At 38.8% G+C, this 67,547-nt stretch overlaps 1 protein-coding gene across 3 annotated transcripts; it reads right to left on the reverse strand.

Moving 5' to 3' along the window:
- Window positions 1–27,836: 27,836 nt before the first annotated feature.
- On the reverse strand, window positions 27,837–55,896 carry RAD21 (RAD21 cohesin complex component). 3 transcript variants are annotated; one of them, XM_073794677.1, is made up of 15 exons: window positions 55,741–55,883; window positions 53,541–53,596; window positions 48,620–48,794; window positions 43,775–43,904; window positions 42,096–42,195; window positions 40,042–40,148; window positions 39,540–39,746; window positions 38,953–39,078; window positions 38,497–38,619; window positions 36,523–36,746; window positions 35,142–35,301; window positions 34,573–34,718; window positions 31,656–31,805; window positions 30,207–30,290; window positions 27,837–29,525 (listed from the first exon to the last, which is right to left on the reverse strand). In XM_073794677.1, the coding sequence occupies exons 3-15, from the start codon at window positions 48,761–48,763 to the stop codon at window positions 29,334–29,336; spliced, it is 1,893 nt and encodes a 630-aa protein (XP_073650778.1). In that variant the 5' UTR covers window positions 48,764–48,794; window positions 53,541–53,596; window positions 55,741–55,883; the 3' UTR covers window positions 27,837–29,333. The 3 variants fall into 3 exon arrangements, with proteins under 3 accessions (XP_073650778.1, XP_019787658.1, XP_019787660.1); XM_019932099.2 differs by lacking the exon at window positions 53,541–53,596 and having other exon boundaries at window positions 55,741–55,895; XM_019932101.2 differs by lacking the exons at window positions 31,656–31,805; window positions 53,541–53,596 and having other exon boundaries at window positions 55,741–55,896.
- Between the last annotated feature and the right edge of the window lie 11,651 nt (window positions 55,897–67,547).

Consider the following 67,547-nt stretch of genomic DNA (forward strand, 5'->3'; position numbering starts at 1 on the left):
TCTTAGAACTGCTTTTCCTGCATCTCATAGGTTTTGGATCGTCATGTTTTCATTGTCATTTGTCTCTAGGTATTTCTTGATTTCTTCTTTGACTTCTTCAGTGATCCCCTGGTTATTTAGTAACGTATTGTTTAGCCTCTGTGTGTTTGTGTTTTTTACATTTTTCCTCTGTAATTCATTTCTAATCTCATAGTGTTGTGGTCAGAAAAGATGCTTGAAATGATTTCCATTTTCTTATATTTACTGAGGCTTGATTTGTGACCCAAGATGTGGTCTATCCTGGAGAATGTTCTGTGCACACTTGAGACAAAGTGTAATCTGCTGTTTTTGGATGGAATGTCCTATAAATATCAATTAAATTTATCTGGTCTATTGTGTCATTTAAAGCTTCTGTTTCCTTATTTATTTTCATTTTGAATGATCTGTCCATTGGTGTAAGTGAGGTGTTAAAGTCCCCCACAATTATTGTGTTACTGTCGATTTCCTCTTTTATAGCTGTTAGCAGTTGTCTTATGTATTGAGGTGCTCCTTATTGGGTGCATATGTATTTATAATTGTTATATCTTCTTCTTGGATTGATCCTTTGATCATTATGTAGTGTCCTTCCTTGTCTCTGTAACATTCTTTATTTTAAAGTCTATTTTATCTGATATGAGTATTGCTACTCCAGCTTTCTTTTTGTTTCCATTTGCATGGAATATCTTTTTCCATCCCCTCACTTTCAGTCTGTACGTGTCCCTAGGTCTGAAGTGGGTCTCTTGTTGACAGCATATATATGGGTCTTGTTTTTGTATCCATTCAGCAAGCCTGTGTCTTTTGGTTGGAGCCTTTAATCCATTCACGTTTAAGGTAATTATCGATATGTATGTTCCTATGACCATTTTCTTAATTGTTTTTTGTTTCTTTTTGTAGGTCCTTTTTTTCTCTTGTGTTTCCCACTTAAAGAAGTTCCTTTAGCATTTGTTGTAGAGCTGGTTTGGTGGTGCTGAATTCTCTTAGCCTTTGCTTGTCTTTTTGATTTCTCCATCTAATCTGAATGAGATCCTTGCCGGGTAGAGTAATCTTGGTTGTAGGTTCTTCCGTTTCATTACTTTAAGTATATCATTCCACTCCCTTCTGGCTTGTAGAGTTTCTGCTGAGAAATCAGCTGCTAACCTTATGGGAGTTCCCTTGTATGTTATCTGTCGTTTTCCCTTTGCTTGTTTCAATAATTTTTCTTTGTCTTTAATTTTTGCCAATTTGCTTACTATGCGTCTCGACGTGTTTCTCCTTGGGTTTATCCTGTATGGAACTCTGTGCACTTTGTGAACTTGGGTGGCTATTTCCATTCCCGTGGTAGGGAAGTTTTCAACTATAATCTCTTCAAATATTTTCTTGGGTCCTTTCTCTCTCTCTCTTCTCTTTCTGGGGCCCCTATAATGTGAATGTTGTTGTGTTTAATGTTGTCCCAGAGGTCTCTTAGGCTGTCTTCATTTCTTTTCATTCTTTTTTATTCTGTTCCACAGCAGTGAATTCCACCATTCTGTCTTCCAGGTCATTTATCCGTTCTTCTGCTTTAGTTATTCTGCTATTGATTCCTTCTAGTGTAGTTTTTATTTCAGTTATTGTATTATTCATCTCTGTTTGTTTGTTGTTTTATTCTTCTAGGTCTTTGTTAAACATTTCTTGCATCTCGATCTTTGCCTCCATTCTTTTTCCGAGGTTCTGGATCCTCTTCACTATCATTATTCTGAATTCTTTTTCTGGAAGGTTGCCTATCTCCACTTCATTCAGTTGTTTTTCTGGGGTTTTATCTTGTTCCTTCATCTGGTACATAGCCCTCTGCCTTTTCATCTTGTCTGTCTTTCTGTTAATGTGGTTTTTGTTCCACAGGCTGCAGGATTGTAGTTTGAGAATTTTTTTTAAACAAGATCATGATGGCCTACGTTGGATTAATATTTCTCTTTTGTCCTGAGGTAAACATGGAACATTGGGAGTTTCTTGTAATTTATTTGCTACCACTTTTCTTATATCAAGGATGAATCAGTTATAATGTTGGATACCCTGTTGTCTGGTCCAGCTATTTAAGGGAATCAGGGATATATTTTCTTTCCTTCCTTTTTGGATAATAATATTGGTAGCAATAGTAGATACTCTTTATTGAGCAATAATTCTGAGTCACACAGTCTCCTATTCATTTTCTGTACATTACCTTATTTAATCTTTACAAAAAACCCCAGCAGCAGGTGTTTACTTCCATGTTTTAGATATGAGGAATTGGAGCTCTGCAAATTAAGTTAACTTTGTTTATTCATTCAACCTCTATTTATTGAGCAGCGATCACGTGCTGGGTCAGAGAGCACATAAGCAGCAGAGCTAGTATTTAAATCCGACTTTCTGATTCTCAAACCCATGCATTTCGCCAGCTCTGAGAAACTTTTCTGTTTTTCTTTTTTTTGTTTGTTTGTTTTTTGTTTTGTTTTGTTTTTGAGGTACGCAGACCTCTCACTGTTGTGGCCTCTCCCATTGCGGAACACAGGCTCCAGACGCGCAGGCTCAGGGGCCATGGCTCACGGGCCCAGCCGCTCCGTGGCATGTGGGATCTTTCCGGACCAGGGCACGAACCCGTGTCCCCTGCATCAGCAGGCGGACTCTCAACCACTGCGCCACCAGGGAAGCCCACTTTTCTGTTTTTCTAGGACTTTCTTCCATTTCTCCCTTGGGCCCCAAGTTGATACTGATTCCAGTGTTGGTTCCCATAATACTTCTTTTCTTAATATTTCCTTGAATAAAGACCTTGTCCAGGTCAGGTCTCCTGAGGTTAGAGCCAGTGTGTGGGGTGCAGTTAATGTGAGGAGAGTATGACTGGAGGGACTTAGCTCCAGATGCTGGGGGCACCTGCCGGGAACTGCCACACGGAGGCTGCTGGGCTGGGGCAGGTGTGCTGGACACGTCTCCATGATGTTAGAGTTCACCTCCTGTGGACAGATCAGGTGACACCCTTGTGCCATAATCTAGAGGGTCACTGGTCATGAAACACTCCCATATACCTTGGAAATAAACTACACCTAGTAAACAAAGGTAGGAGGTATCTTACAATGAATAATTATGACTCATTTCATTTTGGAGTTAATTTCCAAAGCAATTTTGTATATATGGTTTTTATTTCATGCTCAGGTATGTGTACTATAGCTAGCATAAGCAGAGATTCTGTACTTCCAGTGGGTCAGGGATTGTTAATAGCTGCTGTATGCTCTGCTCCCCTTAGCCTCTCAAGAACCACTTCCTCTCTACTAAAACATTGTAAAAAAAAAAAGAAAGAAAGAAAAATCACTTAATAGGGACTTCCCTGGCAGTCCAGTGGTTAAGACTCCACGCTTCCACTGCAGGGGTGTGGGTTCAATCCCTGGTTGGGGAACTAAGATCCCACATGCCACATGGTGCAGCCAAAAAATTTAAAAAGAGAGAAATGATGGGAGAAAAAAATAATAATATTTTAAAAGATCACTTAATAGTATTCATAGTAAAAATAAGTTTGCTAGAGTACTGACATTATGTGAGGATCGTTGTGGAAGTGGCATGGTGTGGGACCAAGGTTGTGGTGGCAAAAGTAAAAAAGTTGGTCTGGACCTGGTTGGTGGATGAGCGTGAGGGTACTGAGATCATGGGAAACATCGTCAAATGTAAAAGTTGGGGAGAAAATAATTGAGGGTGGGGTTAGAAAACAAGATAATTTGAAAAGGAATTTAGTTATATGCCAAAGGGAATGGAGAGTTGGAACGTAATTGCCCTAGATTATACTTTACAATGTGATCCTGTAGGCAAGCTGCATATAATACAGTTTCTGTGTGAGGATAAGCCTGTATCATCTTCATGGATTTTTGATAGAATACCAACCTTTAAAAGTAACAGAGCTGTGCTTCTATCAAGAAGTAATTCTCCTCATAATCCACTTTTCATTTTAATGTGCTGTACGGTGGCTTGCTCATCACTCTTTTTTCTCTCTCATGACGACCCTAAGTCTATTTTTCCAAAAGACAACCACTGACAACCCCAAAGCCACTGTTCTGAGTTCTGACTCCTATGAGTGTTTCAGGTAATACTGTTCTTAGCACCCATGTCATCTTTCTTATCCTTCCATTTGCTTTCTTGGCTGCCAAACGGCTCCCATTTATCTGTCTCCTCTTTCTTCTGTCCAGCCATTCTGAGTGGTCATTTTTCATCCTGTTTCCTTATTCCAGTGATCCATTCATTTTCTTTAGGCTCCCTTTCCTTCCTCCTCCACACCCCGTTCCTGACAGCACTTTCGCTAGTGACGTTTTGAAGCGTTTCAAGAGTTGGCAGCTGAAGATGGTGATGGAGCTGGAATGAGAAGATGAGTTTATTGAACAGCAATCCCAGGGTTTCACATTAGAGTTCTTGGCAGTCAGTGATGGCAAATCAACTCAGCTTAAGGAAAAGGGAATTTATTGGTTCACATATCAGAAGAGGAAAAGCAGGGTGGGAGGAATTACCGTAGGAACCTGGACTTCACAAACTAGAATCAGAATTTAGTGAATTCAGTGCCACTAGGTCACTGCCTCCCTTTTCTCCACTTTTTTTTTTGTTTTTTGATGTTTCTTTCTGCAGGTAGGTTTCCCCTATGTGCTGGGAAATACGGCTACTGACTTTTAGCTCCAGATTCATATCTTCCAGCAGACAAAGGGCTTCCTTTCTTTCCTGCCCACCCCCTCCAACCCCAGATCCATATAGCATTCCCAGGGAGGGCATCTGAGTGATTCTGATTAGTCATGTGTCATGAGGGCATGGGGTGGAAGGGACTAGGATATGGCACTCACAACCCCACCAGAACCATCAACAGGCAGAAGAGTGGCTCTTGAAAGGATGCTAGGATGATAAAAACAGTGTATAAGCACTGCAGAATAAAAACAAAAAAATTTTTTTTCCTGCATAATTACACAAGGACGAAATCTCTTCCTCTGTAGTTACCCTTACAATTAAAAAATTAACTTTGAAGAGAAGAATTATACTATTATAGTACAGGGGTTCCCAACTACAAGTTTGTTCATTTGTTTTTTTTCCCTAAAACAATACCATATTAGATTTTAAAGAAAAAAGTCTGATATAATCTCCCTCTCTCAATCCACACTGGTTGAGTAGTCCTCTCCCACACTGACTCTGGGCTTGGCGGTTTGACTTGTTTTGGCCAGTGGGACAATAATACACATGATACAAAACAGAAGCTTGAAACGTGGGCATTGGGGCATGCCCTCACCTGCTGCTCTTGAGAACCCTGTTAAGCCTGGGTTAGCCAGCTGGACTATGAATAGCACACGGCCTAGATATATCCATCATTCCTACCAACAGACAACCAAATACTAGACATGGACCACCAGCTCACCGCAAAAACATGAGTGAGCAAAGATGACACCACATGGAGTAGCAGTGAGCCATCCTAACTGAATCAAGCCCAAATTTCTGAGGAAGGTGAGGGAGCGAACCACATGGACATCTAAGGGAAGATCATTCCAGACAAAGGAAGTTACCAGTATAATAATCCTGAAGTATGATGGGCCTAGCTTGTTCCAGGCATAGCAAGGAAGCCAGTGACTGAGTGCAATGAGCAAGGGGAAAGGAAGTAGGAAATGTGATCAAAGAGGTAGTGGAGGAGAGTGAATTTGCCCCGGGGCCAATGCCATTGTAATGACTGGTGTTTACTCTGAGTGAGATGGGAAGCCTTTGGAAGGTAGTGAACAGAGGAGTCATGTGATCTGACAAAGGTTTTAACATGATCCCTCTGGCTTCTGCGTTGGGGAGAGTTTGAAGGAGGGAGTTGGCTAACGTGAAAGGGAAACCAGTTGAGAGGCAGTGATCCAGGGAAAGAGATGATGGTAACTTGGATGGTAGCAATCAAGGTAGTAAAAAGTGGTTGAATTCTGGCTATATTTTGAAGACAAAGCAGCAGGATTTGTTGGAGGGTAAGAAGTAGGGTGTGTGAGAGAAATTGAGTCAAGGGGGACTCCAAGGTTGTGGGTTTGAGGAAATGGTAGTTCCATTGACTACGATGGTGAAGTTACAGGAGGAGCTCGTTTGTAGGTGAAGATCAGAAGCTCAGCTCTGGACGTGTTAAATTTGAGATGTTCAGTACGTATCCCAGGGGACAGATCAAGAGGGCAGCCCGAGTTCAAGATTGAAGTCAGCTGGAGGTATAGAGTTGAGTTATCAGCTCGTGGATGCTATTTAAAGCAATGCAACTGGAAGAAATTACCAAGGGAATGTGCACATAGGAAAAAACCTTTCAAGGACTGAGCCTTGGGGCGTTCCAGTGTTAAGGACAGGGAGATGGGGACTCAACAAAGAAATCTGAGAACCAGCTTGTAGTGAGGTGGGAAAGACAAACAGCTGAGAGAGCAAATATCCCAGAAGCCAGGTCAGAATGTATTTCAAGGATGAACCCAGAGATCAAATGAGAGAATGCACTAATTAGGACAACAAAATCATTATCATGTGATGATCATGTTTCTGCGAACAAAATGACAAACTGGATTTCTGGTTTAAGTCTTCTGTGAGTTGGATACTCCAAGTTGGACTCTGAGCAATGATTCTGCTTTGGGTCTGCTGACCAGATCGGGTAAGACTGAGGGCCAGGCCTTGGACTGTAGTAAATTCATGTGACCTTGTGAGGTGATTTGGCAATCCCTCTGCTTGTATCTGCTTTTAGTGACTTTTTAGCTTTGTCACGTGCAGGGTCTGCTTGGGAATTCCGTCCTCACATCTGCCTCTCACCAGCCTGCCCTGTCAGAGCTACTCTATCAGCTGTCTTTAAGAGATGTCCCATATGGGCTGGGTTTTTCATGCATGGGTTTTTGGAGTCATTGCCACACACATGGTGAATGGTGAAATAGAAACTATGGCCCTTATCTCAGTCAGATTGGAATTTGTGCAGGAGAAAGACTTGCCTGGAAACCAGAAAGTTTTGGTTCCAGTTCTAACTCAATCACTTAATTAGATCTATTATTTAAGGTAAGTTACTAAACTTCTTAGGGCCTCAGTGTACTATCAGGATAGGTTAGATTATGGAGCTGTTAATAAATTAACTTTGAAGTCTCAGTGGCTTAACACAACAAAGGCTTATCCCTTGCTCCTGGTATACGTTTATCCCAAGCTTATGAACAGGCTCTGCTCCCCTCAGTTGCTCAGGGACCAGCCTGTTGGAGCTGATGGAGATTCTACCAGCTAGGAGCTTCTGTGGCACTCCCACCCTCCTTAATCCCTGAGCTTGGGGGAAGAGAGGAAAGGGGAGGAAAGTTCATACGGGCTTTTCACTGCCTCAGTTCTGAAGAACTGTGCTTTGTTTCTGCTTAGAGCCCGTTAGTCACAGCTAGTTACATGACCTCACCTAACTACCATCAGAGCCGTGAAATGTAGAGAAACAAATGAAATTTTCACTGACCATTGTAGTCTACGTCACACTCAGTTTCTACATCTGTTGATAAGGTTAATAATAATACTATCATTATTATCATAGAGATACTATTATTTATCTCACAGAGATGTTAGGAGGATTAAATGAGGTAACACAGGTGACACGCTTAATGTAGAGCCTGACTCCTAGCAAATGTTGGACAAATTCTAGCCATGATAAATGTATTATTATTATTAAGTGGGCAACAAATTGTACTATTATTATTCTTTTTTTTTTTTTTTTTTTTTTTGTGGTACGCGGGCCTCTCACCGCTGTGGCCTCTCCCACTGCGGAGCACGGGCTCCGGACGCGCAGGCTCAGCGGCCATGGCTCACGGGCCCAGCCGCTCCGCGGCATGTGGGATCTTCCCGGACCGGGGCACGAACCCGTGTCCCCTGCATCGGCAGGCGGACTCTCAACCACTGTGCCACCAGGGAAGCCCACTATTATTATTCTTATCATCATCATTTTATGACTCTCCTAAAAGCAAAAGTGATTTTGCCGAAGCTCTAAACCATTTGTCACCTTTGGGCCGTTACAAAGTCATTCTGCCCTGAACTTCGGCTCAGGATCAAGACAAGGGCCACTGACAAAAAAAATTCCAGGAAAACTGGAATTTGACGAGGCTTCTCTTTACCCTCTACCCCTGGCCTACCCCTTTTGCCAATACTCCTGGCCACGAATGCCTCTGTCAGCAACCCAGGAAGAAGTCTGAAGACATTGGAAGCTTTCAGCTCTTTCTCCTCCTAAATGATTTTCCAGGGCCCAGAATGATTCCTACACATCCAGGCTCTAAGAGTGTGAGACACGGGAGGCTGCTGGGACAGCTCAGTTTTCCCGGCAGTAAGGCTCCCATGTAAACAGTGGAACCAGAAGGACTTAGAAAAGTGGTCATACTCAACAAGCAGACTCGCTCTTGTCTGGAAATGTTTTTCAGCTTTCTATTTTCTATCTGGTGGTTCAAGGTATGAAGTTCCTACGTGACCTGGTTAAAAGCAGAAAGGTCTGTTGAGAGGCCCTATTTGTTGTTAAATATAGGAATGCGGAGAAGGAAGGAAAAATGCCAGGTGGTCCTTCAGCCTAGACTCTCTAGAAAGTCCAGCAAGACTGCTTAGCCTGAGAGTTGATCCTGTCCACTGCCTGCTACCTTGGCTTTGCCTCCTTAAATTTGGCTCCCAAATCAACCCTCCTTCTTTTTACCTCCACGCCTTTGCCTGTGCTATTCTTTCTTCCTGGAACACCCTGCCCTTCTGGCTTCTGTATTCCACCTGCCAAATGAAATCACACTCATTCTTCAAGGTCTGGTTCAAGTGCCACTCACTACTTCCTTGACACCTTTGAAGAGGTAATTGCAAGGACTATGTTTTTGTATGCTATTAGCAGTGTCTGATGTTCAGTAAATGTGTGTCAAGTTGAAAATCTCCCTCTTTGTTAATTTTATCCTTTAGTGTCTGTTTTTTGGAAGCCATTGACTGTGTCAAAGTTTCAAAAAGTTTGTGGAAAGTTGTTTCTTCCCCAGAGTCTCATCAGGAAAAGCATTAAGTGCTGAAATTCCCCCAAACTGTTATGTTTATAAAACTTGCAACAGTTGCCCAAGAAATCAACCTTAATTATGTGGTATCCTCTTAACCATCTGTGAAACTGACTTGTAGATTAAGACCTAACCTCATCTTCACCTAATATGCTCGCTCTTCTTCCTGAGGAAGCTGTGTTATTAACTACGTTTGTGGAGCTCTCCAGATAGCAAAGTCTGTGCACATACGTAACCTCATTTAGTGCCCATCATGATCAGGGGGCTTGGTAAAGTGGGGGATAACATTTCATATGCAGCTTTTATAATCAAGCAAATATGGCCATCTCTGTTATTTCAGCAGAGTCAATCTGAACACATTTGGGATTGCTTGGGTAAGAAACTCAGGATTTACGACCTGCTATTGCATTTCAAACAGCATGAAGAAAGTGACACTGTTGTTTCCTAGAAGGCAAAGCTTCTTTTGTTTTTTTCATTACACAGCATCTTTATTTTATGATGCAAAAAAAAATTATAAATCACTTTTTGGACTGTTTTGATGTCTGTAAAACAACTTGTAAAAAATGGAGTCAGTCTTTTTCAAGAAGTCCTTGTGTGCGCTGACCTTCTGGGCACCCATCCGCATGGCCCAAGGTGCTGGGAGTCTATGTTTGTCAAGGAGAAAACCTCTCTCTGGCACCCTGATGGCTGTCACTGTGACCTGGGGTTGGCAAGACTGTGTAGGCATTAGAGGTCTGGTCTACTCAGCGGGGGGCCTGGGAAACATTGTTCTGGAAGCGGGCAAGGTGGATTCCTTGTTCATCTTGCCACCCCTCTCCTGGTTGAGCACCGGAATTGCTCTGTTTTCCCATCCAGTGTACTCAGCACATTTGTCCCCCACAAAAAATTATTGTGGGGATTTAGAATCCCAAGTCAAGTATTCTTCTGTATCTGACCACTTATTTAAACTCCGAAGGGCGGGCTCTCTTCTAAACTGGTAAAAGTATTACCTGAATCTTGGGCCTTTGGCTGTTTGTTCTGATCCAGCTACCTCTGCTAGGTGGGCTTTGCACCAGCCTTACAGGCGCAAACCCTACCAGAGCCTTCAGCCTCCTGCCTTGGGGCGTTTCACAGAAGAGATGGGTAGTTAATGTCCCATGGAGCAAACCTTTGCCCACTGGGAGATGGAAGCTGGCAGATAAATTATTCTTCCTTCCTGTTAGTTTTTCTTCTTTCCTTACTTTTTAAGGCAAGATTATGAGTCTTTAAGAACCATAAGAATTCATATTCTACTCTTAAGACCAATATCTACAGACATTGGCTTGATGAGTTACTTTATTTTCATCCTTTGCCACTGGCGATGCTGAATACAATAAAAACGATCACACCCCGCTCAGAGTGACTCACCGGGCTAGGGAGTTCTGCGATTACAGACAAGTCCTCCAGAAGTTCATGTCAAGTAGTCAGAAGAAGGACAAGTAAGCAGGTAAATTACAGTATATTGTGATGTTTCATTAAAGAGGTATAGGGACTTCCCCGGTGGCGCAGTTGTTAAGACTGCGTGCTCCCAGTGCAGGGGGCCTGGGTTTGATCCCTGGTCAGGAAACTAGATCCCACATGCATGCCAAAACTAAGAGTCCACCTGCTGCAACTAAGGAGCCCGCGAGATGCAACTGAGGAGCCCGCCTGCTGCAACTAAGACCTGGTGCAATGAAAAAAAAAAAAAGGTATAAATAAAATATAGTGGAAACAGAGAAGACAGGGGAAATAATTCCTTTGGGGGAATCAAAGAAGGATTTATTTCTTTGGAGAAGCTGTCCTGATTCCCTTGAACTTACCAGAAACGTAGCTCTATGAGGCCAGGAACCATGTTTATTTTGTTCATGTCAGTATACCAGGCAGCTAGAATCATGCCTTGCTCAGAGTAAAGCCCTCAAATATTTGTAGCCTGAACAATAGCTAATAGATAAAGAGCAGTGACCACAGGCCAAGCACTATGATAAGTGCTTTGTTTGCATTATATTATTTAATCCTCATGGGATCCTTATGAGATTTTGCAGTAGAGAAGCAAGACTTAGAGAAGTTAAGGTGGTCTCCATGGTTTCTAGTTAGAGACAGAGCTTTTATTCAACCCACCTTCTGCTTATTCCAATCCCATGCCCTCAGCTAGGCCAAACTCAATAAAGAGAATCTATCAATTTTGTATTAATTTCCGGTGTACAGTAAAGTGATTCAGTTATACATATACATATATTCATTCTTTTTCAGATTCTTTTTCCATATAGGCTATTACAGAATACTGAGTAGAGTTCTCTGTGCTATGTAGTAGGTCCTCGTTGGTTATCTATTTTATGTATAGTAGTGTGTATATGTCAATCCCAAGCTCCTAATTTATCCTCCTTCCCACTATGTTTCCCCTTTGGTAACCATAAGTGTATTTTTGAAATCTGTCAGTCTGTTTCTGTTTTGTAATTAAATTCATTTGTATCATTTTAAAAAAATAGATTCCACATATGAGTGATATCATATGATATTTTTCTCTGACTTCACTTAGTATACCTCTCGATGTTTTGATGATTGCCGTTGACATGATTATTTTCCATCCACTGGCTCTCTTACTCATTCACCTAGCATGTAGGAGACCACCAGCAGCTGGGATAATTAGAGTGGGACTTGAACCCCTTTGACCAGATGCCCTCTGGAAATAACCCTGTATCGGTTTGCTGGACTTGGGGAGCTTCATTCCATCTTTGAAATGTATGGGAATTTCCCACTGAGCAGCTGTTGGCCAACTGAGACCTAATTAGTCCTAGAGCATAAATAATAAGTGATCACAGAGGGCTCCTCCTCCCTCCAGTTGGGGCTCCAGATGCTGGCCAAGTGTTCCAAAGGCAACTCTGAGGATGAGGCTAAATTGTGGTATCTAAAAATGTCATCTGGGAATTGCCTGCCTCAGAACCACAGGAATGCTCATTAAAAAGGCAGATACCTGGGCCAAATTTCAAGCCTGCAGATTCACAGTCTCCCCCATGACTGCTTCATTCGTAACATCTGAGAATCACTGCATCGTTGGGCTTTGGGAAATTTGACAGGATGAGACTTGTGTCCCTAGGTTTAATTTTTTTCTAGCCCTGCTTCTAAGAAGAGGTTTCCGTTAGCTTATGTGCTCATATAATGGTTACACAGTGGTTATCACACAAGGTAGTAGCAGGCCATAAGCTGAAGCATAAAGTCAAGTAAGAATTCTCCCTCTGGGCCTAAAGAACCAAATAAAGGCCTTGGGAAAAATGAAGACTGTACTTTGAAGAAGCAGCAGCCAACCTGTGGTCTTTGAAGCTGTGACAGAGAAAAGAGCTCTGGAAGCTTTGCTTTAGTGGCTCAAAATCGCTTTCCTTACAGCCTTCACACAGCTCAACAGAAGCCACAAACCTGAGGGTAATGGGCTGGGTCTGCGTGAGGTTGAAAACAATTTTGGATAATACATCACATTTGAAAATCAGGAGTAGGGGCTTCCCTGGTGGCGCAGTGGTTGAGAGTCCGCCTGCCGATGCAGGGGACACGGGTTCGTGCCCTGGTCCGGGAAGATCCCACATGCCGCGGAGCGGCTGGGCCCGTGAGCCATGGCCGCTGAGCCTGTGTGTCCGGAGCCTGTGCTCCGCAACGGGAGAGGCCGCAACAGTGAGAGGCCCGCGTACCGCAAAAAAAAAAAAAAAAAAAAAAAATCAGGAGTATTCACATAAGAATCTGGATTCCTGGCGTCTCTTGATAAACCCCTAAATGTGGCAATGCTGGGTCTTTTCTGAACCAGCAGTTGGTGAGACTTTAGCAGACACCGCCCACCCCTCCCACCTCTGTTTATCCAACACCGGGCCACTTCACTCATTTCCATTACCTGCAGAGGCTAAAGCATTTGCACTCCTGACAGAAGCACAGCTGGGAGAGAAGCAGGAGGAATACTGAACAGGAAGCAGACGCTTCTGGAAGGAAGCATGTTCTTGATATAAAAGCCTCCCTGTCCTGCCACCATTTTAAATTCCTATGTTGATTTACTAGTTGACAATAACTTAAGAATGTTTAGAGGAAACAGCATGCAAGCAAGACTATAAGGCAGGAACAGAGTGATATCACTTACATGTGGAATCTAAAAAAAGCGTACAAATGAACTTATCTACAAAACAGAAATAGAGTCACAGATGTAGAAAACAAACTTACGGTTACCAGGGGGGAAGGGAAGGGGAGGGATAAATTGGGAGATTGGGATTGACATATACACACTACTATATATAAAATAGATAACTTTACTAAGAACCTGCTGTATAGCACAGGGAACTCAATACTCTGCAATGGCCTATATGGGAAAAGAATCTAAAAAAGAGTGGATATATGTATATGTGTAACTGATTCACTTTGCTGTACACCTGAAACTAACACAACATTGTAAATCAACTATACTCCAGTAAAATTTTTTAAAAAGGTAATATAAAAAAAAGAAGATAGTCAAAATAAGTGGCTCCAGATACCTACTAATGCCCCAGGGCCCCCAGCTCCACCTGAGAGGTCATGTCCAGGGATTGCTTCCTATTTTTATGGAACAGAGCTATTTGTCTGTGTATGCCCTTAGCCTCCAGGGTTTATAAGCGATAAATTCTTAAATTACTTTTATAGGAGAAGCTTAGAGACTTGTAGAAATTAACTGCCTTTTGTGATAATGTGTATATAGTGACAAAAGAAAGAAATGCTTGGATGGATGTAGCTACGTACTTCCTGATACTTCCTAGGTACCAGCCTGGCTGGACGCCTGTTGCATTCACAGAGTATTACATTTGATCCTCACAAACCCCATGAGGTAGGTCTTGCTACCCAACCTTATGGATGAGGAAACTGAGGTTCAGAGAAGGGAAGAGGTTTGCCCAAGGCACACTAGTGGTAAGTGACAGAGCTGGGCTTTAAATCCAACTGTGCCTGATTGTGAAGTTAGCAATTTTTCTACCCGGGGGTGTCATGTGATATTTTCTCATGTTTTACATGGTTTCAAGAGACATGTTATGACAGGAGACATATATAATGGTACTTATTGGATTGTATTATACTAACCAGTAGGTCATGCCACCTTAGAAATTTAACAGCATTTTTCTAAATGGTGTGAATGTTTACCTGCCTTTGGGTTAGGACTATCACAGGTGACCCCTTCTGACTTCGAAAAAATTGTGATTATTTTTCAATTATTTAGCACTATATAGTTTAATTTTTTTGGAGAAAGATCCTTAAAAGAATGTATATTAAAGCCTGCAATTTCTTTAGAAGAAAGAGGGAAAGTTTTGCCAATTAACTATAGCAATCATTCATTCATTTCACTTCATTCATTTTTAGTTTTATTTTCCCCTAGGTTTATTGAGATAATATTGACATATAACATTGTATAATTTAAGGTGCACAGCACGTTGATTTGATACACTTATCTATTACACGATTATTACCACCATAGTGTTAGCTAACACCTCCATCTCTTCACATAATTACCATTTCTTTTTTGTGGGGAGAACATTTAATATCTACACTCTCAGCAACTTTCAAGAATATAATAAAATATTATTAACAATAATCACCGTAGTATACATTAGATTCCCAGATTCATCTAATAACTGAAAGTTTATACTCTCACCAACATCTCCCCTTTTCCCCCACCTCTCAGCCCCTGGTTCTACCAGCCTACTCTCTGCTTCTGTGAGTTCAGTTCTTTTAGATTCCACGGGTAAGTGATATCATACAGTATTTGTCTTTCTCTGACTTATTTCACTTAGTATAATGCCCTCAAGGTCCATCCATGTTATGGCAAACAGCAGGATTTCCTCCTTCTCATGACTGAATAATATTCCACTGTGTGTGTTGTGTATTTACCACATTTTCTTTACCCATTTATTGACAAACACTTAAGTTGTTTTCATATCTTGGCTTATTCTTTGATGATAGCCATTCTAGCTGTTGTGAGGTGATATCTCATCGTGGTTTTGATTTACATTTCCCTGATAGTTACAGATGCTGAACACCTTTTTATGTACCTTTGGCCATTTGTATGTCTTTTTTGAAAAAAATGTCTATTCAGTTCCTCTGTCCTTTTTAAAAAAAAAATTTTTTTTGCCCTTGAGTTGTATCAGTGCTTTGTATAATTTGAATATTAACCTCTTATCAAATAGATGATTTACAAATATTTTCTCCCATTCTGTAGGTTGCCTTTTCAGTTTTTTGATGGTTTCCTTTGTGCAGAAGGTTTTTTCTTTGATGTAGTCTCACTTACTTATTTTTGCTTTTGGTGTCAAATCCAAAAAATCATTTCCAAGACCAATGTCGAGGAGTTTATACTCTATGTTTTCTTCTAGGAGTTTCACAGTTTGAAGTCTTACATTCAAGTCTTTAATCCATTTTGAGTTAATTTTTGTGTATGGTATAAGATAGGGGTCCATTTTCATTCTTTTGCAGGTGCTACCCAATTATCCCAATGCCATTTATTGAGACTATCCTTTCCCTATTGAGTATTCTTGGTGCCTTTGTTGTAAATCAAATGACTGTATATGAGTGGGTTTATCTCTGATCTCCCTGTTCTAGTTCATTGATCTGTGCGTCTGTTTTCATGCCAACCCTGTGCTGTTTTAATTACTAGAGCTCTGTAATATAGTTTGAAATCAGGACATGTGATGCCTCCAGCTTTGCTCTTTCTCAAAACTGCTTTGGCTATTCAGGGTCTTTTGTCATTCCATACAAATTTTAGGATTGTTTTATTTCTGTTGGAATTTTGATAAGGATTACATTGAATCTGTATTTTGCATTGGGTAGTATGGATATTTAACAATATTCTTCTAATTCATATGCTCAGAGTATCTTTCCATTTTTCATGTCTTCTTCAATTTCTTTCATCAATATTGTATAGTTTTCAATGTATAGGTCTTTCACCTCCTTGGTAAAATTTATTCCTAGGTATTTTATTCTTTTTGATGCAATTGTAAATCAGATTGTTTTCTTAATTTCTCATTCCAATAGTTCATTGTTAGTGTGTTGAAACACAGCTGATTTTGTATCCTGCAACTTTACTAAATTTGTTTATTCTAACAATTTTTTGGGGGGAGAATCTGTAGGGTTTTCTATATATGTCACCTGTAAATAGATAAAACTTTACTTCTTATTTTCTGATTTGGATGCCTTTTCTTTCCTTTTCTTGCCTAAATGCCCTGGGTAGGACTTCTAGTACTATTTTTAATAAAAGTTTAAAGAGGGCTTCCCTGGTGCCACAGTGGTTAAGAATCCGCCTGCCAATGTGGGGGACACGGGTTCAAGCCCTGGTCTGGGAAGATCCCACATGCTGTGGAGCATCTAAGCCCATGTGCCACAACTACTGAGCCTGCGCTCTAGAGCCCCCGAGCCACAACTACTGAGCCTGCACACTGCAACTACTGAAGCCCGCGCGGCTAGAGCCCGTGCTCTGCAACAGGAGAAGCCACCGCAATGAGAAGCCCGCACAGTGAAGAGCAACCCCCATTAGCCACAACTAGAGAAAGCCCATGCACAGCAACGAAGACCCAATGCAGCCAAAAATAAAATAAAAATAAATTTTTTTAAAAAAAGAGGGCTTCTCTGGTGGTGCAGCAGTTAAGAATCCACCTGCCAATGCAGGGGGCATGGGTTCGAGACCTGGTCCGGGAAGATCCCACATGCTGCAGAGCAACTAAGCCCATGTGCCACAACTACTGAGCCTGCGCTCTAGAGCCCATGAGCCACAACTACTGAAGCCCACACGCCACAACTACTGAAGCCCATGTGCCTAGAGCCCGTGCTCTGCAACAAGAGAAGCCACTGCAATGAGAAGCCTGGCCATTGCAATGAAGAGTAGCCCCTGCTCACTGCAACTAGAGAAAGCCCGCGCATGGTAATGAAGACCCAATGCAGGAAGGAAGGAGGGAGGGAGGGAGGAAGGAAGGAAGGAAAAAGGAGGGAAGGAAAGAAGGAAAAAGGAAGGAAGGGAAGTAAGTTAAGTAAGCAAAGTAAGTAAGTTAAGTAAGTAATTAAAGTAAGGGCATTCTTGCCTTGTTCCTGATCTTAGAGAAAAAAGTTTTCAGCCTTTCACCATTTAGTATGATGTTAGCTGTGGGCTTGTCATATACGGCCTTTATTATGTTGAGGTACATTGCCTCTATACCCATTTTGTTGAGAGTTTTTATAGTGAAAGATGTTGAATTTTGTCAAATGCATTCTCTGCATCTATTGATTTTTATCCTTTTGTTAATGAAGTGTATCACATTAATTGATTTGCAGATGTGGATCCATCCTTACGTCCCTGGAATAAATCTCACTTGATGATGGCATATGATCCTTTTAATATGCTGTTATAATCAGTTTGCTAATATTTTGTTGAGGATTTTTGTGTTTATGTTCCTCAGGGTTATTGGTCTATAGTTTTCTTATAGTATCCTTGTCTGTTTTTGGTATCAGGGTAATGCTGGCCTGGTAAGATGAATTTGCACGTGTTCCCTCCTCTTCTATTTTTTGGAAAGGTTGAGAAAGATTGGTTTTAATTCCTCTTCAAATGTTTGGTGGAATTCACCAGTGAATCTATTTGCTCCTGGGCTTTTTTTGTTATTGGATGGTTTTTGATTACTGACTCAATCTCACCACTCATGATTTTTCTGTTCAGATTTTCTATTTATTCATAATTCAGTCTTGGTAGGTTGTAGAAATTTATCCACTATTCTAAGTTGGCATGTATTTATTATTCATAATATTCTCTTATAATACTTTGTATTTCTGTGTTATCAATTGTAATATCTCCCCTTTCATTTCTAATATTATTTCTAATAAGTTCTTTATTAGTTAGCCTACCTAAAGGTTTGCCTATTTTATTTATCTTTTCAAAAAACAGCTCTTAAGTTCATTGATTTTTTTCCTAATGTCTTTTTTAGTTTCTATTTCATTGATTTCCACTTGAATTTGTTATTTCCTTCCTTCTACTAAACTTAGATTTAGTTTTTTCTTTTTTATAGTTCCTTAACGTGTAAAGTTAGGTTGGCTATTTGAGATCTTTCTTTTTTCTTTTTTTTAAAAATTAATTAATTTATTTGTATTTAGTTTTGGCTGTGTTGGGTCTTTGTTGCTGTGCGCAGGCTTTCTCTAGTTGCAGAGAGTGAGGACTATTCTTTGTTGCAGTGTGCAGGCTTTGCATTGTCATGGCTTCTCTTGGTGAAGAGCATGGGCTCTAGGCATGTGGGCTTCAGTAGTTGTGGCACATGGGCTCAGTAGTTGTGGCACACAGGCTTAGTTGCTCCGCAGCATGTGGGATCTTCCTGGGCCAGGGATCGAACCCGTGTCCCCTGCATTGGCAGGCAGATTCTTAACCACTGCGCCACCAGGGAAGCCCTTTCTTTTTTCTTTATGTAAGTGTTTACTGCTGTAAAATTCCCTCTTATAACTGCTTCTGCTGCATCCTGTAAGTTTTGGTATGTTGTATTTCCAATTTTTATTTGCCCCAAGATATTTTTGATTTCTCTTTCAATTTCTTTTTCAACCCATTGATTGCTTAGGAACATTTTGTTTTATCTCCACGTATTTGTGCATATTGTAGTTTTCCTCTTGTAATGGATTTCTAGTTTCATGCCACTGTGGTCAGAAAAGATGATTGATACGATTTCAGTCTTCTTAAATTTATTGACTTGTTTAATGGCCTAATATATAGCTATCCTTGAAGAACGTTCCATGTGTATTTGAGAAGAATGTGTATTCTGCTGCTTTTGGATGGAATGTTCTGTAAATGTCTAAGTCCATCTGGTCTAATGTATAGCTGAAGTCCAATGTTTCAGTTTTGAATTTTGGTCTAGATGATCTATCCAATGTTGAATGTGGGGTACTAAAGCTCCCTACTATTACTGTCTCTTTCTCCCTTCAGAGATGTTTATATTTGCTATATAGCAATATATATATTTGGGTGCTTTGATGTTGGGTATATGTGTATTTATGATTGCTATATCTTCTTGATGAATCGAGCCCCTTTATCCTTACATATTGACCTTCTTCGTCTCTTATTAATGTTTTTGGCTTAAAGTCTATTGTGTTTGATACAAGTATAGCTACCTCCACATACTTTTTGTTTCCACTGGCAAGGAATATATTTTTCCATCCCTTCACTCTGAGCCTATGTGTGTCCTTAAACCTGAAGTGAGTCTCTTGTAGGCAGCATATAATGGGGTCTTGATTTTAATCCATCCAGCCATGCTGGGTCTTTTCATTGGTGAATTCAACCCACACATATTTAGACTTATTACTGATACGTAAGGACTTAACTAATGCAATCTTATTAATAGTTCTCTGTTTGTTTTATATTTCCATTGTTTATTTTTAACCTCTGTTTCTGGCTACCTTTATAAATTGGTGATTTTTTATGATAGTATATTCTGTTTTCCCTTTATCTTTTGTGCTTTTACTATAGGTTTTTGCCTTGTGGTTATTATGATGCTTACATAAGATATCTGATAGATAAAACAGTCTATTTTAAGCTGATAGCAACTTCAGTTTTCTACAAGACCTTCCCCCTTTTACTTTCCCTCTTTTAAGATTTTGATGCATTATTTACTGTTTATATTGTGTATTCATTAACAAATTATAGTAGCTATAATTTTTTTTGCTATAATTATTTTTAATACTCTTTTCTTTTGACATTTATACTGTAGTTAAGTGGTTAACACACCATCCTACTACAGAATTAGTTTTTTAAGTTTGACTGAATATTTACTTTTACCCGTATGCTGTATACTTTTGTATGCTATCATGTTACTAATTGGCATCTTTAAATTTCAGCTTGAAAAAACCCCTTTTAGCATGTCTTGCAAAGCAGGTCTAGTGGTGATGAACTCCTTCAGATTTCGTTTTTCTGCTCTAGGAAAATCTTTATGTCTCCTTCGTATCTATATCTGAAGGATAACTTTGCTGGATGGAATATTTTGGGCTGGCAATTTTTTTCTTTCAGCACTTTCAATATATCATTGCTTCTCTCCTGACCTAGAGTTTTAGCTGAGAAATCTGCTGAGAGCAGGCCTAATGGGACTTTCTTTATAGGTTACTATCTTTTTTACCTTGGCTGTTAGGATTATCTTTTTTTTTTTTTTTTTTTTTTTTTTTTTTTGTGGTACGCGGGCCTCTCACTGTCGTGGCCTCTCCCATTGCGGAGCACAGGCTCCGGATGCGCAGGCTCAGCAGCCATGGCTCACGGGCCTAGCCGCTCCGCGGCATGTGGGATCTTCCCGGACCGGGGCACGAACCTGTGTCCCCTGCATCGGCAGGCAGACTCTCAACCACTGCGCCACCAGGGAAGCCCCATCTCTTTATTTTTGATTTTTGACAGGTTCATTATAATGTGTCTTGGATAAGGTTTTATTTGCACTGAGATAATAGCGTTATATTAGCTTTGTGAACTTGGATGTATAATTCTCTCCCCAGGTTTGGAAAGTTCTCAGCTATTATTTCTTTATTTTAAATTGAAGTATAATTGACATATATCATTGTATTAGTTTCAGGTGTACAACATAATGATTTGATATTTGTATATATTGCAAAATGATCACCACAAGTTAACATCTGTCACCATATGCAGTTACAGATTTTTTTCTTGTGATGAGAACTTTTAAGATATACTCGCTTAGCAACTTTCAATTATGCGATACAGTATTAACAACTATAGTCACCGTGCTGTACGTTACATCCCCATGACTTATTTATTTTATAACTCAAAGTTTGTACATTTTGACCTCCTTCACCCATTTTACCAACCCCTCCCCTCCACCTACCTCTGGCAACCACTAATCTGTTCCCTATATCTGTGAATTTGAAGATTTTTGTTTGCTTATCTGTTTAGATTCCACATATAAGTGATGTCACATGGTATTTGATTTTCTCTGACTTATTTCATTTAGCATAATGTTCTCAAGTTCCATCTGTGTTTTCGCAAATGGAGAAATTTCATGTCATTTGTTTTTTATGGCAGAATAATATTCCACTGTGTGTGTTTGTGTATAAAATATACATATACACACCATATCTTCTTTATCTATTCATCCATCATAGACATTTAGGTTGTTTCCATATGTTGGCTATTGTAAATAATGCTGCAGTGAATTTGGAAATGTGTATCTTCTTGAGTTAATGTTTTCGATTTCTTCACATAAATACCCAGAGGCAGACTTGCTGGATCATATGGAAACTCTGTTTTTAATTTTCTTAGGAACCTCCATACTGTTTTTCATAGTGGCTGCACCAATTCACATTCTCACTAACAGTGTACAAAGTATTCCCTTTTCTCCACATCTTCACCAACATTTGTTATTTCTTGTCTTTTTGATAATAGCCATTCTGACAGGTGTGAGGTGGTATCTCATTGTGGTTTTGATTTTCATTCCCCTGATCATTAGTGATGATGAGCATATTTTCATGTACCTGTTGGCCATCTGTATTTCTTTTTTGGAAAAATGTCTACTCAGACACTCTGCCCATTTTTAAATTAGATTGTTTGTTTTGATATTGAGTTGTATGATTTCTTCATGTTTCAGATATTAATCCCTTATCAGATATATATTTTGCAAATATTTTCTCCCATTCTTTTTGTTTTCTTTTCATTTTGTTGATGGTTTCCTTTGCTGTGCAGAAGGCTTTTGATTTGATGTAGTCCTCCTTGTTAGTATTGCTTGTTGCCTTTGCTTTTAAGGTCAGCTCTAAAAAATCTTAGCCAAGACTGATGTCAAGGTGCTTATCACCTATGTTTTCTTCCAGGAGTTTTATGGTTTCAGGTCTTACACTCAAACTTTAATTGATTTATAGTTAATTATCATGTAATTTCCAGCTTCATTCTTTTGCATGTGGTTGTTCAGTTTTCCCAATACCATTTTTGAAGACACTGTCCTTTCCCAATTGTATATTCTTGGCTCCTTTGTCATAAGTTAATTGGCCATATATGCATGGGTTTAATTTTGGGCTCTCTATCCTGTTCCATTGATCTATGTGTCTGTTGTTATGACAATACCATACTGCTTTGATTACTATAGCTTTGTAATATAGTTTGAAATCACAGAGTGTGATGCCTCCAGCTTTATTCTTTATCAAGATTGCTTTGGCTTTTCAGGGTTTTTGTGGTTCCATGCAAATTTTAGGATTGTTTGTTCTATTTCTGTTAAAAAAAAAAAAGCAGAATTTTGATAGGGATTGCATTGAATCTGTAGATTGCTTTGGGTAGTATGGACATTTTAACAATATTAATTATTCCAATCCATGAGCATGAAATATCTTTCCATTTATTTATTCAAGCGGGGTATTAAAGTCCCTACCTTTATTGTTTTGCTGTCTATTTCTCCTTTTAGTTCAATTAATTTGTCTTATATATTTAGGTACTCCTATCTTGGGTGCATAAATATTTACAAATGTTTTGTCTTCTTGTTGGATTGACCTCTGTCATTATGTAATGTCCTTTTTGTCTCTTAATGAAGTGTTTATTTTAAAGTCTATTTTGTCTGATATAAGTATAGCTATCTCAGCTTTCTTCTGGTTTCCATTTGCATGGAATATCTTTTCCCATCCCTTTACTTTTAGTCTGTGTGTGTCCTTATATCTGGAGTCTCCTATAGGCACTGTAGAGATAGGGTGGCTGAATGGATTAAAAAAAAAGAGAGACCTATTTCTTTTTACTGGAGAATTTAGTCCATTTACATTTGAAGAAATTATTGATATGTGTGTGTTTATTGTGTGGTAATTGTTTTCTGACTGTTTTGTAGTTCCTCTGTTCCTTTCTTTTTCTCTTGTTCTCTTCCTTTGTGGTTTGATTTTCTTTAGTAGTATCCTTCAATTCCTTTCTCTTTATCTTTTTTGTATCTGCTATAGACTTTTGCTTTGTGGTTACCATGAGCCTTACATATAACACCTTATATCTATAGCAGTCTATTTTAATTTGATAACAAGTTTGAGTGCATTCTAAAAGCTCTACATTTTTATTGTCTCCCCCACCTCCAAATTTTGTATTTTTGATGTCACATTTTACATCTTTTTATCTTCTGTATCCCTTAATTATTGTAGTTATAATTGTTTTTTTACTAAAACTTTTGTCTTTTAACCTTCACTACTAGGTTAGGAAATTTTTCAGCCATTACTTCTCCAAATACATTTTCTGTCACTTTTTATTTCTCTTCCCTACTGAGACCTCTATAATGCAAACGTTGGTCTGCTTGATGTTGTCCCATAAGTCCCTTAAACTACCTTCATTTATTTTTTATTTTTTCCTGCTCTGTTAATGTACTATAGTCTAGTACATTTTTTCCAGTTCAGTTATTGTATTCTTCATTAATATGACTTATGTTTGGTACCTTTTTTTTTTTTTTTTTTGCGGTACGCAGGCCTCTCACTGTTGTGGCCTCTCCCGTTGCGGAGCACAGGCTCCAGACGCGCAGGCTCAGCGGCCATGGCTCACGGGCCCAGCCGCTCCGTGGCATGTGGGATATTCCCAGACCGGGGCATGAACTCACATCCCCTGCATCAGCAGCATTAGCAGGCGGACTCTCAACCACTGCGCACCAGGGAAGCCCTTTGGTACTTTTTTATACAGCATTTTCTTTTTTTTTTTTTTTGAAGTTCTCACTGGGTTCATCCATTCTTCTCCTGCGTTCAGTGAGCACCTTTATGAACATTACTTTAAACTCTTTATCAGATAAATCACTTATTTTTGTCTCATTAAGGATATTTTCCTGAGATTTTATCTTGTTCTTTCATTTGGAACATAGTTCTCTTTTTCTTCATTTTCCTTGACTTTCTGTGTTGGTTTCTGTGCATTAGGTAGAAGAGTCACTTCTCCTAGCCTTGAAGGAGTGGCCTCATGTAGGACAGGAACCTTATCATTTAACCCTGTTTAGCTCTTTGTTGTCTTTCAAACTTTTGTGATTGTCCAAGAAGATTTATTTTTAGTGGCTCCCAGTAGTTGAGAGTGTGCCAAGACCTGTATGTGTCCCAAAGAGGAGAATCTCAGTCAGCATCTGGATTTAGGCTGACTGGAAGCCAGAAACTCAGGCAGCAGCTTTTAAAGTATTCAAATGTATACAGTCCAGTGGGACCAGGTTAGGGAAGTTTTCAGCCATGACTTCTTTGAACAAGCTTTCTGCCTCTCTCTCTCTCTCTTCTTTTTTTGGGACCCCTATAATATGTATATTGATCCTCTTAATGACTTCCCATAAGTCCCTCACACTATTGTCTCTCTTTCTCTTTCTGTTCCCCAGCCCAGATGAATTCTACTCCCTGGATTTGAGTTAGCTGATTCTTCCTTCTGCTTGACTAGTCTGCTGTTGAACCCCTCTATTGAATTTTTCAGTACAGTTATTGTATTCGTACACTCTGTGATTTCTATTTGGTACTTTAAAATATTTTTTCTCTTTATGGAAATTCTCACTTTGTTCATGCAATGTTTTCCTGACTTCAGTGAACATCTGTATATTATTTTGAAATGTCTATTGGGTCATCACTTATATCTGTTTCAGTAAGATCTGTTTCTGGATATTTGTCTTGTTCTTTTGTTTGTAACGTATTTCTGTTTCTTCATTTTCTTTGACTGTGTTGGTGTCTGTGCTTAGACAGAACAGTCACCTCTCCCAGTCCTGACAAAGTGGTCTTGTGTAAGAGATGAGCCTCAGCAGTAAGCCTAGCCCTTGCTCCTAGTTGTTTCTCAAGCCTTTGTGATTGTCCAGGCTGCTTTCTTTGTTCCTACTGGCTCTCAGTAGTTGAGGGTGTACCCAGATATGACAGTGTCCCAAAGGGAAGGACTGCAATCAGCACATAGATACAGGCTGGTTGGAAGCTGGACCTTTAGGCAGCAGCTGGTTAAAGTATTTAGACCTTCCAGGTGGGTGTTTTGCCTGCTCCCTCTGATTTGGGCCTGGGTCTATGGCAGTGGGGTGTGTGTGCGCGTGTGCGTGCTTCTGAGTCTAAGCTAAGAACTCCTTTGTTGTTTGCTACAGTTCTGTGGGACTTGTGAATGTCAACTTGTGAACCCTGTTGGCTCTCAGAGTCAGGTGATCCAAGGGTCTTTCCCTCAGGCAGCAGCCGTAAAAGCTGGGGCATAAGACACTTGTGAAAGCTCCTTTCAGGGATATACTGGTGACTTGAAGCAAGCTAGAGGGAGAGAGCGGGGGGAGGCGTCTGCTGGTTTCCCTAGTCTGAGGAGGATTGCAGTCAGCCCCTGTAAGTGTGCTCAATTAGAAACCTGACCCTTAGGAATCAGATTTTTTTTTTTTTTTTTTTTTTTTCCGGTACGCAGGCCCTCACTGCTGTGGCCTCTCCCGTTGCGGAGCACAGGCTCCGGACGCGCAGGCTCAGCAGCCATGGCTCACGGGCCCAGCCGCTCCGTGGCATGTGGGATCTTCCCGGACTGGGGCACGAACCCGTGTCCCCTGCATCGGCAGGCGGACTCTCAACCACTGCGCCACCAGGAAAGCCCAGAAATCAGCTTTTAAAGTACACAAATAAGAGCCTTTCTTTGCTCCCTTTGCATTGAACCCTGGGAGGATAGCTGTGGCGAGTGCTCGCACACCTGTTAAAAACGTTTGCTAGTCTTGTGGGTCTCCCGGATGCAAGCCCCATTGGCTTTTAGAATTAGGTATTTTGGGAGCCTGTCCCTTGGGTGGCGTCTTAAGAGTTGTGGTGGTGAATGTGGGGTCCAAGTCCTCCACTCTTCAAGGAGAAGTTGGAGTTCTCTCCTGATTATATATTGCTGTGCTGGGGGTGAGGTTTATGTCAAGCATGTCTCAGCCTTTCCTACCCTCTTTGACGTGGGTATGTTCTGGTTTTACCCAATGTATGGGAGTCGCTTAGGGTTTCTGGATTTCTTTCAAAGGAAACTGCTCCATGTGCAGCTGTACATTTGGTATGTCCATGGGAGGAGGGGAGTTCAGGAGCCTCCTATGTCACCATCTTTGCAGCCAGGATTGCTCATGTCATAGGGCACTGAGGCAGAAGGAAGGTAATGTGCTGAAAGGGAGGGAATGTTCAGAGAGAGACCATCTCCTAGGTTCCTTCTGGCATCTTACTCAGATTCCCTAGTGTTTACAAAGACCTTTAGTCTCTTCATAATCCTTTCTTGCATCCCACTCTTTCAGATTCATATCTTGAAAACTCCATTTTCTAATATGAATCCCTTGCTTTAAACATTTTTACAACCGCCACAATTTACTGAGTGCCCACTTTTAGGAACCCTTCGCCAATACTCTGCAAGTTCTGTACCAACCACCCAGATTGATGGTTGAGGAAATGGAGTCTCAAGGCAACCCTGGGCTATTTAACTGTAAATACCAGTTTACTTTTCACTTGACGGATTTTTCTCAAATTCTGCGACTGGTGGCAGCATGTCAGGCATTACTCCAAACCACACAGTAAATAAGATACGCCTCGCAGGCGCACTGATGTTGACTCTCAGATTGTTGTGGGAGATCTATTACTTTATTTCCTTCCATCCATTCAGTTATTTTGTATTCAGTGGGCATTAGCAATCCAGAAGAACATTCTGCAGGAAATAGGACCCAGACATCCAGTATTTTCTAAAGCTCCTCAGGTGACCACAAAGGGCAGCGAGGTTGAGAACCTCTGCTTGTATACGATCTGGCCCAGATAGAGAATAAAGCTTCTTGGGCTTTAGGCTCCATAATCAAATTAAGATTTTGAAGCTGAGTTTCTACACCCCTGGCCCATGGCTCTACTGCACCCGCCCCCCTGTTTAAAAATTAATTAATTTTTGGCTGTGTTGGGTCTTTGTTGCTGCATGCGGGCTTTCTCTAGTTGCGGCGAGCGGGGGCGACTCTTCGTTGTGGTGCATGTGCTTCTCATTGCAGTGGCTTCTCTTGTTGCGGAGCACGGGCTCTAGGCACACGAGCTCAGTAGTTGTGGCACGCGGGCTCTAGAGCACAGGTTCAGCAGTTGTGGCGCACGGGCTTAGGAGCTCCGCGGCACGTGGGATCTTCCCGGAGCAGGGCTTGAACCTGTGTCCCCTGCATCGGCAGGTGAACCACTGTGCCACCAGGAAAGCCCTACTGCACCCTTTTTGTTAGCTCTAAGTTGAGGAAGGAAGTCAAGGGGCAGGATTCCACTTTCACATCTCTACCTAGGCTTTTTAGTCCCAAGTTGAATACTCATGGTTCTGCTATACCTGATAATAAAACCATTACCACACTGAATTATCTTTCAAATCTTAGCAAAAGCTTTTCTCGTTGGACTATCTGCAGGTACTTTGGCATGCTGTATTCTAGGCTCCCATGACTTCCATATTAGGCTGCAATTCTTTACTAGGCTGTCTTTACCACAGGTGGTGAGCCTCAAATTAAAGCATCTTCGGGTTGAGGCTAATTGGTGTTTAGTAAACATTGGTTTTTCTATTATAAACAGTATTAAACTATTTATGCGGAAGATACAGCACGGCTTACTTAAACCATAAAGTCTTGAATGTCTTAAAGCTCACAGCTGGTGGCAGGACAAGTCAGATGCTTGAGTGAAAAGGTGGATACATTCCAAGTTACCTACCAAAAGCCCTGGCTAAGGTAGGCTTCTCAGATGGCCCCAGAAAATCTCCAGGACGTTGCCCATGGGCTACAATTGTTTAGGGCGCCAAGAACCATAGGCATGTCGTAATTTGTTATGTACTTAGCAGTTACAGGCCTGACCTATGCCCCAGAGATTCCTCAGTACCAGCCATTGTAACGATTTGTTTTTTACTCTAAGACCTCTTGAAAAGTTCACTTACTATTTGTATGGATAATTATTCAAGATAGGGCAAAAAAGATGAAGCGATGTTTTCTTGGGGAGTGCCACCAACTGAATACCAATACCTCAAAATTTACAGCTTATAACACAACTTTTATTAGAAAAGTTATACATAACATAGCATCAACTATTTTCAAGAACAATATTAAACCTGATAAGCAACAAAAACCAGACTAACAAAATGTGTAACAAGAAACTAATGACCTTTCTATAATCAAACATTCAATTATCTACAATGTCTTTATACAAAGGGAGAAAAAACCATGGTTTACAGGCACATCATATTGAAAATAAAGCGGCAACAGCAATTTTATACAATTACCATTCTCAAGAAACTGAATCATCAAAACAGTAATTACGAGTTCACAGATTTAAAACATCTCACATAATTTAAAATTATTGGGTATACACTGAAGTCTGAGTGATTTTTGTTTTCCACAAAAGTGCCAACACTTAAAAGCTAGAACTTTTCAGTGTGTAATTTTGCCCTAAAATGTTAAGACATGTATTGATAATCGTAACAGTCACATAATTCCTGGTGCTATCTGATCTGTTAATATTAAAGCCTTTATTTGGATGTGTTTTTCTTCACTTAAATTATAGGAAACCGGATACTGGATTTCTGTTGCAAAGCTATTAGAGTTCCAAACACAGGAGTGTGCAAGCACTGGAAAAAATGATCAGTACTAAAACATAATAAATATCAGAGAAGCCATTAGTTTTTACAGCACTGTCTGCTTAAAGGTTAAGTCAACCAGTTGTACGATTTCCCATCAGTTTGTCCTTTCAGTTGGCATAGCAATTTCTATTTTCATGATCTGAATACTCAAATATATCCAAACATCTTTTTAAAACTTTGATTTATAGCTCCTGGAAAGTTATAAATGCTTTTTATATTCATTCTACGCTAAAAAGTCTATTTCTGCTCATGTTAGAGCCTCACTAAAACAATAGATTTCAGGATAGTAAGATTCATTAAAAAGGTTCAAATGGAATGATTTACCAAAAATAGGGCACTTTAAACCAAGTCCTATTTTTTTGTAGCTGAAAGGGATTAGTTACAGTACAATTTCACACAACCCCATGATCAAGTGTGGAATTATACTTTAAAACCTAAGAGGACAATCTCTGCTTTGGGCACCATCCCTAAAGCACAATGGTTACGAAGAAGACTGCCCGGTGCTGGTGGGAAAAGACGATTCACACTATAGTTATTAACTGTCAGGCATTTTTTCCTGAAAAGTTCTCCTTTACAATGCATTAATGGAGAACTAAGATAAAAACCCTGACTTTCCACTGCTACTCAACAGTATTATATGCGCCAATATTGCACAAATCGGTTCTGGACTGTTAAACTTGGGGTACTTGTTTTCTCCATCAGAGCACAAACACCATACAAGCAGTTTCCCTTAATTGATAAATTTAAAATACCAGAAAACATGAAGAAAGAGGCAGGGACTTTGTACACACAAAAATCTAAATTTTCTTGAAGGGTTCTGTGTGCCCTACACATGGGGGCAATTTGTACACACTAGTGAAATGAACACTAGCTATAATGCTTCTAGCTGCTCAAATGATGTGGAACCTTGGTCCGGGGGTTGCAATGATATCGCTGTACGGTTCTTCCTGTGTCAGCTCAATAGCCTGCTGCTTTTTAAGAACCAGGAAGCTGTAGAACTTTGCTGCAGCCTGCTTTCTGTTCGTGTTTCGACACAACTCAAGCAAACTGATAGACTCAGCTCCAGTTTTAGCAAGAGCTCGCTGAAATGAAAGGAAGAATTAAATGAAAATAATCTACACAATGAAGTAGTAATTTTAAAAGGATACTACTTTTGGATACTGAAAAAAGTATACTGTATATTCTGTTGGGGGCTAGGAGTAGATTTTTGAACAGTACCAGGGTGTTTCTCACATTAAAAAAGGCAAGGGGGCAAAGTTAACATTTGTTGGGGCAACCTAATATAGATGATTCATTTTTTCTAATTAATAAAATCAGTTCATCTATCAATTTCATCTAGCACTTACAGCTCTGAAAACTGTCAACTCTCCTTTGAATTTATTTTAGGAGACCTGAGCACCTTGCCTGGTATTTCATAGACACTCAAGGTATCTCCTCTGTATCTGACACATTAAGGCCCAAGGATAAATGACACTGTACAATGATTTGACAAATTTAGTGATTCAACCCATTAAATTTGCTCAACCAAAAGTAAGAAAATGTGCACACACAAAGGAGCTCTGCTTTGCAGGGTAACCACGGGAAAGTGTTCACCTGGATGCTTTCCAGGCTTACTCTTAGCCCAACAGCTTATGTATTAAAATAGTTTAAGGTGTGTGGTTTTGCAAAAAGTTTCACAAAAGGTTTTCTGGTTAATTTTTTTTTTTTTTTTTAAGGAAACACTGCCAAAAGCCTTTGATGCAATTTTTTCTCTAAGACTTTACCTGAAGACCATGAAGCATCTGCTGAGTCCTTTTGTTCCATCTTCTTTCCTCTTGATCCTGATCACCCCCTGAGGCATCTTCATCCTGAGTGAAAATGACCCCCACACAAAAACAAAAAACTGCCAAAACTGCTACAAAATGAAGCATTTCCGTATCTCCTGAAAGCTCTAAATTGTGTGCATTTTGACCAATGGAAAAATCACTTAGCATCTAGTTCGACATCCTTCTTAAATTACAAAAGAAAATCCTCTGTACCTGCAAGCAGTTAACTGAATATATGACTCTGTACTGGTCTATAAGTGTGTGATCTACACGGTCTGGTCCATGGACTATCGCTGGTTGGCGAGCTATGCATTACCGGCCCTTGCTAAGGTAAGAAACTTAAGCAAGGAAATAAACCAACTATGTCACTAAGCATACTGTTTATTTTAACTGAATGTATATTTATGTATATTTATGTATTTTTTTTGTAGCATGATTTTCTGGACGATGGTATTCCAGAAAATTCCTCATCTCACTATGGACCACTACCAAAGAGCCTGCAGGCTAGCAAAGATGAGTAAGTAATACTGTTCCATACAGTGTTTTAAAAGCAATGGGCTATAATTATAATACATATTTAACTGGAGTGGCGTGGCTGCCAGTCACCTGCCACCTACAAGACTGTCCTAAGTTGGCATGGGGCAACAGCTGAGATGCTTCCAGGCTATGCTGCAACTATCACCACATCCAAAGAACCAGGAGTTAATAACAGCTTAACATAGAAAGTATAATTTTAAATGCTAATTGAACACTAAGGCCGAGATACTCTAGCACACAGGCTGGAAGAGCTTTGGGGCTACATTCTGACTTTAAAACAGTATAAGGCTCATGTTAAGCACTAAATGGTTATGAAGTCTATGCTGGCATAAATTACAAACACGACCAGACGGTAATGAAAATTGGAAGAAACTTTAAAATATTTGACAGAACATCAAATAGAAGAATACACATTCTAATATACAACCTTAAAGATCCAGGAAAAGAGGGAAAGAAAAAACTTGAACAGCCAAAGCATGCCCCAGGACAAACCACTCCAGTCTAATGAAAAAGCAAAATCCACACAAATAGATTAGAGGCAGATGCTAATAGCTGACCACACAATAACAAAAGCAGCTCACAAACAATTCAGAAGTCAAGAAATCAGTGAAAGGGCAAGTCCCATGTCCTTGAAAAGCCCCCAAGGGACAAATAAGAGAGAACACAGCACATCTGAAGTTCTTAATGATGGTCTAGATCACTAAGAATTTGGCTAAGTTCTGCTTATATTCAAAATTTTTTCATCACTCTGATGCTCCACCACAATGAACTCAGCTCCAAGGTGAAAAATAGTAAGAGCTGGTTGAAGACTTTCGCTAAACCTAGAATGGGAATTTATTCATCAGATCTTTTTTTACAACGTTTTCTTACCTCCTCCTCTTCATCATCTTCTTTCTCCTTCTCTTTCTCCTTTTCTTTTTCTGGTAAAAGTTCTAACTCTGGAATTAATTGACAAATATTTGGAGGCTCTTCTGGGGGCAGCTCTACAGGAGGTATTTCCATCTGCTCTACCTGCTGAGGCTTAAAGCAATAAAGATAAGGCAAGTTCAGATGCACATTTCCAGGGTAGCTTCTCTTAACTATGCAAACATGCATGTAGTTGCTGCAGTTTTCAAAATGGAAAGAAATACTTTATCTTCACACTTCCTCATAATCAAAACCTGATTACACATCTTGTTCTTTTACTGTAAAGCCACAACATTAAAGTACTTTACAAAGGAAATTAATCCATTCATTATCTTAGAACAAAAGTGTTTTGTTTAATTCTATGTTAGGAATTTGCAAACAAGAAAAAACCCTCAACACTTTCTGTATTAGCATTTTAGGACTAAACAGAACCCACTGACTCCAGGGCAACGCAAAAGGGCTCGAACATTAATTAGCCTGGTACTGTCGACCACTGCTGTATAAGGGCTACTGCAACTCAGCCTGAGCTCGAAATAAGAGCCTTTGTGCTCTTCCAGCAGCAAATATTAGGAAGGAGGAGACTATTTTTCTGGGTCCATTTCTTGAATTTCTTTCTTCTCGGACTTAATACTAACAAACACATGAGAACATTAAAAGAGTGACAAGGGAACAACTACCCGGAGAGTGGTACTAGAGTAACCCACTAATTACTTGTTCCTGTTCCTGAACTCAAAAACGCTTTTTTTTTTACAACTCCTTACCATCCGAGGGCATAGAGAACTAGTTGTTAAAATTGGCAAAGAATATTCTTTTGCCAATGTCTTGATGATGGAGGCTGAACCAAGAGCCTAAGGTACCGAAAAGCCTCCCTTTGCCCAGAGTTAATTTATTCTATAGACTTAAGCTTGGGAAGCCTTAAACCAGACCACCTCCTTCCTTTATACTCAGGATAGGAACACGAAGTGAACTTAATGGTAGCCAGTCTAAATGAAGTAGCAAGACGTTGCTTTACCTTTTTTCAGCAACTGGATGAGTATATAAGATAGCCTAAAACTGCTTAGTATTAAAGATATACAGGAATATTTATAAGGAATAAACCAGAACACGGAAGAGAATAGAGTCTAGGAATAAACCTCTGCATATATGGTCAATTAATTTAGCACAAAGCAGCATACAATGAGGAAAGGACAATCTCTTCAATAAATGGTGTTGGGAAAACTGGACAGACGCATGCAAAAGACTAAAATGGATTAACGACTTGAATCTAAGACCTGAAACCATAAAAATCCTAGAAGAAAACATTGGTCCTGACAACTTTGGATTTCACACCAAAGGCAAAAATAAACAAGTAGGACTTCATCAAACTAATATATCTGCAAATCAGAGATTAATATCCAAAATATATAAAGAATGCAACACAACTTAAGAGCAAAACAAACTGATTAAAATGGGCAGAGGATCTGAACAGACATTTTCCCGAAGACAGCAATACTGATGGCCAACAGGTACATGAAAAGGTGCTCAACATCTCTAATCAGGGGCACGTAAATAAGAACCACAATAAAGCATCACCCAAAAAACAAGAGATAACAAGTGTTGGCAAGGATGAGGAGAAAAGGGGAATCCTCTTGCACTGTTGGCGGGAATGTATATTGGTGCAGCCACTATTTATCCAAAGGAAATAAAATTGCTATCTGAAAAAGGTATCTGCACTTCCATGTTCACTGCAGCATTATTTATAATAGCTAAGCTATGGAAACAACCTAAGTATCCATCAACACATACATGGATAAAGAAAATATGATATACGTGCACAACGAAATATCATTCACCGTAAGAAGGAAATTCTGCCTTTTGTGACAACATGGATGGACCCTGAAGGCATTATGCTAAGTGAAATAAATCAGAGAACGCTCAATCCTGCATGATAGATACATCACTTACATGTTGAATCTTAAGTATCTTAAAAAGCTCACACTCACAGAAGCAGAGAGTAGAATGGTGGTTACTAGGGGGTGGGGGAAACGAGTAGATATTGAAACGAGTAGATACTGGTCACAGTCAGTTTTGGGGATCTAATACACAGTATGATGATTACAATTAACAATACAGCTGTCCCTCAGTATCTACAGGGGATTGGTTTCAGGATCCCCTGTGAATACTAAAATTTACAGATGCTCAAGTCTCGTACTGCAGACAGCCCTCAGTATACATCCATGGATAAGGAGGTTCAACTATATACTATGTACTTGAAAGGTGCTAAGAGTAGATCTTAAAAGTTCTCGTGACAAGAAAAAAATCTAATTCTGTGAGGTGATGGATGTTAACTGAACTTACCATGGTAATAATCATTTCACAATATATACATCTATCAAATCATTATCGCACACCCAAAACTAATACAATTTATATATGTCAATTATATCAATAAAACCAGAGAAAAAATGTTCCATCTTGCTGACAAAGTTATTATTAGCAGGAAGTTTGTTTCATTTTACTCACAATGTACTTAACAGGTTCCATATGCTGCTTTACTTTTCTATCTAGACTGTCGGATTCACCGTGGGCTAATATGGGCTAATGTTTGAGAAGTAAAGTAAAAACCAGAACCAAGTTCAGAGTCAAGGAGTCCACATTAGCCAAGGATGCTCACTTTAGTCCACTGTGAAGCAGAGTCAGAAAAACTCCTAAGAACACCTCCCACTTACATGATATTGTGTTTTGATCCTCAGCTGTCATTCTTTCTGGACCCATTCCTTACTATTTTCTGCCCAAACCAAGACACTTCAAAAGGTCTCCTTAAATAACACTTGCTGTTACTAGGGATCTAAAACATTGCCCGCACACCCACACCCCAAACATCTTGGAGAGCTGTGCTTACAGGGATCATGGGTTCTGGGTCCATCTGTCCCACTTTTCGCTTAACTCCCTGAGGTGGTGGTGGAGGCATGGCTGACTCATCCAGGTTTGTTCTGCTGGTCTCCATTGACTCCTGGAGGCGGCTTGGCTCTTCCAAAATGGGCTCATCTGCAATCGATCATATGAAGAGGGGACAACGGTCATACAGTCCTCAACATTCTAGAACCATTTAATACTAATATGCTAAGACTTTCCCTAATGAAGAAGGCTGAATAAAACTTTACCTCCACAAAGGTTACTAAATTTATAATACATTTAAAGGTGGGAAGAGGTTTTTAGAAGGATACGTCCCACCTCCAAGGCAGGACAATCCTTTAGTAGACTATCACTCGGCCAAGTCCTAGACCTTTCTGAAAACAGAAAACTTCCCAGCTAACAAAGGAATCAGAGAATATAAGGCATGTATTTCCCTGTCCAAAAGTTTGAGAATACGTCTTTGTTCCTGATTTCTTTTACTCTGGCAATATACAGGTAAATTCTAAGCCAATGTTCACTGCGATCGTATCAGGGAACTATTCCAGTGGAACAGACCGATGACGTCACGCTGCTGCTGCTGAGGCTGCTGGTCCTCTCTGGGAACCTCCGGATTTTCGAATTCTTTGAGGAATTCATCCAAATTATCAGCCTCTCCTCCTTTCCTCCTTTTTCTAAGATCTTCTGGTACTAGTGGTGTAAGACAGCGTGTAAACAGCTATTAAATAAAGAAATAAATATCAATTATAAAATCTCTACTATAAATCACATGAACCGAAAACCTACCACTGGCATTACTATTTTCCATAAGTATGTTTTAACTATCTGTATATATAATTTAGCATGATTTCTACTTAATGCTATATTCATGCTTCATTCTACTTTATAATTTGAAATCCTCTATGTAAAAATTATTTTCACTTGCAATTTTAGAAAAGTTGAGAATGAAATTTTTAACCATTGTCTCATAACTTGGAGATAACCCTAAAGTTCTAAATTTATTTACCTGCATTTATTTTCATATTCATACACTTAAAACAATCTAACTGAAATCATACCCAACAGCTTTGCATACTGCCTTTTTCACTTAATATTGTACAGTAATTTCATTAACTATCATTTCTAGTATTTTTAATGACTGAATATTCCACTGAGTGGAAGTAAATATATATGTGCGTGTATATATATGCCACACTTGAATGATTCTTCGCTATTTTAAGTTTCTTTTAACTGTAAATAATAATTAATGGACATCTTTATAGAAGTGGCTTTTTCCATATTTTGAATTACTCCTTAAGAAAAATTCCTGACAATGAGACCACTGAGTCAAAAAAAAAAAAAACCACTTCAAAACCTTCTTCCAAATGATTCTACGATTGTGCTTCCAATATACAGCAGTTTTACCAAAGCCTTGCTGCTTTAAACACTTTATAGTAAAAATCAATTGGTTCTACGATGCCTCAGAACTTTGCTTTAGAATAGTCTGGAACCTAAAGTGAGCAGAAAGGGCCTGTAAGTGAAAAAAAACTCTCATAAAGCCAGATTTCTGTACTGTGGGAAAAGCAGAACGACCCCTTGTTTTAGCCAGAAAGCAACATCTAAAGATTGCAGACTGGAACCACAGTACACACCAAGGCAACAGAAGTGGTAATGTATCATAGAAAGTTGAGGAGAGAGAACTGTTATTAAAGACATCAGTGGCTTTTTAGAATAGTGAAGATTAATTCTACATCTTTTAGAAATGCAGGTGTCACTTATCATGATCTTTCAGATCAGGTTTATGTTCAGTATACTGTTGTTTAAGGGAGGGAAAAAAAGAGAAGATGCTATATCACTGAGCAATACCTGATCAAAAATGATTCAAACAGAAGTTTTTAAAGTTTATTTTAAAAAATGATCAAAATCTATATGAAATTTAAAATTCTGCAAACTATATTACCTTCAGTAGTCTGTTATTCCACAAAGGCTGAGCAGGTAAAGAGAAAAGTTTTTCCACTCCCCCGGTCTCTTTCCACATCATCAATTTCTTGGTGGGTGGCGCCAGATCCAAAGTAGTAACAATATCGGAGTAATCACTAAGCTGGGCTCTAATCGTCTTGCTATCCAACTCTTTGACACTGTCAACAATTAGCTTCCTCTTCCTCTTGGCTTTTGTTTCTTTGACTGGCATGATATAAGAAAATAAGGTCATTTTTTCTGAGGCCAGCATGAAACATACAACTACCAGATTTGGTCTCATTATATTCCTGCTTTTCTAAACACCTAGAAGTTAAGTTTTCATGAGGGTAGAATCTGTTTTAAGTGATATTTCCCAAGTACCATATAGAGGCTAGCGTACAATAGGTGTTCAATAAAAATTTGCTGAATGAATGAATGTTGACTTTTAGCACAAAATGAGCAAAATAATGGCAAGAGCCAATTCATTTTTGCCCATGTAGCTTTATATTGTAAACACATCACACTTGGTTCAGAGTTGGGCTCAAGTCCTAGGTTCTGCCGCTTATTAAGTGAGTGACCATTAAGAAAAGTTAACTTCATTTTGCTAACCTCTTCATTTTCTCATTTGAAATACGGCCAACCACTTATAGGGGATTGTAAAATATTTAGTACGATGTCTGACATAGATTGAAGACTCCACAAAAGGTTGCAACTACCATGATTTTTATTGGAAGTTACAATTCATGTATGGCAGCTGCACAAGCAGCTTGATAAAGTGAAACAAGCCCAAACCCAGTCAGATGAACCCAGAACTCCATCCTGTACACTTTTTGTATCCTCATTTCTAATCCTTACTAAACTCTTACAAAGAGGTAACATCATCTCAATTTCTTAAGATACAGAAAAGCTCATGGTATTAAATAAATTCCTCAAGATTTCATTGTCATACATGTTATATACCCCATAGGTTTTAAAAATATTCATGTGGTTCAAAATTCAAGATTCAAAAAGATGTTATACAGTGACAGCCTCTGTCCAGGCCCTGTCCTCCAGCTACTGAGTTCCCTTCCTTGAAATTAAAAAGTTCAAGTTTTTGTAACAGCTGGCTAAGCTCAATTATCCTATTTTAAACACTGCAGTTTATGTCCCTCTTACCTTGTTTATAGATCTCTGTAATATCTGTCAATAATATAGTATATAATTTACTTAATTACCCATGTTCCCCTATTATTTAAGTTCCACAAGGATAAAGACTTGTTCATTTTTATATTTTTAGTTCCTAAATATAGCTACACAGTAAGTACTCTTTTTAAACCAGAAGCCCAAATCAGAATTTTTGGTGATCAGATTCTAAGTAGGAAACCCAAAAAGTTAATCTTGTTTTACTTAGAAGTAATAACAGTAACTTGAATTATACTGTAAATGACTTATTCTACCCCATTGTACCCATACACCATGTAGAAATTTTAAAGTTTCTCATCCAAATTACATACTGCCTCTTTTACTCAGAAGCAGCACCCCCAATTAAATATGCTTTGCTGTGCTTCTTAATAAGCAGTATAAGAAAAATACTGATTTTAGAACCTTTGATATTTCCAGCTAAAAGTATTTTTAGATTTTCCCAGATTGTAGCCCAAACCATACACAGAAATCTAGAATTTTGGAAGATAACTGATCAATCTTGTACTTTACTGAAAAATGCCTTGCAATGCTTTCTGTTACACATGTGACCTGTTGGCATTTTTGTAACCCCCAAAGACTACGATATTTATTAGCAGAAAGCTTGTTCCATACTTTTATTTCACAGCAACTTGTAAAGATACTCTGTAAGATATTCGAATTGTAAGTGAATTAAAGTTTCCATAATAGATAACAAAGGAGAAAAGAAGTTTAGTTATATTTAAAATGAGCAGCAGATTAGTGGACATGAGCCAGAACTAGAAAAAGTTCTAAGTCGAAAAGTTTGTTTGCTCACCAGTGATATCAATAGGTTCCAAAGCAAACGCTTCTTCCTCATTTGGAACAAGTGTTGTTTGATCAGTCATAGTTGGCATCGGTTCGACAGGATCCACTGAATCAGGACTATCAGGCCCACCCACTGTAAAAGCAGAAATTTGGTCACAAAAGGCTTGGCTATTTAATAATATATATCCAGCAAATGAGGGGAAAAAAATCCCTTTGAATAACTGAAAGAAACCCACGGGTTCCAAAGAAAAAACACTTTTCTAGTTATAAGGAGGTCTCTCCAGTTGACCTATTGCCCAAAAAAGGGGGCGGAACACTGGGTTAAACAGACTCAATCATAAGCACTGTTTTTAAGGAGATTTACAGCTCATTAAAAGCTGAAACCTTTAGTTTTTGGTCTTCTACAGTAAATATCTTTTTGGATGCCATACGTCATGCCCAGGATCACTGAACATGAAATGCTTACTTGATACATTATCATCCTCATCCATGTCATCATGCGCAGGCTGTTCTGGCAACATCACCCCCGCCTCAGACAGGGCAGGGGGATCGTCAAAGATACCGCCGTCATTATTACTAATAAGTTTGTCATCTGAAATACGGAATGTAATTTAGTTACAATTTGAAAAAGAAATGCTAAAAGAACAATAGCCAATCACTGGAAAAATAATGTTAAAATGGATTAAATTAAAAAATTTAAATCTGTATTCATTATGCATCTGTTCTCTTCAAGGTAGTACACAAAAGTATAAAACACTTAACATATGAAAAAAATCTCTTAATTTTAAAACATATATTTACTTAAACACAAATAGAGCACTTCGAAGAATTAGTAAAACTTAAAACTCCAAGACAAGCAGTTTTAAACAAAATTAGGTATTGTTAAAACATTTTTAGGCTACAGGTTTACAGAAAACTTTTACTGAACCAACTGGTGACAATTCACACATATATACCTAGAGAGATGCTCAAGGCTAAGAATTAGCAACTGCTCTAAAACCCCGCAACTAAATAAAGAAATTATGTTAGAATAATCACCTTGTTGTGACTTACCTAATATACCACCATCATTTCCTTCTCCAAAATTGTCATCCTTATATTGGTCTTCATATTCTAAATGGTTAATCTTCTCATTCAGATTGCTGGTGCTCTGTTCAGGCTCTAATAGGAGGTTAGAAGCACCAGTGCTCACTAACATGTCATCATCCTCGAAAGCGCTACCTTCTCTCATTATTTCACGATCATCCATTCCAAAGTCACCTAAACAAATTTTAGTTGGTCATTAGTTGAAAAAAAGTTAGAAACATCACCGAATCAAAAGAAAATGGCTAATGATTTATTTTAATTATAATGTCACATTTGCTTACTGAAGTCTTATTTATCTTCGAATATTAAAACATCTAGTTTAAACTTTAAATCTTTATTATATTTCATAAACTGATTCTGGTGCATGAGAAAATTCAAATATAAGATCCAAATTTAGGTTACCCTAAATATATTACATAACATAATTTTAACATTATAGCTAGTGGCTAATGATTTGTTTCTCTATTACCAAAATCATTTTCTTGTAGAATACTGATGTTTCCAACTTCTTCTCTCATGGTTATCTCTTCCACTCTACTCTGGTTCAGGCTGAACTGCTGGGCCACATCGATGTCACTTTAAGAGAATTTCAAATACAATGTAGTCTCAAGTCTCATTGTAATGTATTTATAAGGGAACACACATCTCAATTCTTTATATAAGCAAGAAAAAAAACCATACATACAACCTATGGAGCCTAAATATTTAATATTAAATAAATACAATCCAAGAATCTAAATGATGTGGAAGTTAATTTGTATTTAAATTTTAAAACTGTTAATGACCAGCAAGCAAAATATAATATGCTGAAATCACTACATAAGGCAACATGGTATACAGCGCAAAAACTTAGAGATGCATGGGCTAGATAGGCATGGGTTTTCATCAGGGCCCTGCAACTTACAGGCTATGTGAACACTGAAGTTACTGGCTTTTCTGAGACTGTTTAGTACAAATGTGGAACATCATCAACCAAATTCAGAATGTAAATACTTCCAAACAAATCACCAGGTTTGTTCAGCAAATAAATGGCAAGGACAAACACACAAAAAACATGTAGCTCTGTTACAGGTTCTTACGAGAGACTTCTGAGACATATCAACCAAATGCAGGCTGGAAACTCTGTATAGACCGTAGCTGAAACAAAGCAGGGCGGGGGGAGCCTAAGCGTCAACTGGGGGCATTTGATTGCTGCTTGTATATTATATTAAAGAATTATTGTAATTTTTAAAAAACTGTGGTAGTGTTATGGCTTTGTTTTAAAAATTCCTTGCCTCTAAAGAGATACATTCCAAGGTATTTACAGATGAAATAAAATATTTGTTATTTGCTTTAAAATAATCCGTTGTTAGAAGGTCAATTGGAGAAATACAGCTGAAACCTTGAGCAATGTGGGATTTAGGGATTTTGACCCTGAAGTCAAAAATCCACATATAACTTTACAGACAGCCCTCTGTAACTGTGGTTCTGCATCCACTAATTCAACCAACCTCAGACTGTGTAGTACTGTAGCATGTATTTAGTGAAAAAATATCTGCACATAAGTAGACCCTCCCAGGTAAAACCTGTCTAAGGGCCAATGGTACACATGAAATAAAACTGGCAATATATTGATAATGAAAGAAGCTGGATGATCAGTACCTGGGGTTCATAATATTTACTAATCTCTCTACTGTTCAGCTATGTTAAAAAATTCCACCATAAAAATATTTTAAAAATAAAATAGGAGTATAAAGAAAAGGAGGAAAAAGTAAAGCAGCCAAATAGTGCCTAGCACTAATTAACACAATAAATGCAAAATAAATCATAAATTTACTCCTATAATTAAAAGTCAAAGATCATTTTTTAAAAGAGCAGACAAATTTGTCAAAAAATAAATGGGGATTGGTGGAGAGGGTTTCTCGGATAACCGTGCTACTCAATCACTTGGAAAGTGACAGTCACTTCCCTGTCATGGTAATCATAGCTGAATTCTGAAGACTTGAGAAGAGGGAAACATACCACAGTATTCTGCTGTAATGGCCATCTCTGTACAACTTTCTCTTCTTAAATGTTGTGTGACAATGACCCTTTCTTGCTCTTTATAGAAAGTTATCTCATATGTTTATTAAAAAAAGAAAAGAACAAAAATTGTGGCTGAGTATAGCTTGGCCAAGATGATAAACTGGTAGATGACTTTACTATATACCTCTGAAAAAAATCATGAAGCAACAGTTCAAGTTTTACTGATATCATTATGTAAAGCAAACAGCTAGGCTGCTGTTCAGTTTACACAATGGCCTAAGCAAATCAGAATTCTCTTAGCTGTGTTAAAGCTGGCATCTTCTACATGATCTTATAGAAGAAACACTTCTAGGTTATGTGTTTCATATTTATACGCTAAATGAAAGCACATGCATTCTAGCTACATGTTAACGCAATGTCAAAACATCCCAAGAAAACTATGCATTTGGTAAGCCAATAATGTTTTTTGCACACCAAGTCAAAAAAAAAAAAAGAAGAGACAGAGAGAGAGAGACATACTCTAAGTCAGGCAATGGCTGATCAAAATCATGAAATTCTTCAGGTAAAGTAATAGCATTGTAAGCAGCTTCTCGATTTTCCTCAGGCAGGTCAACAACACCTGGAAAAGAAACGGTAAGCTTGAAGACCTGTGGCTACACCAAAAATTATCAAGGGGTCAAGGAAGGTAAAGTCAGTATAGGGAGGGAGGGAGACACAAAAGGGAAGAGATATGGGGACATATGTATATGTATAACTAATTCACTTTGTTATAAAGCAGAAACAAACACACCATTGTAAAGCAATTATACTCCAATAAAGATGTTAAAAAAAAAGTATAATTTCTTAAGGTTATTTTCCAGAAGGTTGATAATATTTGCAAAGTACCACTGAAGCTCAAGTACTTTTGTTTTTTTAATAATCATTAGCCACATTACTTGTGTTACAAGAGGTCAAAGCACTAATTATGCATTAAACTGAGAAGTCTTTAAAAGGATGTATCAACAAGTAAATAAATATTAATAACAGTTTTCTAAATAAGCATGAAATTTATGAGGAAAAGGAATGACTGCAAGAAAATACCCCAAATGTTAAGAGGAACTGGTTATTTTAGGAAAGTGGGATTAAATTATTTCAATTTTCTTTACATTTTCCCCTATATTTTTCAAGTGGTCTATAATAAAAATGCATTGCTTTACAAGATAAAAAGAAACAAAACATGTTATTTAAGCAAAATACACTTAGTAGCCACATGTAAGAAACCATCGGCCGCTGCCTAAATATTTTACTTTTAACCAAATCTTAGATGTCAAAGATTTCACTATTTATATATTAAAATAAATGGAAGTATAAGACTATAACAACAGTAGAAATTACGGTATAAGGCATCTCTCCTACACATTGAGATTATTTTAATCAGAATAAAATTTTGTCAATGCTTTAAAAAATTATACAATAGTAATTATCTATGCAGATGCAAGTTTGGTTGCTAGAGTCCAATTTAGAATTAACTATTACCTAAAACAAAACAACAACGAAGAACTATAGAGAACATTTAATAAAGTCTCAACAACTTAAGCTAAAAGTGAATTTGATTTTAAGACTACACTAAGGGCTTCCCTGGTGGCGCAGTGGTTGAGAGTCTGCCTGCCGATGCAGGGGACATGGGTTCGTGCCCCGGTCTGGGAAGATCTCACATGCCGCGGAGCGGCTGGGCCCGTGAGCCATGGCCGCTGAGCCTGCGCGTCCGGAGCCTGTGCTCCGCAACGGGAGAGGCCACAACGGTGAGAGGCCCGCGTACCGAAAAAAAAAAAAAAAAAAAAAAGCATACACTAAAATTATTCAGGAAAAAATTAAAAGTCTAATATTTCCTTTCCTGAGCTTTTTAAAAATCACAGAACAATTAGTTTTCCACACTTCAACCTCTGATGATTGCTGAAAAAGGGGTTAAAAGAAAAAGGCAACTCCAAAGGATTAACAAAAAAGGTGTAACTGTCATAATTCCATATGTAGAACAAAAATAAAATCGGTTTTCTCCCTTGAAACACTGCCTCTCTAAGCTCTGCCCCGTTTTTAAGGGGTTCCCTGTACTGCAATTAAAACAAAACAAACTACGCTCATCTAGCATATTTGCTTAGCAGTTTTTAAACTAAACACGATTAACTCCAAAGTTAAAAACAAAACAAAGAAGTCAACAATACCTGGCCGAAAAGCCATCTTTATCTTAATGAATGCTTCATTACAGTCTGCCAGGAGATATTTGGCTTTTCTGTGATAGATTCGAACTACTCCCAGTAAGAGATGTCCTGACGTTCGGAGTGCCATCTTCACCTGTGAATTAACATTACTCTAATTTATAAAGTTAATTTTCTGGATTTAGAGACTACTTCAAAGCTTGTATGTTGTGCAATTCACAGGCAATTTATATCTCTCCATACTTTTAACCATTTATTTGAAGTTACCTCACAGTCATGTATATTTTATTTCTCACTGCCTTTACCTGTAAATTTCCTGAGTATACCCAAAGAATAGACTGGCAGAAATTCATGAATGAATATAGATGTGAAGGTAGCTATGAAGCAAGTATTAAGGCAATCCATGAACTGTTGTCATTAGCACATTAAGAAGTATGTGGCACTTTTGGTTGCCAATCTAGAGTCATTGCTCCTTGCTGGCTAACTGAACTCTGAGTTTATTTGGGAAGTGAAATGTCCCCAGTCTTGAAGGATGACTGTCTCATTCTTCTCTGCTGGTGCTCGTTTTTGAGCGGGCATGTAACCCAGTTCAGCCAACGAGAAGTTGGCTTGACTGAGCCAACTTCTCAGTCAAGTAGGTCAGAGAATTTCTGAGGAAGATTTTCCCAATTAAAACAAAACAAAACAACGAATACCCCTCCCTTCCTTCTCCCCTTCCTGCACTGTGAGTAGGTGGGGCCTGTAGCTGCCTGCAGTACCCCCGTAACTGCAAGGCTGTCTGCATGAGGACAAGAAGCCATTAAACTAAGAAAGGTGAGTCCTTGGATGACATCTTTGAACTGCTGAACCTAGATCTTCCTATTTCTAAACTTCTAGTTAAATAAGACTGTTAATTTCCTTATTGTTTAAGCCACTTTTCACTGAGTTTTTATTACCTGACTCGAAAGCATACTAACTGATAAAGGATAATGGTATCCATCTTTCTTCACAAGAAAATACATTCCTCAGCCTGTATTTTATCAAGGTAGATCTTGATCAGTGCTTAGGGGGATCCAGTATGTGGGATGAGACAGAGTAGTTGGAAAAGAATGAGAGAAGTAAATACCCAATCTAAATAGAATGATTCAAAATTCCTCTGGTTATAATAAGAATTTTTTTTTTTAAGAACAAGAAAACATGAGCTCAACTTTACCAGATTGTTTTCCAGATAACACCATAAAAACATCAAATTTTTAAGTAGCAAAGAAAGCTGTTAAATATTTGCTTAAAGTTTAAATTATGCTTAGTACACTATGTTCCTTATAACTTACAAATACAATGTGTTGTCTTATTTAATATGGGTACTCTCTATAGCAGTCTAGAATCCGATTTACAATAACTCTCAGGCTCTATATTTATGGTCACATCTCATAACAGCATAAATTATGAAGTTTAGTGTTATAAATTCTTAAGTATCTAAAACTGTAATAAATTTATAACTAAATCTAGGACTTATCTGATGATAAATCCCTGATATGAAAAATAATACCCAATTAAAATACTGCTCATAATGGAAAATGAGAATCTCCCTTTATGGTGTAGTCTTAGGAAATTTAAAATTACTGCTGACTGCACCTTCACCTAAGAAAAAAGGAGGGAAAAAACCCCCAATCTTGGCATGCCATTACCTTGTCCAGAATTAGCAACTTTTAAAAGGTGGTGTTTAAACAAAAACATGGAGATACAGAGAAGAGAGTAGTGGTTACCTTAGGAGAAGGGGTGGGGGAAAGGCAAAATGGCTAAAGGGGATCAACTGTATGGTAATGGATGAAAACTAAATTTTTGGTGGTGAGCACACTGTGGGGTATACAGAAGTAGAAATATAAAACCTATATAATGTTATAAATCAATGTTACCTCAAAGTAAATTTCTTAAAAATGCAGATAATAAAGAAGTCACCTCATTAAATAAAAAGGTGGTGTTTGGGCCAAGTCTTTCTTTCTGGATTAGTTTGGTTCAGAGTTCAGTCCCAGAATAGGTAAAATGAGGTGTGGCATTTTTGCTGTTGAACTAGCTCATGTTAAGAGTGGAGGTATAATCAAGAACACAGGCTATACATCCAAGGAAAACTCTGATCTGCAGGGATTTAAGAGGGGCTGTTCCAACCAGAGACGGAGAGGGGAAGGGGGGAGAGAGAACGCATGCAGCTGCAAGGAGCAATTTGTCTGCCACTTGTTCTAAACGACTAAACCAACATTTCACCCACAAGAACTGCACAACAAAAGCAGACATTAGAAATTTTCAGGTCAGTTCACCCTGTGGAGATATCTATTGTGATATATTCTATCACAATAAAACAAAATCAATCAATCAAATAAAAACACACTTAGAAATGGTTTTTAAAGTTGTAGTGTCCCTAATGGGGTACAAAGTACTCTGCACATATTATGAAAAAGTTTGTTATCCTTTTAAGCCAAATCACCCCCAATACTTGCTTATGGATGTTAAAGTTAGCCACACTTAGCAATTTCAAGAAAAGAGTTCAATTTCTCCTTTCTCCATTCACCTAACTCAGTAAGCAGACCTATAAAAAGAAAATATCATCTTCTCAAACAATTCCACCAGCAGTGCACACTGGTGCAATTTCCCCACAGAACAATTGTTAATGCACATCAGAAATCTTAAATAAGTATATCACCTGCTCCAATAATTATATTCCTAAACATCAACATTAAGGAAAGACAGAGAACAAAAGATTTTACAAGTAACAGTTACTAAATGGCTGTTTTTTAAAAAGAGGAAAACAAAAACTTGTAATCCTACCACCTAGAGAAACCTTTAGTAATATTTTAATATGCCTTCTAGGCTTTTATATATGCATAAACACAATTTTTCTTTTTGTGTGCATGTGTACACAAAAAACTGTATTATATTGTTTTGTAATGAGCCTGCAGCCAGGAAAAGCTCTGTTCATAGCATTATCATAATTTTTAATGGTTGCATTATACAGACCAGAGGAATTAAATTCAAAAAATTTGGAAAAAATATGGATTACTTCCCTCCCTCCCAAAAGAAGCTGGTCAAACAAATCATACACAATCAAAATGATAAATTTCAGGTCCATAATCCTTTATATGAAGTCCTAGGGGCCAAATGTGTTTTGGAATTCAGAGCTTTTTGAATATTATAAAGGTAATGCAGTGCACATGCCGTTTATTAAAACATTCCCAAGAGTGTCTGCAGCAGCTCCCCATAACCATACACATTAGAATTTATGAAAACACAAATAACCTCACTTCAATTTTGGTCTAGTTGTGTTTCTGGGTTTTTTTGTGTATTTAAGTTCTGTGGGTAAAAGACTATGACAATGTACAATGCAACCATTAAAAATGATGGCAGAGTTATGAACAGAGCTTTTCCTGAATGCAGTCCTGTTACAAAACTTACAGTGCAGTTTTTTTATACATGCATAAAAAAGGAGAAAAATTACATGTATAACACATGCACCCATAAAAGTCTAGAAGACACAGCAAAATACTAAAGGTTTCTCTAGGTGGTAGAACTACAGGTCACTTATTTCCCCCTGTTTGTAAAGTTTTCTAATTAGTATTGTCTTAGAAATAACATAATAGAAACATCTTTAACACCAATAAATTCTACACTATAACTCTAAGACTAGTTGAATTTCCATATACAGATAGAAATTTTATAATTTAATCTAATTCCAAATACAAACTTTCACTTCTCTCCTGTGAAACATTTATTTTCCCAGAAAACTTTTCTGAACAAGTCTCTGCTACATCCCACCTTTGTTCCTGGGATGCCCTTGCTCCTTCAGCAGTAGAGAACTACTCTTATTTAACACACTATACCAGCATTGTCCAAACTGTTAATTCTAAGAGGAGCTCCCAATGCTGATGCAGGGAGCTGCAATCTGGAATGCTTTCAAAATAGGAAAACTGGTACATGTATGTGTGTATGCATATGCATAAATACAAAGCCCAGGAAAGGACCTTTAAAACACAGATGTGATATGTGTGTGTATGTGGATATATAAAAATTATATTCAAGGACTATACCTTTGAGATTAGCCCTTCATACATTTTTAAAGTCAACCTGTCTGTTCCTCAATGAAATGCTCATGATGTTAGTAGCTATAATTGTGACTGTTTGTTTGAATGGTCTTTCCTTGGCAACACAAAAAACACATACTAAGTCATACTATTTGTGAAATAGAAGGGTGGAAACCACTGCTTCAGAAGTTTCAGAGGATATCAATAAAATCTCCTCTAGAAACAGTAGTAAGCAAGGCAGATAAGGTAAGGACATTCATAAGGCTTCCATTCTAGGGGAACACAGTAATTAAATATTTAGGGAAAGATGGCCAAGTACAAAAGTTCTACGATGGGGAAAAGTTCTGGTATCTTCAAGAAACAGCAAGTAGGCCTGGGAAGCTGAGGTGGAGCAAGTGTTCTGGATACTATTTGCTACGTGGATAAAGTATCAATAGTTAGATCTGGCCCCTGCAACATTTTCTAACTAATGGGTCCTTATTTTGAAAACTTTGTAAATTCCTCAATCAGGAATACCTATACACATATTTAGTATAAAAAACATCTAGAAAGTTAAATATAAAATATTTGGGTACTGTCCGACCATACTTATCTGCCACTGAAAGAGGCAAATGAAGATATCTGTATACTCAACAGAATTTTTAAAGAGAAGAAAGTATCAAATTGAAACTCTGGCTATGGATTTTCTTTACCTCCAGTATACATCGGTGCCTACCTAAGAAGCTGTTTTTATAGAATTCTATTTCACACATCAATGAACAATCAACGAAGTGAATAAAAATATCAACATCAAACATACCTTCGGTGAGATGATACTCTCCACACTGCTCTCTAAATTACACTCAAACACATGGGCTTTGGTTAGCTTCTTATCCCAGTGGGCCGCTAGCCAAATTTTGGCCAGAGGCCCTCTTTTACTGAGGACAAAATGTGCGTAGAACATTGTTCTGGTTGACTATGAAACAGGAGGAAACCTGAAGGGGACAAAAAGTTAATGCAAACAACACCACATGAGAACTGAATTATTTATCAAGACATACAAGAAACCTGAAAATAAAAGTCTCCTATTCTTCTAAATATGAAAACTATGAAAGGCTTGAGTGAAGTATAGTATGCATATAAAAAACAATCTATTGTTTAATTTTGAGAAGGTAAGAAAAGATCCCCCCAAATGCTAAGCTGAAAGGTAAGGGGACAAGTCAGGTCACTTCCATGCCCTACTGTCATCTTAAAAGTGCTAGTTTGGTTTTTTTCCTTTAAGTAAAAACTGTCTTCAGAAAACTCTTCTTTTTGAAGTTCCATCAAGTGTTAATTCCATTCCTATCCTGATTACTAACTGTAAAAATAAGTCTGCTTCTGGCCAAAAGCCAGAAAATATATTCTTCATGACAAGAAAAGAATGTCCAAGAAGAAAAACATTCAGGCACAGATATTAATCAATGAGGAAATTTCCATGTTTAGAACCCCATTAAAAACTGAGATTCTTAGCTAAATGCATTATATAATAATTGCTACCTCATGACAAGCATTTCATATTTCACCAAGCAGATAAGTAAGTGGGTTGGCCCCATTTTACAGGTAAGCAGTTTTCAAAAGCTGAGCCTTAAAAAGATAAGCATTGTATAGTTTTCTCAACTCAGGAATCTGGAAAGCACTTGATCACTAAATTCAGGACAATGATACAGTATACAATTTAACTCATGACTGAAACAGTCTTAGTAGAAACACAAGTATGTTATTCTTTTATTTTCCTTTTAGTAACCTAATGTATTAATACCTAAGAAAAAAAAAGGCAGCCTGCAGAACTCCAGCTTGGAGAGCATGTGAACGGTGTAAAAAGATAATTTCCCTTATATCATGTATTTTCCCTTTTCCACAGAAAACTTTAGAAAATCTATTTTGCCAACTGAATTTTTTCTGAAATGTCCGTAACACTAAAAAAAGGTAAGTCATGCTTTTACAGAAAGAAACTCAAGCACACCCAAAACACATGAAAACTAATTAAAATTTAAAAACTTTTAAAACTTATGTCACACCTATCCCTTGCTCCCTACCATTCCTAAGTCCTGGCAACCACCGCTCTGTTCTTTACTCAAATTTTAGCATTTTGAGAATGTTATATAAACGGAATCATACAGTATGTGACTTTTTGGAACAGCTTCTTGGATTCAGCATCATGATACAAATTCATCCAAGTGTTTGTTGCATGTCTTAACAGTATGTTCCCTTTCATTGCTGAGCAGCATTCCATGGGGGTGGTTATAGTATCACAATTTGCTTAGCCATTTACCTATTGAAGGACATTCGGTTGTTTCCAGTTTTTCGCTATTTCAAATAAAGCTACTGTAAATATTAGTGTACACAGACTTGGTGAATGTTAATTTTTCATTTTTCCAAGACAAATGTTCTGTGGTGTTATTGGACAGCATGATAAGTGTTCCTTTAGCTTTTAAAGAAACTTTAACACTGCTCCTATCAAAACTCTAATGAGGTTTTTTAATAGCTACTGACAAGATTTTTCTAAAACTCATAAGGGAAGGCAAAAGACCCAGAATAGCTAAAAGTATTTTGAAAAAGAAAAATAAAGTGGGAAGAATCAGTCTACCCAATTTTAAGACTTATTATATAGCTACAACAGTCAATACTGTGTGAAGAGAAAGATACACAGATCTATCACAGATCAATGGAGCAGAGAACCCAGAAATAGATCCACACAATTAAGTCCAACTGATTTTTCACAAAGATACAGAAGCAATTCAAAGAAGGAAGGTAGTCTTTTAGTCTTTGACAAATGGCGCTTGAGTGATCAGACATCACCCATAGGCCAAAAAAAAAAAAGAAGACCTCAACCCAAACCTCACATATTATATAAAAATTAAGTCAAAATAAATCGCAGACTTAAATGTAAAACTATAAAATTTTAAGGAGAAAACCACAAAGGAACACCTTTGATATCTAAAGCTTGGTAAGAATTTTTAGACATTGTACCAAAAACATGTCCTATAAAGGAAAAGAACCTAACATGAAGGAGTCCACTGAGGATGCAAAGACAAGACAGAAGATGGGAAAAAATATTTGCAAACCACATATCTGAAAAGGACCTGGATCCAGAATATATAAAGAACTGTCAAAACTAAAAGAGTTAAAAAAAAAAAAAAATCCAACTAGAAATGGGCAAAAAAAAAAAGGACATTTCAAGGAAGAGAATATACCGATGGCAAATTAAAAACAAGAAAGATGCTCAGCATCACTAGTCATTAGGAAAATGCAAATTAAGACCCAATAAGATATCACTGCACACCTCTTATAGGAGCTAAAATAGAACATAATGGCAACAGGAAGCAAATGCTGGTGGGGATACAGAGACACTGCCATTTCTCATACACTGCTACTGGGAATGCACAATTTCTTTTGAATTAGCTTAAGAAAAAAGATCCAGAGTAAGTTAACTTGAATTTTCATGTTTTTACAAAGGGACTGTAAATTTTAAACAAGAAGTTTGCTTATTGTACTTTCAATTAAAAACTATACTCATTCTTTCCAATAAGGTACAGAAAATAATACATATTAGTTAATGTATCCCAGGCAAGAGATTTTATGCCTGTCAAAAATGTTTGGGAGGGGGCTTCCCTGGTGGCGCAGTGGTTCAGAGTCCACCTGCCGATGCAGGGGACACGGGTTCCGGCCCCGGTCCGGGAAGATCCCATATGCCGCAGAGCGGCTGGGCCCGTGAGCCATGGCCGCCGAGCCTGCGCGTCCAGAGCCTGTGCTCCGCAACGGGAGAGGCCCACATACCGCAAAAAAAAAAAAAAAAAAAAAAATGTTTGGGAGGGTGGTGCAAGAGTAATTCAGTCAGGTTTGCCTCATCTCCAGTTTCCATCACTTAATGGAATTTTCAATCTCTGAACCAGATGCTTCCAGGGGATCATTAATTCACACTAGGAAAATTTTCTCTGAAGAAAAAAATAAAATAGGCTTCATCAACTGCCTAATGATGTGAACTTTTTCTCTCAAATGTGGAGTTAAGAAAAGAACTAAGGAATACTAAACTAGGAAGAATTCGGATCAAATGCTCTAAGGTAAAAGCATTAAATAACAACACCTCAAGTGCACCTTCTATTCCACTTAGCAGATCAAAATTTGCTTCCTATAATCAAAGAGAGCCTCCTACTTCAAGCCTTAAAGTTTGTTAGCATAAAAATTAAGCTGCCTCTACAGCATTATAAATATAATCTACAGGATTTTGTAGAAATCCAATATAGCTCTATGTTCTCAGAAATACAATCACTGTCATACACAATAAGCTCCAAGTATCACTATAGAAGATAGTCATGTTCCAAATAAGTAAAAAAAACTCTTACTAGAATAAGAGAATACTCCTAGAATACTCCCTGCTGCGTGTCAACTACTAAATAAGTGTTTAATGAACAAGGAAATGAAATACACCAAGTGATCTCATAATTGATACATGTAAAAAATTCTGGAAATTTTAGAAATTGAAACTGGCACGTCTCAACAGGTGTCAGCAGTTCATGGCCAGCACTTCAGCTGCTAGTCAAGAGTACCATGCCTAAAATATCCCAGCTATGCCCAGGCAGAGATTCCTAAACGGATGCTTTCTTGGCATTGGATGGGGAGTAACTAAAGCAGAGTGGTGCTAAAATTAATCTGGGAAACAACTAGCAAGAGGAAATCACCTTAATAACTAAAGGAAGCCTGATGTACAGCAGTGGGTCAACTATTGGCTTGTACCTAAATAAGAATAAAGTGTAATCGTTGTTGCCTTTTAAACCATTTTTTTCCCTTAGTAATACCAAACCTTTAACCAATCTTTAAAGAAGATTGGTTCAAAGTTTTAAAGATTCTAAATTTTGCTAATTCTTTACAAAAGATCTTAGCAGAAAGTCTGCATTTGGTCAAAAAGCACAGCTTACCAATTTCATGATTGCTCAATTTTTTTCTAAAGCAGCAAACAACTTTTAAAAATAGATCCTAAAAAGTAATTTAAATCTGATGTGAAATGACAGACTGATAATTTAGAACATATTCAGGAACGCAAAAACGGCGATTTCTTTAAGATGTTTCTAAAAAACCAAAGTCAAATTACAGCTCATGTTTCTACAATGATGTTAAATCATTATAATATTTCACTCATCTGTTAAAAAGCAGGGCAGGATACTGGTTGCATAAATTGGTATGACCTCTTTGAAGGGCAATGTGGCAACATCTCATACTTTCCAGCAAGAAACTGCACTTCCAGTAATAAACCAAAAGTATATTTGAGGATGTATAATAACAATTAAAAAAAAAAAAACCAAAAACTTACTAAGCTCTAAGTATTTTATGTGTCCATCCTCTTCGTGATAGTCTTAGAAGATAAATACTGGCCCATTTTACAAACCAGGAAAAGGAGAAAAGGAGAGGATAAGGAATGTGGCAAAGGTCACCAGCATTTAATGCGAGTGGAACTTGAACTTCAGAGCCCACAAGTCTAACTAAACACTATGTTGCCTTGCCAGCATGACTTTTAATAGCAAAGTATTAGAAATAACCTACCTAGCCCTTAATAGTGACTTTTAGCAAATTAATACAATCACACAATAGAATTCCCATGCACTCTTAAACAATGATAAAAGAGAGCTCTCTCTATACATGTATACAAACACGCACTTGCATGAGCAAAAAATATCTATGGAGTGCAAACAAAACTGATGACACACCTTCTGTACTGTTGGACTTCTTTTCTTTTGTAACTTATGGCATACACAAACGTCATCTATTCAAAGTAAAAACAATTATTTTGGGAGTGCTTTGCCAGTAACTAGCATGTTAAGCTGCTTAATCTGTGTAGTTCACTTTCCCTAACTATAAAAAACTGGAAGGTGGAAATTCAGTGATAACTAACCTTAGAAAACATCAACATCGAACTCAGATAAGAATGGAACCACCTCTTTGGGGGTGCTTGGGGAGTGTCTCAGGGACAGAAGGTATTTCCAACCCTGCACCCTAGAGCTCCCCTCCCTTTTGATACTAATGTTCTTTGAAGAAGAGTTTTACAATCGGACAGTCCTAGGTTCAAACTCAGCTCCCTCCACAGTTGTTTTGTAAGGGTTAAAAGTGAATTAACATCTGAGTCTTAGCCTTCTCATCTATAAAATGGGGATGTTTCCCGAACAGTATTATGAGAATTAAACAGAACATCATACCCAACACAATGCCACTACAGACACAAATAGTTACTTTGGAAAAAAAATCTCCCACAGAGCACATACCAGCTATCATGATCATGCCTACCAATTCTGACATCACAACATTTAAACAAAAACCACAAAATCTTTATTTCTGATATTAGAAATTTCCCTTCTGTACCAAACTATAAAGATAAAACTTCTCAGAATCTTTATGTTCCAATAAATAGGAACTCACCAGGAAAGAAATTCTCATCCTTAAGAAAAGTTAATCCTAGATTGTACTAATGCGTTGCCTCTATAAACACAAGAAAGGTAAAAGCTATGCTCTATCAATGTAATTCTGACTTGTATACAAAAAGGTATTATGTCCACTGAGTTATGCACTGCTGTCACCTCATCTACAAACTGGTAATAATTTAATCATTGGGTATGGCATACATCCTCATCAATGCCTTTTTAAAAGTAATTGATTAGTTGCTTCCAACATGAAACAAAGTAATTTAGTGACGCTACAACTTAGGAAAGCTTCTGCAGCCTGTCTTCAACATTCCGCACAACCACACAGCTCCCTGGCATTTACATTCGTTGGAAGAAAATGGGAATTTGTTTCTGGAATTCAATGATCATTCTAAACAATATACGGAGAGCAGATGTTAACTTTCGCTTGCAAAGGGAAGCCGATGAACAGTAGCCTTTACCAGAAACCCTTAAAAACTCAAGCGCGTTTTTGAACACTGAAAGCCTAACAAATCGTAAGGCGGCCAAACCCTCCAGCGTTTCCCTCTTTCAAATTTGAAGAAGGCCGCTAAGTCTGGCAGCAGCACAGCTCGACAGTGTCACCCCACACTATCACAGCAGATCATTCTCAAAGCCTTTCTCAGCGAGGAAGGAGACACCAGGCATTTGTCAGAAACGCCCCCCCCCCCGAACCAAATACAACACCCAATATCCTCAATCGCTAGGAAAGCCAGGGAGGAAAACCAATTATGCTAATTTCCTAAGAATCAGAGGCAACTTCCCTTGATCGCGTTTTCTATGGGTCTGGCCAATATTTGATATCTCCAGCGTAACCATTTTCCTTTTAAAAAACAAAACAAAAACAAAAAAAAAAAAACGGGGAAGGGGGAGCAACACTGGTCCCTGGCGAGGGGCCCGCCCTGTTCTCCGGCCCCACCGTGGCCGCGATGGCAGGGCCCGCGTGCCTTCCACCCCCGCACCCACGCTCGGCGGACGGCTGCGGCCCCTCGGAGCTGGCGTCGCGGGCGGCCACCCCGCCGCCCTCTCCCGCCCCGAATCCCGCGTCTTCCCAGACAGCCATTTTCACCCGAAGAGTAGGCGGCCCGGTGCCCAGAGCGCGCTCGTTCAAACCTCCTCCTCGCCCTCTGGTGCCCAGAGCCGCGTCTCCCCGAGAGACCGACCGAGTAACTGCTTCTTTGGCCTTGAAATAGACCTGAACCATTTGTTACCCAATAGACAATGATGCAGGCCCAGGCTGCGCGGGTCCCGGCTGAGGGTGGGCACCTGGGCAAGGGGCCTGGGCGGCGGCGCAGCGGTTCGGGAGCTCGGAGGGTGGCAGCACTGCCCCGACCCGGGGCGCAGGCAGTGCCGACGTCTCCCTCGCCCTCCCCCCCACCCTCCTCCGGAGTCCGGCTCCCCGACGGCAAGACGGCAGGGAACGGGTGGGGGGAAGAGAGCCGGAGGAAAAGAAGGGGTCGGCCGACTATCTTACCTTGTTCTCCGCCGGGAGTTGGGCGGGCTGGGTGGCCTGGGGAGGGGAAAAGGGTCGGGGGAGGGGGCGGGGAAAGGGGGGGAGCACTTGTGAGGTGTAGCTTCGGAGCTGCTCCCGCCGCCGCCACGGCCGCCGCCTCCTTCCCGATTCACTCAAACAAACAAGATGGCTGCCGTTACGCCGCGGCTCTTCCTGCCGCCCAAATCCTCGGTTCAAATCGGCAGGATGTTTACGGTCAAAATGGTACCTGTGCGCCTGCGCAGCCAGCCTAAGAGGCAGGCGCAGCGACCATTTCCTTTTCTTTGGAACCCGCCTTCTGGTTGAGCAGTCCCGAACTGAGCAAGCGCAAAGGTGATTCTCTTGCTAGAGGGTCTTCTAGCGTCGCGGAACTGGCAAGCGGCGCGCGCGCAGTGCTTGCCAAGGAAGCGCTGATTGGATGTAACTTTATTCTTGGGCTTGTTTTAAAGGGAAAAAAACCTTTGTGTAGTTTTCTGTGCCCCTTACATAAAAATTCGTTTAAATGGTTCTGTAGCAACGAATGTAACATAAATCCCTTAAATAAGTTCTCTAAAATGTAGGGGTTCATTCATTCAGTCAACCTATATTTATAGACGGTCTTCTCTGAACCGCATACTAAGATAGCTAGGGTCTGGGATATAATGACGATATAGTGAGATAGTATCTGCCTATGTGCTATTACCCAAAGTACTTAAGATGATACAATGATCCAGCCCCTGTCTCCTGACCCTCTTGCCCCTCTCTTCCTCACTGTGCTCCAGTCATCAAACCAACAGAGCTCAAGAGTTTTGCACTCACTGTTCTCTGTGCTTAGAATAGTCTTGCATTTCCATCCCGTCTCCTTTTGTCTAATTCTTAATCTTACACTCTTAGCTCAAAAGTCACTTCCACAAGAGAGTCTTCCCTGATCCTCTGTATTATTGATATTTAGGATAACACTATTAATGTAAAAAAAAAAAAAGGTCCCCATCCCGCCCCAAACTTAAGGGCTTTACAAAACGGCCCTGCCAATTTCTGCCTTTATGACCATGAGTAACAGCCTCTCTGTGCTTTCGGTTTCTCACCTGAGGATTGTTGTGAGGATTCATGAATACGTGTAGAAGCATTTGGAATGGTGCATGGCATGTTACAAGTAATCTAAGTTATTTTTATTACTATCTTCATTGTCCTTATCACAATTATTCTCCCCTATTTTTTTTTTCCCTAAAGAATGGCACCCTGAGCTAGACAAAATGCTCCTAGCCAGAGTAGAGGATAAGATTACCATCGTTTGATGTGGACACCTAGCAGTTTTAATCCAGCCCAGGTGTATGCTAGTTTTTCAACTGCCCTGGACCCTTCGAGGGTTTTAACACTATACAACACAACTCACTTTTAACCTTCCTATGTTGTAGCAACAGGTGGATAAGAAAGTGGGCAGCCTTGTGCTCCATTTATTCTGTGTCACCTGATTTTTGCTTGGGGCAGGGTTTAACTCACAAGCAGGAGTCCATTAGCCAAGTGGTCATGGCAGCTGGAACTCAAAGCTTCATCAAGTGACTATCCTGGGGCTTCCCTGGTGGCGCAGTGGTTGAGAGTCCGCCTGCCGATGCAGGGGACAGGGGTTCATACCCGAGTCCGGGAAGATCCCACATGCCGCGGAGCGGCTGGGCCCGTGAGCCATGGCCGCTGAGAGGCCCGCGTACCGAAAAAAAAAAAAAAAAAAGAAAAAGAAAAAAAAAGTGATTATCCTATTTTAATTGGGCAATTTTTTGTTTATTTGTTCTTTTCTTTGTGTGTTTTTTTTTTTTTTGCGGTACGCGGGCCTCTCACTGTTGTGGCCTCTGCCGTTGCGGAGCACAGGCTCCAGACGCGCAGGCTCAGCGCGTGTCATCGCGCAGGCTCAGCAGTGTCATCATCTCCAAAAAACAAAAACAAAACCAAAAACCCACCCCCCCAAAAACAAACAAACAAAAACCCAACCAACCAACCAAACACAGACTCATTCATTAACAAACTCTTTACAACAGAAAAATTCAATTTCTGCCAGTGAACGATTTAATTCAACACTTCGAAATAATTTAAGCATATCAGCTACAAAGTAATCTAAAACTAATCGCCTGGGAAGAGTTTTGAGTCAGGTTAAGGATTACATGGATAAGACTACATTGCATGGTGAATCCTTCTTCATTGTTAATATTAAATTTCAGTTTAAATCTGTCTCCATTTCAAAATATGTTCAGATGAATATGCATTGCCACTTCCTGTCTTGCTTACATTACATTAGTTTTTAGAGTTTTTGTCAGTGGGACCACATAGATTTCCTCTTAATTTGAATAAAAACAATTCTGTTTTACTAATTTCTAATAACAAATCTAACATTTAAATCAACAGCTTACTTTTTTATCTAAGACTTTTTTCCCTCTATCTTTGAAGGTTGTTTATGAATATGGGCTTTGGGTTCAAATCCATCTCTTCTACTTCCCAGCTGTTTTACCATATGCAATTTATTATACTTCTCTGGGTTTTGATTTCTTTATCTACAAAAATGGAGGCCATACTCTTTATGACTGATGAAAGAATTAAATAAGATCATATATATGAAATACTTAGCATAGTGGCTGAAACTGAGTAATTACTCAATAAATTGTGACTATTACTCTTGAACCTTCTAGCTTCTGAGTAATGAAATAGCTGGCAAGGTATGGCAAATATTTATCAAATATTCAGCTTTTAAGAACATCAGTAAATACCTAATACTCTAAATGCCCCTCTTAACTATACTTCGCTCTATGCCCATTTTGTAATCCTTATTTGATTACAATTGTAATGTCTCTCTCTCTCCAGTACTGAACTCCCAAGGTACTATCACTTCTTTTCTCTTGAACCATTTATTCTTACCCAGTAGCTCTCCACTGCAGCCCACTTTCCCTTTCATGGATTTCTTTAATATTTTCTTCACATATAACCCTAATTCCCTAAATCTGTGGATTTGATTCTTTTGAACAAGGTATATATTCTGTTCTGGCTTGAAGTCCCATCCTATCAACATATTCATTCATTTCCTTACACACAACGTTGAGCTAGTTAATTTTTCTTGCTACAGAACTTAGCTGCAGTTAATATCTCCTTCACCTGGAAATACTTATTTGGTGAGTGTGCAATTTTGCAATGTAAAATTTGCAATTTTAATAATTGTGAATTTGTTTGACTAAAACCATGGCAGGACAGACTTAAATTGCAGATCTAATCTTCCTCCAGTTGGAATACTCTGCTTTTCTTTCCTGCTTCCTCAGTTAATGACTTGTATGATTTGGGATAATCACTGTCTGAAGAACTGGATGCTGCCTCTGTCTTAAGCATGTTTATAAAGCAGCTGTGTTCTATGTCTTATTATTTCAGGAACACACACACACATTCACACAACTGAGACTTTTCATGAGATAAAAACTGTTACAGAAATAGATGATCAACACATAGTAACAGAGTTGTTTAAGGTTTAAACACAATTTCATAGATTTGTTTCTCTGAATTGCTAAACTTTCAAAACATAATGCTCTATGACATAAAAAATATATCGTAAGTAGGAGGGGTTAGATTAAGAGAGGAATAAGGCAAATGGATAGATTTTCAGGAGTATTTCAATATTAATAATGGATGAGTATTAAGTATGTTGCACCAGAATTTAAAAATTATTTAAATAAAGAAAAATCAAAGTATAAAATATTTGTTGCCTGTGGTTTCTAAAGTTCATTAAAGTCCAGAAAGAGTGACTAGCCCCTTTCAGATTGTGGGCTAAATAGAGAAAAATGGACAGAAAATGACTGAAAAAAATTGTAGATTCTTGCTTTTCTTCTACTGTCAACAATATTTTTTTTATCCCTAAAAAGGATTGGTAATATTTTGATGAAAAAGGGAACACATTTTAAGGACAACAGTCATAGTCAAAAATGTTATAATCAGATGCATTATATTTAAGAAGCGGCGGGATTAAAGACAAAACATTGGTATTCAATTCTTAATATTCTAGATATTAAATAAGTTAGTGATAACGGCATGTGTGAGAGAGGGTTTTATAAATCAGAGAAATGGTAGATTTCATTCATAGTCACATGCTCAGCTTCAGGCATGTCATTTTGAATCAGGATTCTGCTCTGGAGAGGGGCTGCAAACATCCCTGTCAAGGCTGCACGGTCTGTTCAGACAGGTAGGTGTCAGCAAAGAAAAATTACTAGGGGCCAGGAGTGGCCTCAGGGATGTGCAGTTCTCTGGGCCTCATGGGAATGTGAATTTGTCAATGACTGAGGTTGAGGCCAGTGGAAGCTGCAGAAGCAGAAGCTGGGTCAGGGTCTATGATAATCACTTTGACTTTTCTTAGAAAATTTCATTATGCTAACAACATTTCCATGCTGGGAGCACTTTTAACTCCTTAGCTGGACGTTTTTGTCCTTGACTGTTTTGATGCATTTCCTCTACTTTGAAGCCCATGATCTCTTCTGTAATAATGAGGCATCTTTGGGCTTCCCTGGTGGCGCGGTGGTTGAGAGTCCGCCTGCCGATGCAGGGGACATGGGTTTGTGCCCCTGTCCGGGAAGATCCCACATGCCACGGAGCGGCTGGGCCCGTGTGCCACGGCCGCTGAGCCTGCGCGTCCGGAGCCTGTGCTCCGCAACGGGAGAGGCCACAACGGTGAGAGGCCCGCGTACCGCAAAAAAAAAAAAGAGAGACATCTTTGACAATAATGGGTGCTTACCCAAAAGCAGATGGATAGTGTTTCCTCTGAACCCCTCCAGTCATTCCAGAATGCAGGTGTTTTTGTTATAATGTAATATACATTGTTCTTTTCATCCTGCAAATTGCTTACTAAAAATAGTAGGGCAAACTGCAGGAAAATAGGGCTGGGGTAGAGCTCTTAAAGCCAATGCAGAGAACAAAAATGGTAACATCTTAATAAAAAATCCTTGCAAACTTCAAAGATGTTAAATTACCACTAATCAAGGAAGTAATATAGTAGATACAGTATAAAAAGTAGGTGAGGGCTTCCCTGGTGGCGCAGTGGTTGAGAGTCTGCCTGCCGATGCAGGGGACACGGGTTCGTGCCCCGGTCCGGGAAGATCCCACATGCCGCGGAGCGGCTGGGCCCGTGAGCCATGGCTGCTGAGCCTGCGTGTCCGGAGCCTGTGCTCCACAGCGGGAGAGGCCACAACAGTGAGAGGCCCGCGAAAAAAAGTAGGTGGAAGTAGCTTGATGGAAAAGGTGTAAAGAAAGATAGAAGCTGCTAGGTTATGAGATAAGGGAAACTCCTGCAGTAAGCACTTGAAAGACACAGTGCGGGGCTCAATGGAGCCAAGAGCTGAGTGGAAGGAAATGGGCATCATGTACAGTCCTGTGTTAATGGGCTTTGCATTAACTTGATGGGGGCAAAAAATTAATGTGTTAGGGAAAAAAGAAATCACATCTGAACTAATGTAACTTCTGTGTCATTTGGAAATCATTCCCCTATCTGCCAATTGTAAGTGAGGAATTAATATTACTATAGAAACTCACACTGTAACAAAATAGATCAAAATTCTTTCCCTAAGACTAGAGTTGATGTTTTATTATCAGTGAAGCCTGGTATATTCATAGTAGGGTGGAAGAGAGTGATTTTCCACTTTTAATGGGTTTAAAACGCATCCCGGTATTCTGTTAAATTGCAGATTTGCATTCAGCTGCTTGGGACGGGGCCCAAGAATTTGCCTTTTTTTTTTTTTTTTTTTCCTTCCTTTAGCAAGCTTCCAGGTAATTCAGAAGCTGTTGGTACGTGGACCACAGAAAGCGGAAAGGATTTTTAGAGAACAGACTTTGGAACCAGGTAGACCTGGGTTTGCATCATGGCTCTTCCCATTTAGTAGCTGTGTGACCTTGAGTAAGCTGCTTAACTTCATGAGGCTCAGTTTTTTCATCTGTAAAATCAGGCTACTTATATCTACACCTTCGCGGCTGTGGTGCTCATTACATGAGATGACATATCTAGAGCATCTAGAATGGTGCTTGGCACATTGTTTGAGCTCAGTAAATAGTAGTTATTCTTTTAATATTATTGTAGTTACTATTAGTGATATTTGGATATCTAATGACATACTTATTTTCCTCAACACATTCACCATTCATTTCTCCTGAGATCTGCTGATTTTCTCCTTTACTGTTAATCTTTATTCTATATTGAGTTCCGTGACAAAAACTGCGTATTACTTCCCAATATCTTTCCCTTTTTCTTTAGATTGGCATATGGCACCCAGCTAAAAGATGACATTTACCAACCTCCTATGCATCTAGGTGTGGCCAGGTTAATATGTCTTGCTCAGTGTTATGTGGGCATTCCTAGATTTCTTAAAAAGAGCAGCGTTTTCCAACTGGACAAACTCTTTATCCACTAGCTAATGGAAGGTAGGGTTCAAAAAGATGATACCAAGGAATTGTTTATTTTAGGTGTGAAATGGTATTGTGGTTATATTTTAAAAGAGTGCCACTATCCTTTAGAGATTCATACTAAAATATTCACAGGTTAAAACATAAGATGTTTGGGATGTATTATAAAATAATCCTCAAGAAGTGGAAAGAGGAGTGGGTGAGGGGATAGAAACAGGATTAGCAGTGAGTTGACAATTGTTGAAGGTGGGTGAAGTGTACATGAGGAAATCACTCTCTCTACCTCTGCATATGTTTGAAATTTTCCAAAACAAAACATCAAAAAAAATTTTTTAATGAAATCAACACATGAAGAATAATTTTAATCTTTTTTTTTTTTTTTTTTTTTGCGGTACGCGGGCCTCTCACCGTTGTGGCCTCTCCCATTGCGGAGCACAGGCTCTGGACGCGCAGGCTCAGAGGCCATGGCTCACGGGCCCAGCCGCTCCGCGGCACGTGGGATCTTCCCGGACCAGGGCACGAACCCGTGTCCCCTGCATCGGCAGGCAGACTCTCAACCACTGCGCCACCAGGGAAGCCCTAATTTTAATCTTAAATAAGCAAATTTCCAAAGATTCACAGAACGTTTTTTTAACCAGCATTTATTCTAGAACATTTGGAATTTATAAAGTATATTTATATGTAATCATCCAATTCTCCCAAGTTATTCATCTGTTCTATTTGGCAATGATTAATCTAATTGGAAATGGGACTTCTCATTCATACATCTTACTGGTAGCACAAAATCAGTGACCTTTATGCACACTTGGAAAGACAAACTGAGGTGAAATCTAATATTTTAAGCAACACATCAGTTAGTCTCTATGGTCTTCCATATTTTATCTTGCTTCCCGACTGTCATCACTCATTTCTTTCGCACAGTGAGACCATGAGTATCAGAGGCGAAGGTGGGTCATGGTATCTTCTGTTTAGGTTCTAACAGATCAGTGGCTATTAATCCAACGCTGCCACCCTCTATGTCTGTCTGGTAACCATACACCACATTACCATTCACCAAGGACCTATTTGATAATTATTACATAACACTATTTTCAATATTTTAAAAACTTTCCTTTCTCTCTACATCCCTTTCCAGCTACGGCACCACTTCTCAACTACCATTTACAGCAAAATTTCTTCAAAGAATTGTTCATGTTTTCTACCTCCAGTTCCTTCCCTTCCATAATCTTTTCATTGCAGTAAAATATATATAATACAGAATTCACCATTTTAACCACTTTAAAGTATACAGTTCAGTGGCATTTAGTATATTTACAATGTTGTGCAACTATCACTATTATCTAATTCTAGAACATTCTTATCACCCAAAAAGGAAAACTTATACCCATTCAGCTATCTCTCCCTATTCCATCCTCCCTCCAGCCCCTGGACATCACTAATCTCTGGATTTTCCTGTTCTGGATTTTTTTTTTTTTTTTTTTTTTGCGGTACGCGGGCCTCTCACTGTTGTGGCCTCTCCAGTTGCGGAGCACAGGCTCCGGATGCACAGGCTCAGTGGCCATGGCTCATGGGCCCAGCCACTCTGCAGCATGTGGGATCTTCCCAGAACGGGGCACAAACCCGTGATCCCTGCCTTGGCAGGCGGACTCTCAACCACTGAGCCACCAGGGAAGCCCTGGATATTTTATATAAATGGAATTATACAATATGTGACCTTTTGTGCCTAATTCTTTAACTTAGCATAATGTTTTCTAGGTTCAGCCACAATGTAGTGTATAGCTGTACTTCATTCCTTTTTCCTGGATATATAATATTCCATTGTATGGATATACCACATTTTGTTTAACCATTCATCAGTTGATGGACATTTGGGTTGTTTCAACCTTTTGGCTATTGTGAATAGTGTTGCTATGAACATATGCATACTGATATTTGTTTGAACACCTGTTTTCAATTCTTTGGGGTTTTTACCTAGGAGTGGAATTACTGAGTCATTTGGTAATTACTGAGTAATAGCCAAACTCTTTATCCAGTGTCTGTGCTATTTTGTATTCCTACCAGCAATGTATGAGGGTTCCAAGTTCTCTAGATCCTCACCATGACTAGTTATTTTCTGTTATTATTATTTCTTAATTCTATCCATCCAAGTGGGTGTGAAATGGTATCTCATTGTGGTTTTGATTTGTATTTCTTTAATGGCATTGAGCATTTTTTCATATGCTTGTTGGCCATTTATGTCTCCTCTTTGGAGAATGTGTATTCAAATACTTTGTCCACTTTTAATTGGGTTGTTTACCTTATGTTGTTGACTTGTATGGATTCTTAATATATTATGGACACGACTCTTATCAGGTATATTATTTGTAAATATTTTCTCCACTTGGGTCATTCTTGACAAAGGATAGCACAGAACCTAAAAATCTCAAATGTTCTGATATTCAATTGTGTGGGTTGAAAGTATAGCTTTTTAAAAATTTAGTTTGCCTATAGGCTCATTATTAGTAGAGATAAAAAATTTCAAATCCTTGAATTGCAGGCAATACTAGAGTCCATTTCTAATACCCAAATACTTCCCTAAACACTGAAGTATTTACATGTGCAATTTCGTTCTCAGACTATTTGAAATATTACCTTGGAACTACAATTAAATTAAATGTTAATGGGTTTAAGGAAGGCTACCACAACAGAAATTCAATGTCTTTGAATATTTCCTGATTCCTGGACCTTTGCAAAATAATATATACTATTTAATTTTAATGTACTGGATTACCAGGCTTGGAAATTTGGCCTTACATGTTTAACATTACAACTGATAGGCTGATTTATTTTGGAAGTCAGTAGACTCCTGACATTTTTGTAAAATAAAGATAGCCCATGCAGAATTCCTATGAATGACCTAAAGAAGATGTGTCAGTCAGGGTCTAGCCAGGAGACATAAATAGCTCAGTAAATTGAGTGGAACATTTCAATATAAAGAATTATTATCTAATAATGAACTAATAGCAGGGAGTAACTATTAAGGGATAAATAATTAATAGTTAACTAAATAACAGGAGATTACAGCTTAGCAATAAAGTGAACTCAACAGAACACAAGAATAGCAGAGGTAGGGAGGAGCTACTACTTCTACAGCTGAGTCTCATACCCATGGAAGGAAAAGACTTGGAAGGAGGCCAACACTGCTATCCAGACCCTGTTGGAGAGGGTGTGGCTGTGGCCTACTTAGTAACAGAGAATTTGCTGAAGTGCCACCAGCCAGGTCTGGCTGGAAACCACCTGTTGGGGCCCTAGCAAAACTAGTTGGGAATCAGCCCTCTGGGATACTGGTGAGGCTCACTGGTAAGTCACTTTCTGAGCTGCTAGTGAGATTCTGCATGGTGCTGGCTAAACTTGTTGGTGCATGAGTGCTACTGGGTGTCCCATATGCTGCTTTCTGTTCCACGCCCCCTGCTGACAAAGCCTAACATTGCACTAGCTGACAAGAGAAAATATTTGCATGGTCCAGCTCCTGTATCACAAAGCAAAACAAAGGTGAACTTGGAGCTCAGAGACAATAAATTGATAACTGGCACAGATGGTGATCTATGACTATTTGAGGGAAGAACCCAGGTTTATGGTTTATGAGGGAAAGTTTTAGAGGTGGTTATTTATGTAATACAAAGAAGCAGAGTGATTAGTTTGAGAACAAAAGCTTAGCAATGGCTGAACCAGGAAACCTGTAATAACCGAAAAATAGATATGTTGAGGGTTATCTGAATTTGCAAGCCCAGAAGTTCCTAAAACAGGAAATTCTTTCTTGGAGCAGACCCAAAGATAATGCCAAAAGCAGGTGCTATACAATTAAGTATGAGAGTCAATATCACATGTTCTAGATAAAGTGTTCTGTTGCATGAAGAATTGCAGACATCAGCAAACAGGTAATTTTGTTTGTTTGTTTGTTTATCTGGGGGTGCTGCTGTGAAATCAGACCAGGCCTATTTTTCAGGACCTGGAAAAAAGATACAGTTTTCCTTTTAGGGGTGTATCAATGAATGCTTTTTTCTGCAAGTAATAAATAACCTTTTTTTTTTCCTACAAGTAATAAATAACAGTGGTTTCAGGGAAAAAGAATATCCAACATTTATGTTGGATATTAATCCCTTATGGGTCATATCATTTGCAAATATTTTCTCCCATTCAGTAGTTTGTCTTTTCATTTTGCTGATGGTTTCCTTTGTTGCATAAAAGCTTTTAAGTTTAATTAGGTCCAATTTGTTTATTTTTGTTTTTATTTCCTTTGCTTTAAGAGATGGATCCAAAAAAATATTGCTACAATTTATGTCAAAGAGTGTTCTGCCTATGTTTTCCTCTAAGAGTTTTATAGTATCTGGTCTTACACTTAGGCCTTTAGTCCATTTTGAATTTATTTTTGTATATGGTGGTATAGAATGTTCTAATTTCATTCTTTTACATGTAGCTGTCCCATTTTCCCAGCATCACTTGTTGAAGAGACTGTCTTTTCTCCATTGTGTATTCTTGCCTCCTTTGTCATAGATTAATTGACCATAAGTGTGTGGGTTTATTTTTGGGGGCTCTCTATCCTGTTTCATTGATCTATGTGTTTGTTTTTGTTCTAGTACCATACTGTTTTGATTGCTGTAGTTTTGTAGTATAGTCTGAAGCCAGGAAGTGTGATTTCTTCAGATCTGTTCTGCTTTCTCAAGATTGTTTTGGCTATTCGGGGTCTTCTGTGTTTCCATACAAATTTTAAAATTATTTGTTCTAGTTCTATGAAAAATGCCATTAGTATTTTGACAGGGATTGCACTGAATCTGTAGATTGCCTTGGGTAGTATGGTCATTTGAATAATACTGATTCTTCCAGTGCAAGAGCACGGTATATCTTTCCATCTATTTGTATCGTCTTCAATTTCTTTCATCAGTGTCTTACAGTTTTCTGAGTACAGGTCTTTTACCTCCACAGCTCATACAGCTCAACATCAAAAAAACAAACAACCCAATTAAAAATTGGGCAGAAGGACTGAATAGATATTTTTCCAAAGAAGAAATACAGATGGCTAACAGGCACATGAAAAGGTGCTCAACATTGCTAATTAGCAGGGAAATACAAATCAAAATCACAATGAGATATCAAATCATCCCTGTCAGAATGGCTATCATAAAAAAGTCTACAAATAACAAATGTTGGTGAGAATGTGGAGAAGGAAAACTTGTATGATGTTGGTAGGAATGTAAATTGGTGCAGCCACTGTGAAAAACAGTATGGAGGTTTCTTAAAAGACTAAAAATAGAACTACCATATGACTCAGCAATTCCACTCCTGGGTATACATCCAAAAAAAACAAAAACAGTATTTCAAAAAGATATCTGCACCCCAATGTTCATAGCAGCACTATTTAT

The sequence above is a fragment of the Tursiops truncatus genome, chromosome 17 (assembly GCF_011762595.2).
Source record: "Tursiops truncatus isolate mTurTru1 chromosome 17, mTurTru1.mat.Y, whole genome shotgun sequence".
In the NCBI taxonomy this organism is placed as follows: Eukaryota; Metazoa; Chordata; class Mammalia; order Artiodactyla; family Delphinidae; genus Tursiops; species Tursiops truncatus.

Bases quoted from the DNA above. Each gene is read 5' to 3' on its own strand.
- RAD21 (XM_019932099.2), bottom strand. From the start codon at position 48,763: ATGTTCTACGCACATTTTGTCCTCAGTAAAAGAGGGCCTCTGGCCAAA. The intron at 43,905-48,619 runs GTATGTTTGATG...GTTAATTCACAG, and splicing joins AGAGTATCATCTCACCGAAG to GTGAAGATGGCACTCCGAAC. The intron at 42,196-43,774 runs GTATTGTTGACT...TTTCTTTTCCAG, and splicing joins AAAGATGGCTTTTCGGCCAG to GTGTTGTTGACCTGCCTGAG.